Genomic DNA, 72,089 nt, shown 5'->3' on the forward strand with positions numbered 1-72,089 from the left:
CTGTGTGTACCGTCTCTTGTAAATTAAATGGAGTGTGATCTAACAGCTACATTATCATCTAAGACCAGACTTAATTGATGAGTGCTTGACTGCAGGATTTCGGAGGTGACTTGTTTGTGAACCCTGCTGTATGACATGCAGATCCTCTTGCTCTCAAAACACCGCCAGCGGCAGCCATCTGAGTAAAAAGCCTGTCACACAGCGAGACACAGACACCAGTGAAATATCAAGGGGCAGACGCCCACATATTTTCTGTGGGATTTGGGGAGACGAGCACAGCCATCTTTGGAAAAAAAAAACAATTGTTTCCACCTGCTGCGCTGTGTATGATGTAGAGTTTCCAAACTAAATTGTGCACCTGGCCTCTCTGTATTTTATTATAGAATTACTTGTTCAGAAACACACTCTACCAGTACTCACCACCTTCTGTAGCAGTGTACTGTAGCAGTGGTATACATGTTCGATAGATGAATAGACAGTCAGATAAATAACTGCATATTGCAACAATTAAAATGATCCTATAATGGCATCAAGTGGAGTGGAAGGTTTGTCTTAAGAACCAAAAAATGTGCCTTTGTATTAACAATACATCAAATGACTGTGTGTAAAGGGAACAGAGTCATTTAAAGTGACAAACCCACTGAGATGTGTGACATAACTCTGCGTTCATCCTCAATTACACAGCCATTTAACATCCGCCATCTTTTTGTTTTGGCATTAGAGCCCACAACCTGTTGGTTCACTGTCACAGCAAAAATATATATACTTGAAACGCTCAAAATTACCAACCTTCACTTTATTTTGGCCATTTTTTACAATCCTGTGCTTTTTTCCACAGAAAGGTGCCTGCTCTGAGGTGAACCATGTAGGTTCAATCAGTAAAAATAGTAATTTTAGAATCAAAACAATCAATCATTTTTTTCAGCTGTTGAATAGGAGTTTGAAGTAGTGTCACACCACCCTCGCCCCCAAAGTAGCCAGACTGCACTTGCAGGGAGTGGGCTCTTCGCCTTTCCATCCCTCTGTGGGGATCCAGAGTTTGAGGCCCTGTAGATTAACATGTCAAGTAGGCACTGTTAAAGCTGAAGAGAATATTCCATAGCGTGGACAAGTTTCTCATTAATTGGTTAATTCAAGTGTGGGATATAAGAAGGATAATGGTATAGAGGGATGGTTCTAGCCTCATTAATGCTCTTCTTTGTGTCTATTTGACACAGTGACAGCTTAAGAATGGCTAATTCCAATTTGTGTCCATTCTCGCAGGTGAGTCTTAGGAAGGGGACTCATGGAGTCATGAAATGAAACAGGATACCCTTCCTTCAGTTGTGCTTCTCCACCATCTCTCTTTCTCTGCTCTCTACTCAGCATTTTATTCATGATTTTTCTGTCCATTTACTCTCCCCACTAGGGCAAATCAAGACAAGGCCACTCACTTATTGAATTAACAGCTATCGGGAAGCATTAGGCAGAGGTCCCCTGCCTGATTTTTCCACTCAATACTGTGGCAAATAGGGACAACACACAGAGACAGAGGCTACGGCTTGTGGTCCGCTTGGTTGGTCAAATCAAGCTGGTCAGGAAGCCAAGGGTGGGAGGATAGCCTCAGAAAAAAAGGTCAGGGCTGGAGATGTAATTGGACATGTAGCCCCCCATGGAGCTTCATCTCCGGGGTGGGCACAGTAAGAGAGCCAGGGAATGTCGCAGTAGCGTAGCAGCGCCCCGGAGAAAGGGCACAGATCTGGGCTGAGGACTGCTGCTAACATCTTATCACAGCCTGCTGTCCTCAGCCTGACTCACAGCCTCCAAGCCCGCCTCAGGACATAGTGAGGCAAGCTTAGCATGGCTGAACTAAGGACACATGCACACATAAAGACACACACACAAACACACCATGCTGGTACAGGGCAAGGCCTCATCTTTGGTAGAGTCTCATAAAGCCTTGTCACCATAGCAACTACTACCTCATTAGAAAGTCACTGGTGGTGGCCAGTGCCAATGCACTTTCCTTCTTTGTCTCTTTTATTCTGCCTTTATGTCTTTATTTATTTTTCTTTCTCCATAATTACGGTTCAAATTGTATTCTACCACGAATAGGTTTGTTACAAGTACAGAGCCAAAGCCATTGAGACCACTTATTCAGAGGGAAAATGAAAACGACATAAACATTATAACATCAAATGCTTTTATAATCATACTTTACATTAGTAAAAGCATGTTTACCGTACCTAACCTAACATGTCTTGTCACAAATCATTATGAATGCAGAACAGTGTGGAACATACTCACCAAAAACAGCCATTGTCTGCACCCTTCAATTTAAAAGATGTGTTCCATTTTCCATTCAAACTGGTTTCCTCTTAATAAAGCAATATTGGGCGATTTGCGGTGGGTTTCACACTGAGGCACGATGTTAGCGATAATGAAAGCATCATAAAAAAGGGGAGAAAATTGGACCTGATGACCTGTAAATGCATTTTTTTTTGACACTTCATTATCCAAGTGTTGCAATTGTGTGCCTTACCATCAGCAGAAGTACCACCAGCTAACAGAATTGGCTGTGGTGGGAAGCCGATGAGGGACCACCTCCCAGTTTCTTTTGTGATCCCACCACCAGGAGCCGCAAAAGTCAGAAATGTTCAAATCCTATACAAGGGGGCCTTAAAATACCTGCAGCACAAAAGTCTGCTTATATTTTACTGGCAACGGCACAGGACAGGTGTTAGAATTGCTTCCCTCAAAGTCAAACATCTCAGAACTCATCACTCCAAGACTAAATCATTTATTACACACAGTGACTTCAAATTGAATGGAGCACACACCATTTTGTGCGCTGTGCCTCGAGTACGTCTCCTTTAGAAAGTGTTTCTTGTCAGTTGTTTCCTAGATTTGCCCTAATGGGACATGTAAGACACCCGTATGGCTTTTTACTCCTGTGTACCGTATCTTCAGACATGGCATTAATGCCTCAGTGTACATATAGCGTAAATGCAATTTCCATAAACCTTACTTTGTCATCCCCGGGCATGGGTGTTTCACTTAGTTCTTGCTCTTTTATCTATTTATGCATCAAATCAAAAGGGACAGTGAGCCACATTTAGGGAGTGGAAAGTGTATCCTCAAGAATTTAATAAGAAAAGAGATCTTGATGGATTACAGACCTTCTCCACATCTGAGACATTTTCAGAATGATGAATCACAAAGGCCTTTCATTCTCCCTCTCTCTTTCTTTCTCTCTTTCTTTCTTTCTCCCTGACTCTCTTTCTCTCTCTCCCTCTTTCTCTGCTTCCTCTCCTTCCCATCTCATGAGCCTTGGCTTTCAATTGTAAGAGATTACAGGAGCATAGCCGGACTGTGGCCCGTCGAGGATCTTTTATTAATATTTATATGCATATGAAACAAGCCAATTCTAAGCTGTCGGTGAGCAGCTGAACCCTGAGGCCCCATTGTGTGTGTATATATATATGCAGGAATCAGTGTGTGTGGCGGTTGTGTGTCTGTGAATATACAGCGTGTGTGTGTGTGTGTGTGTGTGCGTCCTGTACAGTACCTGTGTTTGTGTGTGTGATCCATTTTGGCACCAACCGCTTAACCCTGCGCTGTCCCAGACCACCTGAGCCACCAGTTATGTATCAGAGACCCGAGTGGTGTTTCCCACCAGGATTTGATCGTTAGCAGGACTTCTGGCTCTCTGTCTTCAAGGTTAAACAGGACTCTGAGGGCGGGGGTGTGCAGCAGTGGGGGCTCCAAATCTGCAAACAAGTGTGGAGCCTGGCAGTCAAGGCTATCGAAGAGCTGATATCCCGCCGGTGGAAGGAGCAGAAGGAGACTAATCCTTCATACATAATAGATAACCAAATCCTCTAAAACACAGAGACGCTAGCTGCCTGCACCACAGAGGCCCTGCCACTGCTAACAGATCAGACATCAGGCACCCCCCTCCTCGCCACCTTCATTAATACTCCATTACAACAGAGCTGCTCCAGCCCCGACACCATTGTCTCCTTCTGAAAAGCTGGCCTTCGTCAGGAGAACAGGTATGGCTGCTCCCGCTGTACGCAGAGATAATGCCGTCTAATATCTTTGTCGCCGGAGTTAAGTGGAGAGAGAAGCCCATCCTCAGAATAACATCGCCTCTCATTGCAACCACTTTGCATTTGTCTGTCATACGGTTGCGATCAAAACAGGAAGGCAATGAATAGATGAGAGGGAACTTGGTGTTTATGCTCGCAGCTCACTGGAGTGGTTGTATCATGGAATGAGAATAAACATAAACAGCATTTCATTTACTCCATGGGCACTCTTGGAGTGTGTGCCCCTGCTACACAACACATTTATTTCAAGCCAAGAAGACGCCACACGCTCTAAGTGTTCTCTTTCAGCGATATTGTCTGCGAGCAATATGAAAGTTGACACATGCATAAGGGCCTTTTGATCAAGTGACAGTATATTTTAGCACCAGCGTCTTCATGGCGTTCAACACTTATTTACGGTGGCAACTTTTACAGTTTATGAGATTCATTTTTCTGTTTCACACATAACATATTATATATACCAAGTTGTTTGTTTTTTTTTAAAGCTTGCACAATTGTTGCCTGTCATGCCTCTATTGCATTTGAAAAAACTATGATTCATTCACATTTACCATAAATGCATGGTCATTTTCCACTACCTTGGTTGTCTGCCATGTTCCATTTTAACTATAATGATAGCAATTCTATTGAATATATATTTTCTTTATCAAATAGGCAATGATGTCTGTTCAACTGTTTGCACCTTGTGCATCTTTAATTATGCATTGCATGCCACCAGCACACTGTCTCCCTATTTTCCACACCCGAAATTGAATTCCTGCAATTTTCATTTTATTTTTTATTATCAAGTATTTTTGAAAGCCCTGAAAGCTTTTTAATCTCACTGAAGGAGAAACCTGAAGGCACCGGCTTGAATTAAGTTATTTTGTAGCTTTTACAGTGAAATACACCTACGCTGCACTGTTCTATTAAAAGTATTACAAAATAGATACGTAAATTAATAACCCAAAGGTCTGTAAAATCAGCCTAGATGCTATCACATTTACCAAGTCAAGTTCTTTTTTTTTCTTTTTTAAAGCTGTAATTCAGCAGGCTTTGATGCTTTGGAGTAAGTACTTTTCATGTTCACATTAAAAAAAAAAAGGAACATGTCTAAATAACTGCAGACAGGATTTGTCTTTTAACACTCATACATGTACTTCCATGTTTTCACTTCTAAAATCTACATTTTCCGTTGAGTGCACTTTCTATTGAGCCATTATAAAGTAATAAAATGCTTCTCCTCCATTCTTAACATTTGTAGCTGGAAAGCACTACGCTGAGTGGAGGATGTCACTAACAATACTTCCTGACGTAGAATTAGTCACTCAGGAATAGAGCACTGCTGCTGTTGTTCCAATTAGCAAGTCCCTGCATGACTTGCTTGCTTCTCCTCTCATCCCTTCTCTGCAACCCCTTACTTTACCCCATCTATCCCCATTATGCTCAATTTCTTTCACTCTCTCTCTCTCTCTCTCTCTCTCTCTGTCTCTTTATTTCCAAAACTTCAGCCTCCTTGCTGCCTTTGGGGCTTTGAGATTTTCAGACAGAAATAACCAAGCAGGTAAAGTTCTCTCTGTGCCACAGAGAATGAGAAACCGAAAGCCCTTTTCCTGCTTTTTCCTTCTCCTACATTTTCTCCTTACATTTATCTTTCTCTTTGTCTGGGCAGGGCTCCCCAGGCAGCAGGGTCCCTGTTGGCTCCCAGTATGATCTGTGGGTGTTTAACTGTTAATCTGTCAGACTAATTCTATGGACAAACACTGCTGCAATGTATAATTCCCAATCCACAAGGAGAAAGGACGTGGGGGCCATGGGCCAGCCTGGAGACTGATGAGGCACACTAGCATAATTAAGGCCAGTAACTCCCTCGGGAAAAGCCTGCACGTCCTTCTCTTTCTTCCTATCTCTTCTGTCTATCTATCTGTATACACTATCTGTCTGTGTCCTTTGTATCCCTCTATTCTCCTTGTTTTTATCTTCCTCGCCATTTTACTGTGTCTCTGGAGGCGGTGCATGAAAAATCCCTTTTTTCCTGCTGCTTACATTGCAAATAATGGGAGGGAAAGAGCGAAAAGAGATATACGAAGAGGAGAAAAGCACTGGATCTATGAAGTGAGCTATTGTATTTGTGTTTAAATGTTTGAAATCCGTCATTCATTATTCAAGGTATCAAGGGGTATTTATCTCTCCTCATCTCACCTCTAAACTGAGTGCATATTTAATTGTTTTTTTTCCACAGTGATGAAGATTTTCGGAGAGTCCTTGAGCTGGCTGAGACCACTTCTTTCCACATAATGGCTGTCAATTCCCCATTTAATTTCCAGCTAGTTAAGGATTAGTCCAATGTGGGGAGGTGGAAAGCAAATAAGTGCAACTAACTATCATTAATTCACTGTTATGGAAAAAGCTATACAAATTTTACGAGAACAAAATAGTAATAATTCTAGTGTGTGTGTGTGTGTGTGTGTTTTGTATTATCTTTCTGCTATCATTGCTATTGATTTTATTTCAGCCTTGATTTATTTAATAAGTTCTTCTTTTTTTTAATGCTTTAAATATGAAACATTTTGTGGCATTGCTCTTGAGAAGTGCCGTGCAAAAAAATTGCTTTAATTGGATAAAAATTGATGTGTAATAGTGTGTGTATAATGCAAGCGTGTGTGTGACACCTATGCACACAATCTATGTAAAATTAGATATAGAGTTTTGATGTGAAACAAGCATTAAGCACAGTATGGGTATAATCCATGCTGTTATCCTTGTTAAATGTGACCTGTGTTAGCAGTGGGAGCTGTAGCTTTGTTAGCGGCAGCATGTGACAGCTCTGGTAGTGGAAGTAGTTGTTACTGCTGATCTAGCTGTGAAACACAGTGCCATGTCTCCAGGCAAGCTGGAAGATACCATCACATACACATTCACACACACACACACACACGCTTCACGCACAACCTAAATAGCATGGATGGAGAGAGGGATCTCGACAGGAATGAGATTGGAAAATAGACAGTCGTCCTTTCCTCCCTCACACCTGAGAGTCCCGTAGGCTGTGTGTAAGAGCACTTTTCTGTAACTCTCTCCATCAAACTCTCCTCCTCCTCCTTTCCCTCCTTCTCTACTTTCTCCTCTCACTGCAGGCGATTGGTTTGATCTCTGATCCCTGTAGTCCTGCCACTTTCCCCCCTTCCCCTCAACCGAGTGCTGTTGTTTTCTCAACCTACATGGATCTGCACTTTCCACACAAAACAAAACAGAGCAGCTCCTGTGACACAAATACACCCGGATGTGTAAGCATTATGTCTAACTCGAGCCCTCCGCAAATCTCGCCCAACGCATTGGGAAGTATTAATAGGATATGCCATTTCTTTGGCTTCATAGCGTATGCGGAGACCATTTTCTTTGTTGGCAGGGTTGTCTTGAAAGTAATTCCCAGGTGAGGTGTAAGGGAGAAAGCAATGAAAAACAGAAAAGCCACATAAAGACATGTCTAAATTTGTGTCGCTATGCAAACACCTGTACCAAATAGCCTTGGCCTACAGCAACCCCTCAGTGCAGCATATAACGGTGTGATGAACCACCGCGCACTCTCTCTCAAAAGCAGTGCATCACATTCATGGGAATGAATGAGACAGGTCTAATGTTACTAAATAAAAGAGTTGTTAGCCCTAAAATCCCCTCACAGAGTCCGATGATAAAACTGATAAGAAACTTTGGTTCATTCAAGCTTTGCTTTTGCCTTTGCTCTCGCGCTTGTCTGTGATTCAGTGCAGCGCAGTCAGAGCAATGATTGGTGCTGAGATAATCTCCGGAGAAAGAATAGACCTTCTTTCAAAGATCAAACAATCCGGCACTTAATTTCATTCTCCTGGATGGACCTTTCAAATGGTTCTCTGGGGACTTGTTTTCTTTAAGAACCTTCAAAGAAACATGGCAGAAACATGTTCTTTCCATCCACATCGCTAAGCCTTTTTGTCTTCTCTGCCGCTGCGATAAACACAAATAATTGTGCTTCTGTGTAAAAATGCCATTAGTCATTTGGTTGAGCCCCTCCATCTTTGATGGGAAAGCATTATGCTGTAAAAACAGCAGCATGTTCCCAGCCTCGGCCCAGGTTCTCAAGGGGGCAGAGCAGCAGTTGTTGTTGTTTAAGAGCTCCATTCATTCTAGGCTGGCAAAAACGCACCAAGGCATATGGTGGCTTGATTTAGTTAGCTTGTAAAATGATTTCAGAAACTACATTTGGATGAAGATAACAAAGTAACCAAGCAATTAAATTGAGTATGGTCAATTTGAAGCACCTGATAGCACAGATCCAGCTGTGGTGGAACATCTGGTGGAGGCTTCACAGATCGGTAAGGGGAAAAGCTGTGGGTTCAACTCCTCGTGCATGGTTAAAATAGCGTTCTTTCATGTTTCTGTGCTCTGCTTGAAATGCAATGTTAAACCCCCTTTCAAAGGCACATTTGGAGGTTAATTCAAATAGCTGTGGCATTCGTCAGCTGTGTGAAAAAAAGAAAGCGTTCTCTGTCACCTGGCAAATGAAAAGGGCATTTGCTTTCCCTGATCTCACCAGCATGACAACAGCAAGAAATACTGGCAGCCCTGCTCCCTGGCCAGTATTGACTACTGAGCTGCTGTGAGATTTGACGCTGAACCTGAGTTAACCCTCAGGTCAGGTGCTTCCAAACATGTTTTTTTTTTTTAAAGTTTATTTGACTTGAATGAGTCACCAGCTTCACCTTTGACACATTTCTCTACCCATCAAATGGTCTACACCAGCTCAAATAAAAACATCTCCATCTTCAAAACTGAACCCTTGTTACCGCACAGTATGAATGTTGCAACAGGGGTGAATGCAATCAATAGATAAGAGAGTAAGTGAAACAAATGGGAGTTAGTAAAACAAATGGTTTTGATTTGAGGCTGTAATCTGTGTGAGTGCTACATGGGGCTCTATGAGACAGCTACAACTATTATTAATGGTAAACAGTGAATAAAAAGACCATAATAAGACATGCATGATTAGATAAAGAGGAAAAGGTCACAGCAGGTTGATGCATCTGTCTCATTAGCTGCTTTATTTGTGTCCCTTCATTTACCCTTCATTAGCCTGCCTGTTTAATCCTCTTTCTTTCTCCTTCTCTTTAAGTTTCTCCTTTCATCGGGCCCACCGCTCTCCATCGCTTCCTCTCTATGTGTTGTTTCTTAGTGTAATGGCTTCCCACAGTGTGGCTGTCTTTCGAAAATGTCACCCGAGTCTCTACACAGCGTACCGCTTTTGACATGAGCACTATGTGCAGCAGACAGGGCGTAGGGATTAATTTGCCATGTGTGTATACCTCCGCAACAGACAGGGGTAGAGACTGTGACTGAGGCCTGTCTGACAGCAGAGACGGAGCCTTACTCAGTGGATCTACTGCACTTGATGTCACAGGCAGCAGGGTAAAAGGGGAGGTTCGCGTTAGAGGAGTAGGAGGAGGAGGCGCGAATGTAGCCTTGTGGGAACGAGAGAACAGGAGACAGAGAGGGAGGGAGGGAGGGCGGGAGTGGGAGAGATACAGAGAGAGTATGTGCATGCTATCAGGGTGAAAATAAGTAAAAGGAGATGGATACCGGCACAGAGAAATGGAGAAGTCCGCTTTGTGGGGAGTTATCACTGTAATGCAGCTTAGTGCCAAAAGAGGTCATGTGTGTGCTGCAGATTCATTAGTTTCAGAAGACATTAATATCCTATAATCATTACCAGTTAAAGCAAAGAACGCTGTGTATGTGCGAGGCTTTATTAAGCACCATTCCATAAACCTTAGGTAAAGTCTAGGATTAATGAAACTGTCTCCACACTAGCCTGATTTGCAGTTCATTTATCGATATTCTGAAAGGGGGAAAAGGTTTCATCAGGTGTGACTGTACTTATTGGGGGCTTTCATTTGTAACACTGATGCTTCTTTTTTCTTCCTTTCGCACTCATTTTCTCTTCGAATTCCCTCATTATGTTCATTTGACTGTTTATTTTAACACACCACGCTGCACCACAGGTGTCAAGGTCATTTATTTGTCATTTTTCAACACTGGGTAGCACAGTGACTGAAAGCTGTAACATCTTAATGCCACACACACATAGAAGAAACATAGACATTAGAAAAGCATATGAAATAGAAGAATAAGCACAAAGACATGCACAGGTATACAAATACATGTATGCACTCAAGGCATAATTCTGTGGTGCATTTTTTGAGTCTGAGTGTCAACAGCCAACCCCCCGTGATTGAAATCCCAGTGTGATGGTGATTTTGTTTAGAGTGCTGAGGTTATAGGACTGCTTGTTGTGAGTTGCTGTCACCACCACGTCTGGACCCGAGAAAGAAGAAAAGCTAAAGCACTCTCATTTTACATATAATGGTGACCAAGCGAAGCACTCTGTGTGCAGGGGCTGCCGATGACTCAGCAGGTGTTGCAATAACTGGAATGACAAGCCATGCATTGTGAGGACCGGTTATAACACTAGGCTTACGAGCTGGCTTCCATTTTCCAAGTGAATACAAACTTGACAGCATTATAGTTCCGACCAAACGTTGAATGATGCTTAATGCTGAATGCTTAAATCACGCTGATAACGAATGGTTGACAACAAATTTGCCGAATTTGGGCTTGTTGAAAGAAAGAGTGAAAGATCTCTTGAATCAGGTTGGCCAAACAATATGTGCCTCAGTCAGTGGTACAGGAAGATGACAGGGAATCTGCCAACAAAGCTGCCTCTAAGAACTGAGTGATCCACTGCCAGAGAGTTTTTAAGCTTAGACGCTCTTACGTACAAATATGTCCTAAAATATGCACAATAACTGCAGTATCATGAAGCTTACACAAAGGATGAAGAGAATTCACATTTCAGTTTGGCTTTAAGTGTACATAATGTCACCGGAGGCCTTGAATTAAAGAAAAACAATGTATTCTATCAATGATATATTTAAGTACCAAAGAGAACAATACATCTTGGTGTTATACATGCATTCAAGGCATTGTGTTGTAGCTCGCACTCACTGTAATGCTAAAGAATGTCGCCGGGAGTTCATTGAACAGTAAATGCTCAGGATAAGCTGCACTCCCAGCTCCCAGCTCGACAGAATGACAAGAAAGAAGACAAGAAGTCCTACATATAGTTGAACTGCTCTATCCTGACCTTTCATTGCCGGCAGGGAAGATGATCATTTACTTCTAGTCAACAGTGGAACCCATCTTTGCTTCCTTTCTGATGATGATCCCTAAGCATTGCATGCACCACACCTGCATTAATACAGCATTGTTCATGACAGCCCACCACAGCCTCACCCTCTTAATAAAGTAATGTCTGGAGTGGCTGTGAGAGCCTTGTCTGGGAGGGTATGCAATGGGCTTGGGAGTAATGAGCAAGTCTGAGATAAATAATGGATTGCCGTCATTCATATTACAGAGGAAATTACTGTAATGGTGCTTGCCGGGTGAAAGACCTCCATCTAACACATTAACACTCAGGACAAAGACAGAGAGGAAAGGGGGACAGAGGGAAGGAAGAGGATAAAAGTGGATGACATCAAAGTAAAGGAGGGAGGAGATCATCATCCACAAAACATATCCTGCCACTTGACGACTGGCACAAAATGAAGCGAGAAAGGAAAAGGGAGGAAACGAGCACATGACTATTTTGAGGTTGAGATTGATGGAAACACCTAAAAGCTGCATTACCACTGTAACTTATGTCAGAGGGAAGTTCTCTCTCTCCTCTCCCGATACCTTCCTTTCTCCAACCCTCCCACCTACTCACCCAACCCTCTCACCCTCACTCCCTCGCTCTTCTGCGCTCTCCCAGGGCATTAGAAACAGAATGGTCTGAATGTGAGCCTCCAATAGTGGAGATAAATGGGATTTGAAGCACAGGCTATAAGGAGTGGCAGTCATTAGACAGTAAGTGAGCCAAGCGAGTTGTTAGGACATGAGCGGTGCTAGTCGTTAGGAAGGGATGGAGGGAGAGAGAGATGGAGCGATGGAGAGAAGGAAGGAGGCCACTGGCTGTTTGTTCTAGGACTAAGTGCTGGATAATGAGATCAGACTGACATGACCCGGCCCCAGAGCTGAGAGAGACAGCTTTGCCATTACACCTCCCTCTATCCCTATCTCTTGATCTCATTCTCTTTGTCTTATACATACTTTCTCTTTCTGTCTCTATTTCTCTCTCTTTTATCTAAATCTGTTTCTCTCACACAAGCTACAACTAAAGCAGCTGCGGCATGTGACATTTAAAGGGGACGAAACCATAGTATCACACAGATGTAAACAGTAAAGCAAATTATACGGAGGAAGTCAATATTGTGGCTTGAGGCTAATTGGGCGTATGAAAAATCAGAACACATATAGGTTAGATCTTTGATTCATTGAAGCGTGTGTGAGAACGGACAGGCTTGAGTCAAAAGACGTGGATTGCGCTTTTGTCAGAAAACACAACATACTGTACCTGCAGGAGGGAGAAATATAACACCTACACTTTATTATGTTCCACAGGCACTTTAAGCACTCATACTGCTTCAAACAAAGCACTTGTCATATGGTCAAACAGCGTCTGAAACCAGTTTCCTCCGACCGATCATTTCTATACCTTTCCAAAACCAACAGAAAGAAGCACTCCAGCTGGCCAGGTGTGCAGTCAGAAAGTATACAGGATTTGAACTACTCCCTTTGCACAAATCTGCACCCATCTGACTCCATTATCCCCATTTGTACTTTTTACTGCATCTTTTCCATCTTCTCCATCTTCTTTCTTCTCCATATTCTGGCAGACTTTTTGCCTCACCTTCAAGGGTGGTATAAACAGCTTTTTAGCAGGCATTAACACTTTCAGAACAGCTGCAAGGTATAAACACTTCATATAAACTCCTTCTTTTCAAGCATACCTGGGCCTTTACCGCTTAAGAATTTGAATGCACTGTATGCCCACGACTCAATGGCCTTTCTTGGGCCTTACCTTAAAAGCAGCTCTTACCCAAAATCTCATTTACTTTTCTGCAGCAACACACAAAATAAGAACTAGTAAACTACAGTATAGATGTTTTCATGAGGGCACTGAGTGCGGCAGTGGATGTCTGGAGTCATTCCTCACTGGAACTGCAGCCTCTCACCTCAGACAGCAAGGGTGACAAGATGTCCGGCAGAGTCATGGAGGATGTGTTTGGTGCTGCTCCTTGTGTGTTTGAGACAGGATCTGAAGTGGTCATAAAGTCTGCCGTGCATCCTGCCCTCTATAGCTCACATCCTAGAAAGAGCCAACAGATGAGCTTCAGTAGAGGCCACTGTCATTCCTCTTGGTACGAGCGTGTTGCGCAAATTACTTTCAAAATATAGTATATTACTAGTTACTTTCATTTGACAGTAATAAGTGACTTTACAATACTGTCTGTGTAGAGTAATGCATTACACTACTTTTGCAATACTTTCACCAATTGAGCCCTGCACCGATCCTCTGTCTGTAATGTGTTGTATGGAAAAACCACTTGCCCACTGTCCGAAAATACAATCGCAAAACGGAAAACTCATAGTCTTGTTTTGTCTGTGACTTACACCATTTGTGTGCCACAGGTGTAGGCTGTAAAAATATGCGGAAAAACATACATATTACAAAAGCAATGCATTATAGTAATATATTACCCCCAACACTGTTTGTAAAAGCAGCCATGCAGCTGAAAGCCTCTAACTTCAGCTTCCTGGATGCCACCACAGTGAATGGGAAAATTGACACTGTTCAAATGCAGCCTGACACTTTGCAATGTCCTGGCTGCAAGCATCATTCCTGGAGCCGTGACCTGATCTGGAAACAGGAAACCTATCCCGCTGCATATTATAGTCAAGGAGATGATGGAAAAGCTACACAATATATTATTGCTGACAGCCCAGTCAGAGGGCGTCTTGAATGTTGCACATAGAGCCAAGCACCATTGAATGAGAGGTTAACTGTTAGGACAAGGTACAGAATCTACCTTGTGTCTGATACTGACTGCATCTTAAAAACAGGGTCAACTGAAAATGATGCCAGAGCAGCTACTAGTTACTGGCTACCTGTAACTGAAAGAAGGCAATGGTTACAATGTTTGCTCAGTCTAAATTTCAGGTTACCATTTTGTAGTAATAGCGAGCCAAAGAGTAATTTGCCAGTTCAAATAATGGTGCTATTTCTTTTTTTTTTTTCTCCTTTCCTGTCTCATTTTCCCATTTTCCACTTGATTCTGTTTACTTTCTCCCTCTGTCTCATTTGTCGCAACAATACTCACATAAAAAAGTGATAGGTCCAGTGATTCTCCTCTGCTTAGCTACTGTTTCTGCTTTGGCAAAGGTATTTGCCTTCCACTGAGCAGCACCAGTGGGCAGCAGGGTCATGGCTACGTCTTGGATGTGACTAGATTTATATTACCCTCCCACCACAGAACAAATTTACAATTTGTCGTTTGTAGTTGTCAGCCATTCTGGTGATCTCATTTAAAACTTTACTGCTTTGCCGTCTCATGCAGCTTAATTCTTTGGTTATTTTGAATTAGTTTTAGCATTAGTGTTAGCGTGGTAGTAGTGAATTACCTTCCCGTCTATCACTTGTGAATTGTGTTGGGAAGTGTTTTGTAAAAGTTAAAACTTATGATTAAAGAGAATTATAAGGAGATTTGGATTTGATGAGTTTCAGCCCAGCTCTGTATGAGGCAATTGTAAGCAACAGGCATTGGCTTGTTGTAGAAACTGTCTGAAAGTATTGAGAATGTCAAGATGTTATTTGTGAAAGAGGAAATCATAGCTTATGCCAACATCTTAGTAAAAGGCGATTGAAAAGGAGTAAAGTATGCCATCAATGTTTTTATACTAAGATGTTCTTTTCTTTGGTTTACTACAAGTTGTCTTGGAAAGGAGAAATGATGGCAGCTGCACGCCATTTATTCAGATGATTTTTCCTGTTACCACAGCCACTTTTGTGTAAAATGAATCCAGGTGGTCATTGTTTTTGCCAAAGCACGGAGCTTGAAGGCTTAGAACAGTGAATGTCCATTACTGACTATTTGACTGACAGTTGTTTGAATGCAGCCATCAAATCTTATTTGGCAGCTTCATGATTGATTTCTTGGATGATTGTGATGCAACACCTTTAGATTTGTGAAGTTGCTATGAGCCTCTTTATGCTGCATGATTTGTCGTCTTTGTCTTGACATGTAGTTGAAGCGAAAGGTGTAATGAGAATATTTTACTTTTTTTTTTTTTTTCAAAATTCTTTGAAGGTAGACTACAGAAATGACACAAAAGTTACGAATTCTGAAATTCTGATATGAACATCTGCTGACGCAGTCGCACTGGGCGAAGTGGGCTTTCTATGGACATGCAGCTGGAAACCAGCTAGATCCTGAGTTAAAGAGACTCTGAGACAAAGGCAACCATGGTTACCTGTTGTGATGTTTTATGAACACAAACAAAAGACTTTCACAGCACTGCTTATAAGAAAGGTGTTACAGGACATCCTTAGAGTTTTTATTGTAATTATCTCCTGTAATCAGCAATTTGCAAAGACGGTATTTTCTAGCCTGTTTTTCACCACGCCTAACAATAAAAATGCTGTGTTTTATTATATTGCATTCATTGCTTCCTACTTGAAGCTTTAACTTAGTATTTTTTCCAACGGGGGAAGTATGGCAAAACGGCAGGCAGAACTTCAAAGTGGTGTCAAACAGGTTTGTTGAGAAAGACTCTTTGTTGAGCTGAGCTTCATAGAACTTTGTTTGTTCCATGCTGACAGACACACACCATCACAAACGCACACTCACAAGCAGATGCACGTCAAACATTGTCACAAAATTGCGCACACTTGTCACACACCCCAGAACACCAAAATACTTGCACATACGATACATGAGTGAGAGTCAGGCAGCTGTCTGTGCGGTTCTGTGATTTCCCTGGAAATGGTGGGAAAGAGTGTGTGGAGTGAAGGGGCTGTAGCTAAAACAGCAGGGGGTCCACTGAAACATTTCTCCTCCTCTACATGAAACCAACAGGGGGCATTTGGAGAAAATACAACCATTTTAATTTTCAAACAAGTGATTGTAAGGAATCCCGCTGGAACTTTAAGATTCAAACATACATCCCATGTGTATTACTACACACACTGGCACATGTTTGCCGTGTATAAGACATGGCCACATTATTACATGTGAATGCATACATTCTCTTGAATTCATAGGCTTACAGAATATGTAACTTGTCAGGCTTGTGTTAAAGAAAAAAATAGACTTTTAAAAAACATGGAAGGATGCTGAATACATGTTATTTCAGCAGTACAACCTTGTAGCCTGGGTCTCAGCTGTGAATTGCAATGAGCCAGTCAGGGTCTGTGTGTTGATCAAAAAACTTTTAAGAGACTTCAGATCAACACACAGACCCTATATGTTGTGAGCAAAAGCAGTGATGTTTCTATGATTATTATTAGCCTGTGTCTATCATGGATCTGACTCTCAACACATATCTATGTGCAGACACACACCCACTGACACGTGCGTCAAATATCTCTTTTAGATTCCACGGCAATGTCATTTTGAGGCTAGTTTAGTTCGAATGATCCATCCATCACTGGTGGGAAATAACCACTTGGGGTACAATCTGGCTTGTGCAGTGTGTGTTTGTGTATATGTGTGCACCAGGTCGAGTGTGCATATTGTTCCCTGTTTCTGCACGTCTCCATTTTGCGCTTAAAATCCTGAGGTGAAGGATAAGATGAAACCACATGACAAAAGGGGAGATTGGCTTTGCTAACAAATTGACAAAATGCCACACTGAGATGCAAGGCAGCAAATTGAATTCAACTGGATTTTCTGTCTAATGAAATGTGAATGAGAAATGAGAAACTTTTTTTTTTTCTTTTCCAAGTTGTTATTTCTATCAAGTCTTTAGCAGACCTAACCACCTTTGCTTATAAAAGGACTCACACATACACACTCTTCAACACGTGTTAATGAACCGAGACAAGGGTAAAAGCTGGTTAGAGTGGGTGCGATTTGACTGTAACAGCTTCTGTGACTGCACCTTTGTGGACAGAGAGCTTAGATGCTGTTCTCTGAATCTGTCTGACTCACTCACTTAGCTTTGCTGTCACAGCCCGAGTTGCGCAAATTGTCACCACTGCTGTTTTTTTTTCCTGATCACAATGTGTTATTGGTTGACCTGGAGGGCAGTGTGGAAATGACGCAGGATCTTTGCTTGGTCATTCTCAAGCATTGTTTCTGATGTCCCTCTCCTTGCCAGTGCAGTTTTTTTTTACTTGGGATTGTCCGTCAGTGTAGCCTGTACCTTCATATTGCATCCTTGTCCCGTACCGTTTGAGAGACATCTTCGCTGCTCTACAGATCCTGCAGTTGATCCCATTTTCTTGTGTGTTGTTCATTAGTCCAGCCTTTTCCCACCGCTGATTGTATTTTCTGATGTCAGGCACCTCTTTTATCTGAAGATGGTACAGTACATCTGGTGTAGCAGCCATCTTCCCATGGCACTGTCCTTACTTACTCTTCATCTAAACCTGCATCTGCTTCTGAGAGATATTCTCTTGGAAGCTTATTTTGGCAGATACTTTACGAATGTGCTTCTTAATACTTTTGTTTCATTGAGGACCGTAGGTTTTCCAGCTGTTTTGTTTTGTTAAACTGATTCTTTTTGTATCCTTGACACAATCCTCAGTGCAACATGACATGTTTCTTGATGTCAGCAGCTTATAGCCTCTCTTGGCAGAGTGATGCACCAGCTGGATATCTGATGATTTGAAGGGTGCATGTGTTGCTGGCTTGGATCTTGTAATTTTAGTTTGAGCTTGAGTAACCGCCTTACTTCCTAAAGATACATGGATGTTAATGCCTCTCCTGAGTTATCACTTGAGCAACTGATGAACCCCCACTGGTAGTCTGACTCTTACACTGCTAATTGTCCTCCCTGTCCTCCCTACCATCCGCCCACCATTCCCCTTCATAAAGAAACGGCATTGTCCTCACATCTGTGCTATGATCTGACTCGTGCAAAAATGCAATGGGGATAACTCATTACCTTGATACATGTCACACTTGGTGATTGCTTGGGGAATTGCCTTTGAATTAGCTTTTTTGAAATTTTCACCACAAATCCTCGATCTAGGTTCTTTTTATTTTGTAGATCCTTGGTAATGCTGAGCTGTCAAGTATCCATGTGTGGCACACAAACGCATTCTGGTAGAAACGAGTAGATGAGTATTAACTATCCCAAATCACCAAGCTGCATCGGCTTCATCCAGTATCACCATAACAGAAGTTGATTTGAGTTTCCAGTAGACAGGCTCAGTAGTATTGACTACTGTGAGCACAGTACAAACAAAGCATTTATGGGAAGCCTTAACATTAGCTCTGTCTGCTGTATCCTGTATCACCAGCATGCGAGTCAGGTTTCCAGTAGACGGACAGGACATATTGATAAGATGCCCCTAAATGGGGGCTATCTACAGTTTCTGGAACCACCAGTCTAGGACAGTCAGGGTGTACGTGTAGCACTGAAGGGTGTCAGCTAAGGGCAAAGTTTTTGTATGCCTACAGTAACCCCTGAGATGAAATTATGTTTCACACCCACACTGCTACAGACTAAGCTGTACTCTGTGACAGTAACTCACACAGTGTAGAGTCACTTTGGATTCAAGTTGTCATGCCTTACTAATGGCAGTATGGTAGCACGGTGGTGTGCTGCTTATACGTCATGAGTAGATGGGAGAAGCAAACTTCTCGCAGAGCCTGCCAAAAACAAACAAAAGAATGAAAAGCCTCCCTGGATGGTCTGTAACAAATGAGCACATGAAATGTATTTACTTCATATTTTGACTATATGAAAGGATCAGATTGTAGAAGATATTTGGCAAAGTAACTGATGAGTATTGAATCTTGCCTTTTAGTTTGTCCTCACTATAATAGACTTATTATGGTCCTCAGGTGCCCTTGGAGAAACCATTGACTCCACAGCCAATCACAGCGTGCCTTGGCTGGACACAGCTGAGCTCCAGACCAGGGTCAAAACCTGGCAGGTGGTGCATCACAGCTGCCCCAGCACATCATTTCTCAATTGAGCCATAACATAGATTAGCAGCGGGACTGTTTTGGTCAGTGTCGATTCTTGATTGACTCTCACTGTTGAGTTTATATCTATTATGTTTAAGTGCAATGATTTCTAATTTTTTATCTTTGTAATCCAGGTCCAGTGGACTAAAGTGAACAAACTGCATGTTAAGAGTAATTTCTTTTTGAGTAAACCAGCTGTCATTGAGTTTCAAAGTGGGAGCTGCTGCTTCCTGAGGTTTTTTCCTCGTTCTGATATATGGCACCTTCCCTGATGATCTCACAATGTTTATGCAGGTTTATGCTATGATGACCAGTTTTAATTATTTCAGCTTTGTTTGTGAAAAATCGTGGGTTTTTTTTCATTTGCAGAGGACAGAGGAGGAGGTCCTTTCTGTTTGGCGGCACTTGAGGTTGCTCAGCATCTTTCTGAATGCAGTCCTTTGCATTTGATGACATCTATTGCACATCGGTGTGTCCTTTGATAGGGATCCATCCTCAGTTGCTTTTCCTTCCGTCTTTTCTTCTGTGTGTATATGTGGGTGTGTGAGTGGGTGAGTTTTGTGTGAGAAGGAGGAGTGGGGGGACTGGGGTGGATTTTGAATCCCCTTTAGAAAGATTCATGATTCCTGATATTGGGTTGTAGAAATAAAATTGACTTGACATTTTGATTTAAAAGTGAATTCATTTAAAGTGCAGATTGCATTTTCAGTTATCTCAAAAATCTTAATCTTTACCTTCTGCCCACTGTTAAAGGTAACGCAAAAATCACTTTAAGCTCAAATGCACCTTGGGAGTTGTATTTAACTTCTACCTCGAAGTTTCCATACACACAGGTTTGTACTTTTGACTTTTTATCAAAGAACCAGATATTTTCTAACGCAAGTGTTACTTGTATGAACCACAGATTTAATCTTGTGCATTTCATGCCAATCCAAGCTGTAGAGGCTCTCCAACTGTGAGTCACATAACAATGTCAATGGGAAAAATGAATTGGATTTTATTTCTTACTATAGCACTTGGATTATGTGTTTAAAGGAGATCTCTGCTTTTTTTTAAACTAGGGCCATATTTCATCATATTTTGTTGTCTAAATTACTAATCAGTAAAAGTTGTGGCATTGGTTCAACCAGCGGCCGCGGAACTAGCTGCAACGGGTGCAAAGTAACCTTTGGGGAAACTGCACCAGGTCAAAGTATGTCCATTAAATGTGTTTGTTTTTGCCACTGATAGGCTCAGATTGTTAAATCAAGGTGCCTGACAATGATCACTATAGAAATAGACCTATAGGGTCCTTTCTGTTTAGCCAGAAACATAACTAACTCTTTGAAACACCAAAGTCGCACATTAAAGTTAACCGCTCAAGACAGCAGTAGATCAGCAACTCCCATGTTCAGCAAATTAAATAACTGTTTTTTTCAATGGAGTCTGGTGGCTTTAAAGAGAGCAATATAACTGAATAGCTTATTCTGGTTAAACAAAAAGGATCTCACAGGTCTATCTCTGTAGGGATCTTTACATAATGCTGTTAGACGCCGAATAACAATCTGAGCCTGTCAGTGGCAAAAAAAAAAGCACTTTTAGTTGAAGTACTTTGATGGGTGCAGTTGCCCTGAAGGACTATGCTGCAGCCATTGCAGCCCGTTTCATGGCTGCTGACTGCGACTACTATTGATGTACTTGACCAGTTTTAGAACTTTTTGTACCAATTAGTGATTTAGACACCAGAATATATACAAAAAGGGTCCAGCTTTAAATGTAGCGAAGTTCTCCTTTAAGAACAAAATCCTTGAAGAAAAAGCTCTTCATCAAACCTCCATGGTATCATTGAGACTATTCTTATAATCCACCAGTCTAGACAATAATTGTCTGTCCCAAAACATTGACAAGCAATTCTCACTTCACAATGTTATCAGGCCTTGTTTCTCCTGTGCAGACGTGCTTTAGGTGGAGTGAAGATACTTTGTGGCTAAGGCATTTGAGGAAGAGGTGAGACCCCAGAAAACAACATTTATTTTGCTGATAACCCTGTTGCTCTGCATGGCACCCTGAAAGCCCCTTCAGAAACAGTTACCTACAATGGACTCTTGTTGGTATTTCAAGCTTTTTTGTCTCTCAGTCGCTGGTTTCACCACTGACGCAGGAATTGTAATAGTGTGGGTTGGAATGATAGGGTGTCTATGATTTTGGAAATTGCTCTTTTAAGGTACTCGCATTGAAGGTTCCTGCTTTTAGGGCTGAAGTTTCAATACATTACCATCAGGAAGTCTTCCCTCAAAACACATAATGAAAGCTCTGGTCAACAGACAGTCATTTCCTTGCTGTGTTATTGATGGATGAAGCCGGAATTCTATTCTGCCTACAGCACACATAAACTGTAATTGTGAAAAACAGCTGGTAGTATAATCTCTTACTGCTGGAGAAGGCTGGGAAATTTCAAAAACAACTTTTAAAAAGCAACTTTTAAAGAGATCTTGGAAACTCCCCAACCCAGAAAATGAGATCATCCTGTCCTGGCACCTACAGGCAGCAATAAACCAACCACCACCTAAAGTCTGACAGAACAAACAGGGTGTGACAGGGCAGCCATTCTCAATCCTGGTCCTTGGGATTATGCTTTTATTGGTTTTCCATTGTATGAGTATATTCATTGCAGTCACCTGGGGTTGCAGGCGTAAATCACTTACTGATTTGGTGTCACTAGCTACACGACCAGCAATTGTAATTGAGAGGCAATGTAATTTATAGGCACCCTAAAACACTGTTTGAAAAATTTAGATCTTCCTTTCAGACCTGTGACCATTAGGTGTTTTGTGGTGTTTCTATGCTTCTATGTATATAGCCAAACAGACACAATATGATGATTTATAGTGCATCCATAATAGATAATAATACGGAATACTTAGCAAGCTATTGTGAATATCAGGAAAAGACATATTTTAGCTTTCCTCATGCTACGTTTGGGTAAGGTGGTAAATGCTAGGCTAACATATGTCTTGGCTTTACATACTGTATCTATATTCGTTTAATTGTTAAGTTACTGTGAGGCATTTGCGCATAATGGCTCTTAAGGTCTGCTATATACTGTGGTTAATGCTTTCCTGTGAGGTTTAATGTAATTTTGTGGCCCAACTGCGACTGAATGCCTAAAGATTGTGGCTTTTAATGTGCTGTGTTGGTGTTCATTTTTGCTATTTCATCTGGTGTGTCGTTAAAGAAGTAAATTAAAAAGATCAGATTTTGGTAACTAGGTTGTTTGGACTGTGATGCTATGTCTCAAATTAATTACAAAACTCAGTGTTGTTGGGGGTTTTTTTGTTGTTTTTTTTTTTATTTTTAAATTAAATTGTAATTTCTACATAAGATATTCAGTTCATGCTGACATTAGCTTGCCCCTATTCCTCAAAGAAATGCGTCATACTTTAACTTCATTACTGGATTCAATTAATGCGCTTTTAATAATAGATAAACAATTGTTTCATTATTAAGTAAACTTTTCAATATAAAATTTTAGCTTTTCGAAGAAGCACACCCACGTACAGTTACCAAAACATCACAGGACCAGTCTGACTTTTTTTTTTTGATTTCCTCTCCCTGACAGTGTGTGTATTGATTCAATTACCTGAAAGTCATACCAGTGTTTGTCTGTCTACCTCTCTCACTTTTTTCCACAATGTTCTCTTTGTCCATCTACCCTCTCGTATCAGTCTTCCTACTTCCTCTTGTTGTCAGTCTCGCTCTCTATCCGTCCATGTCTCTGTGCGTCAAGATCCTCTTCCCCTCCTCTTATGTCGACGTCTCACATTCATTACCGCATGGCCTTGGCTCAGTCTGCTCTCTTCCCTTCTGTGGTGCTCAATTACTCTGTCTTCCTGGGGCAAGCACTGGTGTCAAGCCACTGTAATGACTTTCTGATTATCTGTCTTTATGTGATGAATGAGATGGAAATGTACCACCACAGCCAAACGGAGCTGGCGCTGTGCCAGGCTGCCACACCACAGTCAGGGCGGATGGGAGCAGGGAGGGGTAAGCAACAAAACAAATAACATTTGATTGTAATACAGACGTAACTGTTGTTATCTGTGTCACTTCAACTAAAGGAGTCATGATAAAATGTATTGTTCACGACATACAGTAATGTGGAAAACAACAGTTCAAAGCCATTAATTAATCAGCCAGTTTGCGAGGCACAAACAAAGACGGCTCAGATGGAGTCTTCATGTGAAATAAAGTCTTTGTAGCATCCAAGTGAGACATGGGCTTAACCTCTACCTGGGTGGACGTGCTCTGAGAGCAGATTGAAGTGGGAGGACGCACCCTGAGTCATAAAAACACCCCAATCAAGGACAAAATCACCCTCCATTTTAGCATCTAAATCTACGGGGCTTGCATGATGTAAAGTGATTGTTGATGCTTGACTTTGACCTTCTAAAACTCTCCTATTGATTTTCTCCCTTTCTTCCAGATGAGTGTTGATGCCAGATCAGCCTCTAATGTGCTAGGGGTGAAAAATGAGGTTGACGTAGACATGGTTAACCATAATGCCAAGGCGGATGCCACCCGATAGCAGCCAGACACCTGAGAGAGCCGGCCTGAGTCCAGCTCGCCACTCACCCCCCTCTCCACTTATATTATTCATCCCTCTTTCAAATGCCTTTTATGCTGCTCAATTACCCCTCCAGCGGCCCAGTGTGGACACTGTAATGACATTCTGATTATCAGTCTGTAAATGAGAAATGAAATGAGTGTGTGATGCCGTGCCAGGGGAAGAATGGAGCGGCTTTCAAAAATGGAAGCTGTGGAGGAGGGTAAGGGTGGAGGGGGGACGGTGGGAGGGATGAGTGCAGCACTCTGGTGATCATCGACAAGACGATAAAAAGAGGAAACATTTTGTAGCACGCTGCAAATGTATGAAATTACACTTTAGAATTTAATTGCCCCCTATTCAAGGCTTCACTGTGCGCTTTAACAATGCGGGGAGATCCTTTATGTTTTCAAACAATCAGTTGGGTAGAAAGGAGCCGTGTTGCAATTGAAAATATGTCCAATCATCTCAGAGAGCTTAATAGCAGATATCCTCTTCATATGCTGAATTGGGCTGAATGGAGAAATAAAATTTCACGCTTGCACCCCTTATAACTTAAATATCAGACTACGCCGGTGGAGCTCTTCAAACACTGTGCTAAACCGGCAAATGCCTGGAAAAAGAAAATACCACCACCTCGAGATAAGACATTGTTGAAACAAATTTACCACTCTGACAAAGAAGACAGTGTCAAAGTTTACTCAGTCAATCTGTAAATGAGAATCAGCACACCATACTGTACCTCTACTATGACTGCCAGTGAGTTTAATGAAAAATAAATGTTGATTCAAGTCAGTTACAGTGAAGGATCCTTTGACAAATACTGTAGTGTGTGATTTAATGTTTAAAGTGTCATTTTTCCAAAGCCCCTGTCTGCTGCTCTTTGTAAAATAATATTGATACCTGTCTGTTTCTGGCTCAGCCACCTAGAAAGTTGTCCACTCGCTCTGCTTTGAATAGCTCCATGAACTGCCGTTCAGTAGCAATTAACCAAAGTTGTTCTTTTCCAGGTTTATCTGGCGATAAAAAGCAACTCTGGGCCATCTCTGTGTTCATTAGACATGCAGTCTAACTGGCCCACTAAACTACAGTCGCTTTATCCTGGAGAGTCGCTCTCATTTCAGCCCAATCAACACAAATGCTCTGTAGCCCCAGACTGCTGTTTAATAGGATATTAACATCCTGATCAATCACCTTAATTGATATTTTTTAGGCATTAACGCTCTCAAACTCTAACAGATGTAATTGTCAGATAGGGAGTGGGATCCCCATCGGCAGTAATTGGGCCATTATGGATGCAGGCATGACTGAGAGATTTAGAATGCCAATGACATGGGAGATAGATAGAGCCACGGCCTTTGTGGGTGGAACTGTATATCACTCATGCTTGGGCACCAGAGGATGTCCTGCTAAAGGGCTGGTTTAAATGAGCCGGGGACGCACTCAGACGCGATTTTAACAATCCAATCCACGTGTGTGTTTGTGTGTGTGTGTGCGAGTGAATGTAAGGTATGGGTGTATTTTGTCTTGCCTGTGCCAGGGGGTTTCAGCCCAAAAGTTCATGTTGCAATGATGCCATATGGCATCTTGTGTCGACTGCATTTGCGTTGTGTGTCGTGCCATTAGAGCCAGGAGCCGAGGAGTGGCTTTGGCATCTTCATTAATCCCGACTAACTCCTGTGTGCCGGGGAGCCCGCTTCCACGAGAGCCTGCTGATGCTAGCACAATGTCACAGCTCACTCAGTCACTGCTCCTTCCCCCTTCAGTGCACAGCAGGAGGAAAGGGACCAATTGTTTGCAAAGTACCTTTCATTATTCCATTGGCTGCGAGCATTTGGAGTGAATTTGTGTGAATTATTGCCCATAGCTGAGTTTATGATGAGAAATTTCTTTAAGTGCACTTTGAAGATGCCTTTTTATTGAGTCTTAGTAAAAGTAAAACATCAAAAACAGAATTGCAGAGGCTAAGTAGTAAAAACCACCCATGTCAAATTTTCATTCTTGTTAAATACTGTTTCCTCAAGAGTAAAAGGCATTAAATGCAACCTTATGCCTTTACATGTGAGTTTTTGGGTTCAGGGTCAGGCATAGAAAAGATAGAACTGTATTAAGCCTCTCATTCACACGCCTGAAGAGTATGAACCATACTTTTATGACAGGTAGCAGTGTTTTCTTTATGCTAAATGTTTCAAAGAAATTTGTATTCATGTCAGACAATAAAGATCAGTTATATTCAATTCTATTCAACTCTAACCCTGTCAGAGAGGATGCACATGTTTTAATACTGTCTGTTTGATTGGTCTGTAGTAATGTTAATCTCTGAATACATCAGTAATGCTTTGATGATATGTAGCAGACTTTTTTTTACTGAAAAGCACTGCCCTGGAGTGCTGTCGCATGAATAAAAAGTGGAACATGCATCTTGTTTCCATAACAACAGGCTGCTAATTTCAGTTTACCTGTTGCCCTGTTACAGGCGTGTTGGATTATTTAACAATGTTTAATTATTACAGCAACAAATCTCTCCGCCAGCACTTTTGTCCGTGCTTGTTGTTATTCCGGGAGATATGAAACCCAGCTTTTCTTTTATTGAGACTGACTTGATGCCAAAAAAGCATTTGGACACTTTAAAATGTGGTTAAAATGCTCCAAGCGAACACATCCAAAGAGAGACACGGTCCACAACTGAATCTATTTGATATTTAAGAGCAACTAACAATGAGCTGAAAATCCATCTTTAGTGGTTTAACCTCTCAACCTTAATTCAGTGATGTAGAAGTGTGCTCCAGCCTGTGTAGTACACTATGACATCACCAGTGGGTGTAGTTTTTATAACATCAGTAAACATACCTTACTTATCTGTATCATTCCAGATTAACTATGAATCAGGTGAAGCACTAGCAGTGATGAATACACAAGTTATTCTGGATGGCAGGCAGTTTATTCCTAAAAGCTGACTCTCTAGTAGTAAATTCCAAAGCGTGCCCTGTCTGAAGATACCAGGATCAGAATGGCTTAAGAGCAGTATTAATTTAATTCTGGGTATGTTATTTGTGGGCTTATGCACAAGATGGGGGTGGGTTTAAGTGGTATATTAGTACTCTCTTTCTTAAGTCATGTACCGTTCTGGTTGGTTGCTTGGAAAGCACCATTGCATCATTGTTATTTATTCATATGCAGAACATTTGTTTATTATGTTTGATGCTAATTTCTTTGTCTTGGCTGTGGCTGTCATGCATTGATGTGTGTCTTTTTTTTTTTTTATTCATGCTGATTCATAAACTTTTAATTAATCCTCATCATGATTTACTCAGGGTGTTTGATTTTTGACTCATTCGAACCATTATGTTTTGCTGATGACACACAAAGTGTTTTACCACAGATCCCACCGGGGATTTAGCTTCTTTCCCCAGCCACCATGACACAGCTTTTTGACCGAGCAGGAAAGCTGCTCTAAACAGAGCCATTACACCAAGGTCAATTGTATTTGTCAGATTGTGTCTTACTGAACCTATCGCATTATCTCATTGTTTTTCCTTTAGGGCCTATGCATCTGTTCAACTAGCAAATGAGCCCAGAGAAGAAGGCAGTGCTAACAGCTTTCCTGTCACTGTATTCAGGTCACAGTGTCTGGTAGTTAGATAGGCAGATCAGACTGCTTCAGTGCCGGAGGAGACTCCTCTGTCTGGAACATCATTTTTTAGCATATGAGTGATCAGTTTGTGCTAGACTATATTCAAAGTATTCTGTGTATAATGTGTGTTTTCCAAAAACATTTCAAACCTGCATCTGTCTTACGTGTCAAGCTTATGAATCCACTGCAGAGAGAGAGAGAGAAAAATAGAGAAAATGGCAAAGGGGGTGTGGGTTGTATTGCTGTTTTCATTTCAGATGTTCTGTAGGTATAAAATAAATAAATCGGATTATTTTTTAAAGAATCCCCACTGATTTGGGAGAGATATTCTGCAGCAGGTCTATCCAAGAAATTGCATGCTTAAACCTTAGCAAAATAATGCTTTAGAGAGCTGTTCTGTTGGTAATTGGTGAGGTTTTGATCTGATTGATTCTATATGAATGCTGTACTTCTTGGCCATGTTCTGGGCCGGCCTACACAGCTAATGATGGCCTGGGGAGTTCTGAAGGTTTTACTAAGAAACCTAAACTCCCAATTGGCATGAATTCCATGTCAGACATGATCAAAGAGCAGGTTCTTCTCTTAAGCCTGTGTGCAGTTGATGTTTAAGGATTGTTACTTGAAGACTCACTGCTATTGATCACAATAAGTTAGTGGTGCTGCTTTTGCCATGAAGTCGCATGTCATTTGGCAACATAAACACTGACTCTCTACCGCAACATAAACACAAATATCCACGTATATGAGGAGATTTATTACATAATACATAATAGATTCATCACTAGAGCATATACTGTGTAAAGTCATCCAAGCAACAAGGGAGCAGAGGCAGGGTTACAGAAAATGTAGCCAGGCAGAGACAAGGGGAAATGTCAAATATTGTATGTGTTAAAAGGAAGAAAAGATGCCAACATTTAGCTGCAAAGGAGCAAAAGGAATGAATATATATTTCAATGTGTATATATAATTAGGTGTATAAAAGTAATCCATATGAGCAAAAAGGCTCTAGATATATTTGGCTTCCACTGTCGCAAAAAGCTCATGTCAACTCGTCTCAGACTTCCTTATACATTCATGTGCTCCAGGCACAGCAAGGCCACCACCCAACCACTCAGCCTGTCTGGGGTTTTCTGGGATGCATTTTACTCCGGCTGGTAACGGAGCAAGTGGTGGATCAATAACAGCTGTCTGTGACCCAACTTCAGACTTGGAAGCTTTACGTTTTGCCATGTTTTACTGTGTATTTTGTAGGGTTAGACCGTTGAATTTGGGATTAGAAAGTTGTATCGCGGGCAGCATGGTGGTTCTGTTGCCTCACAGCAATAAGGTCCCGGGTTCAAATCCCGGTTTGAACTCGGGGTCTTTCTGTGTGGAGTTTGCATGTTCTCCCCATGCTAATGTGGGTTCTCTCCGGGTACTCCGGCTTCCTCCCACAATCCAAAGACATGCACATTAGGTTAATTGGTAACTCTAAATTGCCCGTAGGTGTGAGTGTGAGAGTGAGTGGTTGTCCGTCTGTTTGTCTGTATGTGGCCCTGCGATTGGCTGGCGACCAGTTCAGGGTGTACTCCGCCTCGCCCGAAGTCAGCTGGGATAGGCTCCAGCTCCCCCCGCGACCCTGACGGATAAGCGGTATAGAAAATGGATGGATGGAAAGTTGTATCGCTATTGTGGCTAACGCATACATGTACTTGACATGTAATCTAATGCTGTAAAACTGAGATACAGTGAAAAGGATCTGCAATGCTAATCTTTATAAACAGATATCTGCATATGAGTGCAGACATCTGTAGACAAAGTTTGGTATTTGTTGGCTGCTATTTGTATCTATTTGTTATCGTTATTTTACTGTTTGTGCCATAACTGCATATTTGAGATGACATTTCTGAGTGGCCTCGACCAGAGGCTGGATCAGAGAAGGAAGTTACTGCAGGGAAGGTGTCATGTCAGCGATGACCTCAAGACAACACAGTGGTCAGCCTCAATGGAGGACATGATCTGGACACTTTAACTAAAAGCTATGACTTTGCTACATCGTGCATTATATACATGATTTATTTCCCCATTATGACCATAAAAAGTTGATTTATTTTCAAGCACAGTGTTGGTAATTTTTAGATTTAGTTGTAAGGGCCCTGTGGTAGTAAAAAAAACAATAATGTGTTATTGTGGTTTTTCACAAAGGTTTTATGTAATTGCACTTTTTAAACAGGTTAACAGAAAAACATATGTATTGCCAATAACCTGGTTCATTTAACATCCTGTCTATGAAGATGTGAAAAAAATGTGTGAGTAATCCCAGTATTCTCTACAGTATTCTAGAAAGGGCAACAAACAGATAATATACTGCTTTGACACAATATTTTAAACCATAAATGTGGAAATAATTATCTGACAAGTGAAAAAGAAATCATCTACATAAGCAAGTTATTCCATAAGTTCAGTATTTCTTTGTTTTATTGACATGTGAATTTACAGGACACATCATCCTGATCACTATCACTGGTCTGATGGTCTGGTCTGAGTCAGGATAACACATGGGGACAGTGGCTACAGTAATCACTATACTATTACTGTGATTACTTTAGCAGATTTATTGGGCGTCTTTCTACCAGAAAGAATTACTTGACCAATGTTTCACATCGTCTGTTGTTTCACATGGTCCTTTCCACCCCCATAACCTTGTAATTGCTAAGTGTTTCCATTAAATTCAGTGCTACAGGTAGATGCTAACGCATTACCTCTGTAACTCCTGACAAATGCTTTCTATTTCACAGCACTCTGTAGGTCACTTCTCACAGATATACAGACACACATAAACAGGGTGTATGCTTAGAGTTTAGAGGGTTTAGACATAATTACTAACCTAACATTATGAGACAGAAAGATATAAATAACATTAGCAGTATTTACCTGAGGCAAACATCACAGAAAACTTTAATCTTGTTTGCTGTTCCTGCTTGAACATGAGCGGTAGGGAAATTTTAGTCTAGATGCAGTTATTGTGGTGACATTTGTGGTAAAAGTTCAGCTTAACTTGGTTATAGTGTACTTTGGCTTCAAAAAACACTGGCTGAGCTGATGCGGAACCACGCTGGGGGCCTGCTCAGGCCTGCAGGAACCGACCAATCAGATCAGACTGGGCTTTTCGGATGGGGGGGACTCAAAGAGACGGGCTAAATGTGTCAAACATTTTGCTAATTGGTGCTAAAAACAACTGAGGATGAAGCGAGAGTAGTTAGTTTTGCAGGTATTTGGTCATCAATTAAGTTATAATGAAATAGTAGAATTTGATCTGATGATGGTGTAGAAGCCAGGGGATCATCACAGTTATTTCAGTTCAGTGTGTGGTGAACATGGGAACACGTATGTGTACCAACTTTCATTCAGTAGTTATCAAGACATTTCAATCACAACCACAAATGGTGGCCCAAGAGGAAAAAATCATGAAATCCATAAAGTAAGATACATCCTCTAGAGACCGCGAGTCTCAGATCCAGATTCATACAATGGTTGTTGAGATATTTCAGTCTGGAAAAGTGGTGGACCAACTGACATCCATCCCTGGAGCCATCATTAAAAAAAAAAAGAAGAGAGGGAAAGAGCAAAGGCAATTAGAACCACTAATGATCAGTGAATCATCCACATTGTAGGTAATGTGAGCTGATGATGATGATGAGCTGAGTTTGTGAGTGCGTTTATTCAGAATGCTCTAATACAGTGAGAACTGATACAAACCAACCACTGGCTCATTGCAGACAGAAGGTTACAGGTATTACCCTGAAGGGCAAGAAAGGGCAAAATAGAGAAAACACTCAGACATAGCCTGAGTAAAATCTAACTACAGTTACTATGATTTTTCATACCTCTGGTGTGAGCATGATAAAAGGTCTTACAACAGGGTGATGTCAACATTTGCGCTGTTTCTTCGTAATGTTTTGACATGTGTCAAGCAAAACTCCAGTTTAAAGTTGCACTTCTTTGTCAGCACTGAATTCGGTGAGAATACCTCAGAGATAAGCACATTCGTCTGACTGAGGGCGTTCTTTTGGAGACAGGCAGCGTGCTGTCTGACTTCGCACATTTGTCTTCTGCAGTGAGGCACATCAGCAGTTCATCTTGATAACAGAAAGGGCTATGTGAGCGGATTTGGTGAAATAACCTTTTGTGAATATAATTTGAAAAGCAATGTGTGTGCATGTGGCTGTGCATGGGGGGGTGTAAATAAAAAAAAAAGGGATTGATTGTATCATCAAACATTTTATCTCGGTTCCTTTTGTACCACTGACCTGTGCCTCATAAAATTTCTTGATTGACTTTTTGCAATGTGTTGTACTTTCTGTGTGCTCAGTTGTTTGGGGAAATTTTTGTATTTCTGTAGTTAAATGTAACTTCTTCTTCTAAAAATTAATTTCCAGTGTGGAGTAATGTGTTTTCAAAGACAGAGATACAGTATAGTTTATGACAAAAAGAATAAAGTTGTAGCCAAAGTTCTTTTTTCGTCAATGGTCCAAGATCTCTATTTTTCATTTGAAAAGGACATTGAAGTGGTTAGATGGAACATGCAATGGAAAGAACCCATGAGTGGGACTCTTATGGGGCAAATGGAACCCTCTTCAACCAATTAGAGTCCTGTGGGAGGCAGTATAATTGATCCCCATGGTAACACAGATGAAGGGCACAGCACTCTGTACCTCCTACTGCTCCTTCTCTGTCCCCATCTTTTCATATGGAAATGGCTTCCATTGTCCTGAGCTCCTCCTGCAGAAATGGCGTCCCTGGGAAATGCTGTCCTCATTTGTGAAAGAGAGATGTTTTCTACTACTTTTCTAGTTTCTCATACTTGAGTATAAGTAGAGGAAAAAAGATGCACTTGAGGTGCACCAGAAATAAAATTTCCAATGAGATGATGGAAAGACCGGCTCAGGCAGGCACATTGTTTATCTGTTTACTTATTTAACATGCTTTCAAGAAGTTGTAAAATGTACTGTGCAGTGGAGGACAGTAATGATTCAGAATTACATTAGCACAAGCATCAAAATGAGACAGTGCCATTAGCATGATTGTTTCAGCATCCTGCCTTATAAGACTCTTGCCTGGAAAATAGAGCCAAAAACTTTGTGAGTCACAGGTTATTCACACGTATTTCATACTCAGTAATGCAGGTTACACTTGCTCTTGTGGTCAATTAGAAAGGGTCAGTGTGTGTCATCCAACTAGACTTTGGAAAACAGGCGCCTTTCCTGGAGACCTGAATGGTATAAGTATAAAATTGCATATTCATACAAGTACTGTATTGGTCTACATTTGTAAAATAAATAGATAGCTGACATTGTGCAGTATGAGGGATTTGGAAACATTACATGAACAGATTCTTATGAAAAGCCCTGGGGGATATAATTCAAACTTTCTCTCAGCTTTCAGAATAACACTAGTGAAACCTCATACATAGACAAGTAAACTCACACACACACAAGTGAAACCACAGAAATCAAACAATTATTTCTTCTAACTAATCAGAATAAGCTTCCCGTTACACTGACATTGTTTGGGATTGATGCATTTCAATTATGTGTGTATGGGATTTTCATTGCGTAAGTGTGTGTTTATTTTACTGGTGTAAGCATGCTTTCTGCATGGTTGTACTGCACTGTATGTGAGAGTTACATGTTGAAACTTTATCATTGTCCTTGGAGGATGTCGTAAGAATCATTTGACCTTTTCATCAGCCCAACCCTGCTGAGAACAATCCAACTTACTCATTGACCTGGAGCTCTGTAGTCTATAATCAAAGCAAAATGCCTGCATGTTGTTTGGTTGAATTTTAGGAACAATTCTAGATCAGACAATACGCAACGGTAGCTTTTCTAACTGTCCAACAATACACATTTTAAATATCCACAAGTAATTAAAAGAGCTCTGTGTGGCCTATTCATCACAACCTACTAGCAAAAACTACCATTTCAGCATCATGTCTGCACCCAGTAGGTTGAGAGACACTCAAGTCTTTGCCAAAATAATGACAAACCTTCCTCTGTAATGGTTTTTGTGTGTACATTTGCGTTGATCTCAGTGTATGTACATACAGTGTTTGTATATATATATATATGTATGTACGAGAGTGTAAATTTAGGCCTGTTGATTTGTGTCTATGTGCATGCACGTGCTTGCAAATGCTATTAGACGACCACACCACAGTACAAAAAGCAATTACACCCACAGCACGCCCTCAGCTGAATTCAGCTGCGGCAAATGTGGACCTTTAGGAGAGCCTGGGGTGATCCGGCAACTGGAGCACGCAACGGATATGGGGTGAGACGGATGAAGAACAGGAGAGGAAAGGGATATGTGTGTGAGGGAAAACGCTCAATCTGGAAGAGTGGCAATGTGCTATAATAGCTGCAGAGTGAGGCAATCTTGTAGAGTTGAATAGTGTTGAAAGTACTAAGATAGAGTAGTAAAAACAGAGCTGAACGCTACTATAAAGCAGAGGTTACACGCTGAAGGGCAGATGCCTCAGACATGGTTAGACTGCTCATGTCCTCCCTGTGTGAGCCGATGGTGAGTCCGTGAGCTGTATTGTTTTTCACCATTTTGTCCTCCTGTATTTGCACTCCTCAGGTGGGGTCAGTCACCTCAGCCAAGTCCATAGCCAAGTTATCCCAAACATCCCAAAGGCAGTTTCAGCGCAGATTTGAGTGTGTGAGGACTCAACGATGGAAGAACAGAAGGTGCAACATTCAAATGTCAGATCAAAGCTTGCGGGAGGGCAGAAGATGAAAAGATTGTGTCCTTGATCTTGGAGACACACAAGGCAAAACACATGCACACACATGCACACAGCAATAGGAAGCCAAAAGGATATATTACCTCCGTACTGTTCATCCAGATGGTTTGAATGAGGAGCTCCAAATGAACAGATCTTCAGGACATCATAGAGAAGAACAGAAGTTGTTAGGAGCTTATTTTATAGAATGGTTATTGGTAATGTTGGCAGTTAGCTGTATATCTATTAAATATATATGTATATATTTATTATATAGATATATTTATATATCACACTGCATTAAATGTTATATTTTTTATTTATTTATGGTATTCTGGTTGGAAAGTGTTATTGTTTTCCCCCCCGCTGTATTAGATAATGTATTTTATTCTGAAATACGGATTTAAAAAGAAACTCCATTTTTGGTCACCTGACAGGAAGTCATGTGACGATGTAATTAGCTCACCTGTCCATTGATTCCTTTTGTTTGGTGTGTCTGGCTTTTGCCCTGATGAAGGCCTGAGGCAAGTTCTCAGTATACACGGCAGCGAGGAGGGTGTGAATGCTTTTGGAAGTAGTGCTTCTGGAAGCGCACCAACACTTTGTGACTTTTTATCCACCAAATGGACCAAAATAAGGTAAGTTTTTTTTTTTTATTGTAGTTGTTCACACAAATGCACATTCTCTTGCTTCTTGAGTGCTACAAACAGGGACTTTGCTAGAAACTAAAGGTCAGCAGAAAAATGCTTTATGTATATTCATGTATGTTTCCCTCCCGTTTGGTGCTCCCTCGTCACAGTAGTTGAAATGGAAGATAAAGCAGATAAATGTGACATCTCTGACATTCCATGCAAGTATCCAGTCTCCAAGCTGGTACTACCAGTTGCTGTTGGGAGATAATGAGCTGCTGAGTGAGATGTTTGCAGGGCTAGAGGGCTGGGATTGGAGTTGCTTCACTGGCTCTGTATGGAGAGGACCTGGGCTCGGCTCTAAATTAGTGAGCCTTCTGGATCAATGTGGGCTGTAATTAGCTGCTATTGATCCCAGACAGATCAGCCACTACTGTAGGCCACAGCCAAGCACCTCTCAACGTCCATCAAGCTGCACCCCCACAGCACAGCAGCGCAGCCTCAGATCACTCTGAGAGCAAACAAATAATATCAGCCAGCATACTCAGCTCCTGGTAAGTGCACTAAAGATACTGCTCGACATTTCAGGATTCACTTACATATTCCATTAGTGCACAGTGCAATGCATCTTCTTGATTCAGTGTTTTATCTTGTGTTCCATTAAATCATATAGATCACATTATGCGCTTGCGTAACATGCAGAAAAAAATGAGCCAAATCTCTGGCTATTATCCTGATGCATCACCCATAAATCAGTCGTCATTATGTGCCAAAACTGTGGGCAACACCAAAAATGATGGTAATGCAATCTGGCATTTGGGGTGGGGGGGGGGAGAGAGCCCTAATCTTCTTCAAAATGATCACAATCAGGACTTTTTAAATATCTCATCAAAGTGAAAGGAGTGATTTTGCTCTTTTCAGTAATGCTAATGATCCGGGCCCTCATTAGTAATGTGATCCTGTAGGTGTTTTTCTCTCTTCTCGTGTTCAAAAGTAGCCTTCCGCGGTGGTCCTGAAGTGATTGGCAAAGACTTTGTGTAAACAAGAATCATTTCAGGCGGCTCACCCATTTTCAAAATTGTCACTGATACTTGCAGAAAGTTCTCCTCTCTCTCGCTCGCTTGAATTTATAATCACAATAAAATACATGGCCTGTAATTATAATGGGCCTGTCTGTCAGAGATATGAAGCTGAATTCAAAGCTTGAATTATTTAAGTCTATTGAATAAATGCAATTCAAACAAAGGCAAAAGAACCCTTAAACGTGGTCAAAATTATACTCGGCACATTCTCATTTCTCTTAAAGCACCACTGTCACTGGCCTCGTACTTTCACGCCTAATAGACTTGAAATTTCTTCCTGTGTAAGCTGGAAAGGATCATGCTTAAATGATTATGTTTCCGAGAGTATGCTTCAGAGAACAATAATGGCGCATTAACGATTCAAACCTGTCCATTCTGTTAGGAGACAGTTTACGAACACCATCTTCAATCTCACAGGGACATTCATCCTTGCGAGGTGTATAATTAACAGCGCTGACCTTTTCTAACAAACAATTTCTGCATTTAGAAATGCTGCTGCAGAGAGCTGATCCTCACCCATGGGAGGAGGTATAGTCGGCCCTAGCAGGAAAACAGTGGGACAGCAATAATGTCTAATATTCTCAATCATCCAGGCCGAAGGATATGTAGAAATACTAAAGTCCAAAGCAGCTGGACTTGTACTTGAGGGCATTTCACCACTCGCCCAAGGGGCTTCATGAGCTCTACTGATAGCAGTTATGATAGCATTTAGATGTGTTGTTTTATTTAAAAGCATTTCAGACTTTGGCCAACTTCACTGTTGAACATGAATAATTGCCTTTGCCTCCATCCAGTCCCGGCCTCAAACTTATTGAACTACTAGAATATCCAATTTCACCCAGTCCAAATGTCCCTTCGCTGCAGTCTGGCTTGGTTAGATTCAATATTGCGGTGATGTGTGCAATTCAAGGCCCAAATGAATCTCCCGGCGCAAGCCCATCTCAGAAAAGATGTTTCCAGAGATTGAAGCACAGGGATACCAGGTGGAAGAGTAGTGGTGCAAAGTGAGTGAGAGCAATTTGCACTCTGCAGGTTAAACCAAACTTTCTCTGATATATGAAAAAAGAAACTTGAATCAGCAAGGAAAAAAAAAGATGAAAGTGATTTTCTCAAAGCCTTTGTAGAGAATTTGGGGTGTTTTGTGTTTTTAGTTTTTTTTTTTTTTTTTTTTTTTTTTGTAATACATCCACTGATAAGCGCAGCTCTTTGCAGAACCACAAAGGCCCCACTTAAAGTTTTACAAGAATTTCAAACATTTAAAGAAAAAAACTTTACTTTTAATGGCCTGTACCTCACAATGTAGTACTCGGAGCATTAGAGTATAGAGTACACTCTCTTTTCTCATGAGAAATTAGGATATGTATTTTGTTGTTTTAATGGCAATAAGAGAAGAAGTTTAAACTCTTTCGTCAAGGAGAAAATCCAGAATACAAGTTACATGGCATTGTATCGTCAGGAGGTCTGAAAAACCTGTAACAATGAGGCTATTTCCAAATGTTATTTGTCATTGGTATCAGTGGCCATAGCAATTTTGTCAGGAGCAAAGGAGGAAGCCAGCTGACAGAGTATGAAGAGCAACAAAGCCAGCATACAGTGGAGGAACTTTCAGCCTTTTTGTGTCCCATGTGGAAAAAAAAAGTGAACGTTGACTCATTTTAACTGAAGTTAATCTGCATAACTTAACTCACGTCTTGTCACTTCTGTCACTTTCGTCAGTTGCATATCTTAAAGTACTTATTATAAAGTACTTAGGAGCTGAAAGCTAACCAAGTGGTTTTGATGCCTAAACTAAGCAAACTATGAAACTATAACTATGTATGAAACTATAACCCTTTCACAACATTAAGTTACATGGAACTTAATTTATTTGCTTACTTGTGGCTGGTACCCATCCGTCCTATAGAGGGTGTTCAAAAATGTTCATATATGTTGTTTATATGTCATTGGAGACCAACCTATTCTGTCAGTATGCGTAAAACATTGCTAAATAGCATTGGCTACCTTTTAATTGCTTACACATCCCCAAAGTCTTATGAATAAATGTACTAAATCTAAGTGCACACATCTTTACATTGCCCTGTGCCCTGAAGCAACACTATTCAGCAGTAGAAGGAAATTTCTAAATTAAGCTGTGAAACAAAAGAAATGAGGCACAACTTACATGTTGTTTTTCATTCCGTGTAAACAATGCTGATAATTTCCTGCTTTAACTAATTGCTACTGCTATTCTTTGTTGTTGTGCCACAGACTGCTTGTTGTCACATACAAATTAACCAGACTTATATTATCTTGTTCAATGGAGTTTCTGACTCATTTCACAAGCTTCTCTGCATCTGCTCGTCTCAACTTTTTCTCTGACTACCTAGAGGGGTGGGTTTTATGTCCTTCCTCCAACAGGTTGCTGTAATTACGTGATCTCAGATCTCTCATGAAACAAAATCTGACAGATGGATCAGTTAGCCCGGCGACAAACCCACCGCCATCGCTGCGTCGGCAGAATCAAAATGAACACATTCACTGACGGTGAAAACTGTGATTGTTGGTTTAATCAGAGTCACCAGGCGCCGCCACTCACATATGAATTATCCCAATTAAAAAAGAAAGTTTCTCTCAAATCACTAGTTTGATATTGGTTGTCACAACTTTTGGGAAAAAAGTTCACCTTTTTGTCGAATGTCCACCAGCTGAATGTGAAGGTTCTGTGAATCTATTTCTTGCAATGTAATCAGACACATCATACAGCTGAAAAACCTAATTGTGAAATTGAAATTTCAGCCAGGAAGCTTGTGCAGAGTGTACTGAGCAACAAATTAGCATCATACCACCCCTGGTCAGTCCATCGCCGATCTGCTACCGGGAAGGCAAAGGAGTTGAAGTGAAATTAATGACATGTGGCAGAGGCTTGGAGAGTTGGCTTTAGATAATAACAGCATGAAACAGTGTGGGTTTGGTGATTTGTTGGTGAAACGACATCTATATATTTATCAAAATTGGACTCAATTTCGTCAAAGTGCTTTAGATTATAACCTTAATGCCAGTGGCATTTGCACAAACGTAGTTTCGATATTTAACAGGATATTCAGGATCTGTCTCAGCTTATGTTTCTTTGTCCAGAAAAATTTTACGCATATATTAAATTTGCATTCAGAAAAGAAAAGAAATTCGGCACAATAACATTTCCAATAATATTTAATTGTAATTATTGTTACAAATTTTTTTTTCTGTTTTGTTAGTTACGTGAAAAGTTATTTTATATATATCTGATATATTCTAGATGGTCAGACTTCTTTTTAAATCTATTTATGACACTTTGGAGAATGCATAGTAATGTCATTCAGATGGCCCTGCCTCGGTGACTGTGTTTGAGATTCTAGCTGTGCTGCGTCCTGTAGTGTCCACTTCAGTCAGTGCTCAGACTCAGAGATGTGTCAGTGGCTCCGATGCGGCTTGTCAGGCATGCTTTAGCCTCCGGCCAGCCTCGTCCAGCCAGCCCCAACCCTCCATACACTCCAGGGACCGTCCACAGACAGCCATCACAACCTCGGTCTCTCTTTGTCTCTCATCCTCTCATCACCCGTCTTCTTGTCCCTCAAGTCTTGCCATTGGAGTGTGAACATCAGGATTAGGTAAATGACAGGAGGAATCCACAGAGTTGACTAGGCAAATGTCCTTTGGGTCTGTCTTTTATCCTGATATGTGGACTTTGGAAGGAGAGAGAGAGACATTTTTTTTTCCTTGGTCCTCAGGAAAAGTTGAACACTGAGTGTTTTGTTATTAGTTTTTCCATTAGCTCAATCAATTACAATCAATTTCACCATCAATTGTATCAACAAACTTTAAAAGGTCCTTGTTACAGCATGAGGCCAATCAGGAAGCTTCTTCATGTAGACACCAGGAAATAGAAACACGCTAGATTGACTCGCATCACTTAATGTCATTACCACCGGAGGGGAAGCTGTCAAAGTGAAAATGAGCTTCACCGCATTACACCTTCATCGCTCAGGGTGCTCCCATGAGTGAGCTCCGAAACAAAGCAGCCACCCTCCACATATTCACATCGTTCCATTTTCACATGGCAGCTTTCACTTGGTCCTATACAGTTCACTAATATCAGGAAATGACAGAAACCAGAATGCAGCAAATGAAAAGCAACGACCTTTGTTACAACTCTGTGCTCGCTGCATTCCTCGTGTTTTAAAAACTACCCCTTCAGTAAATGTTGACTCATCTGCACTGCACTGTGTGTACTTCTGTCTTCCAGGAAGGTTATTAGGCGGTCATCAGTTTAGTTTCACCTAACAGAGCAACAGTGTTGACAGCCTGGGAAACCTTTGACCCTCTTATCCTGCTCTGTGGAGTTTGGCTGCCATGTGGTAGTTTGTTCCTTTGCCAGGACAGCTATTTCCGCCGTTATAACGATAGTGTATTGCAGTGGCAGAACCAGTCCATGGAGTAGAGTTTATTCATTAGCACTCAATATGTGTTCTGGCAGGCTACTGCAAATGGAGAACCTGTCAGGTATGAAAAGGGCATATGAATGTGCTTTTCTTGCACCAACCTGTGTTTATTCCTTCAACAAAGCAAATGGGGGGAAAAAAATGTTATTTGTCGAGCCAATTGTCCCTTTATCACAAATAGCTACTGTAGCAACAGGAAATTGCCTTTACTTCACAGTGAACAGTTGTAAACAATGCTACTAGGTTTGAAATTACTATGTATCACATTAGATAGACGCCTCACCATGCCGGTTGTTAATTTAACTTATCTTATTCTATTTATATCAACATATACAGTATTTTCTACGACAACACAAAAGGGTGAAATATGGTATTTGTTGAACATCTGCGTCTTTATCACAAGATGGCATCACTGTTGACTTGTAATGTAATTAAGATTTAAAGAATACTCTGGCAATTACCTGTCTAATGGGGCGTTTATCAGCCCTCATTCTCCAAGCTGTCTGTCTTGCTAGCTGGCTAGCTGAGAGGCAGGCAGATGCATATGTAATTGCTGGCAAAAGACAAGACGGAGAAGAGGCTTCAGCGGGTCATTCTGCAAAAAGTCCCCAGGCCTGGCGACTCCAGACCTTTGACTCTTTCTGCTCCTTGTCGTCATGAAGTCGATCAAAGTTACTGGAGGAGAAAGGGCTGCCATTTCCCAGGTAGCAGAAGTTGTCGATCACCTCGCTCACCATCAAGCGACCCGCTACCTGTTTCTGTCACTTGAGCATGATTGGTGAAAGGAGGGCACCACGAGTAGTAGGAGCGTAACCACGCGGAACAATCCATATTCAGTGATATAGTGATGTGGGGCAGGGGGTTACCTTTTCCATCACCAGTGACACCTGAAAGACACCCTGCAGTGTTGCCCTGACAACAGTTCTGAAGCTTCTTGCCCCCCTGGGTGCGAGGTCAGGGTTGAGTGACATCTTGTCTTTCTGTCTTTTTGCTCCAGTGGGTGGTGCAGACTGATTGTGGCACAGCAGGATGTATGTGGAAGTACGCTTGTGAGGGGGCGTGCATGTGTTTGCATCTGGGCAGGGATGGGTGGGTGGTTAGTTGTTAGAAAGAAAGACAGGAGACCATGGGCACGCCTGTTTCTGCTTGTTGTTAAAACAGCTAGGAACATTGCAATGACATTTACGAGCCCATTGCGGCCTGTCATCAATGTTTTGGTCGATCTCCTGTGGCAACGGAAGTTCTTTAGCGAGATGAGCCTGGCAGCGTGAGCCTGAGCTCAGGGCCAAGAAAACCTGAACTTACAGACAAATCTCAGCCCCGGCAGGATTGTCGCATAAAAAGGCAATTGCTACATCGCTACTATAATACCCACATAGTTCACCAGACAGAGAGGAGGTGCAAATCGCTACCTCTGGAGCTGTGGTATGTTTGAGGGTGGAGGGAGTGCAGAGGTTGGTGGAGGTATTAAAGACGGTTAGGTGAGTGGTTAAATAAATGGGAAAGGGCAGGGGAGGTGAGGGAGTGATGAGATAGGACTGCACAGGTTGAATTGGTTTTCTTTCAGTGTAGTCGAACCTGATCCAGCTCTGTTTGATATTCTACTGCTGGAGAACGCTGCTGATTTAAAATTGTGGGAATGCATTGTTGGACATTGATTGTAGTGGTTGTATCGTCCATTCAATGTCCCTAAATCCAACCTTCAATACTTTTACAAGGTTAAATATGCTGCTTATCACAATGTCACTTGTACCTTGTATTATAAATTCATTTGTAATTGCATCCACGTTTTTTCTTTGCTGTAAGCTAGTATTTCATGCAGACTCGTATTGCATTTTTACATAAAGGAAACTGTTCAGCACAACTACACGGATGGCCCATAGTATGGAATAATGCAGCTTAAAGTGCTAAGCAGTCATTTAGTTTTATAAACCAGCATGTTATCAGAAAGGGGAAAAAAAGAATATATTTGCAGCATTAACATCTACGCAGTTTTTCCCTATAAATGTATGTCAGATCAAATGAGAGTGCAGATGATGTACAATGGACCAGGATATGTTGATGGATGTAATTTGGATTGGAGTAGCCTATGCATGCTTGTTGTTTTACAAATTTGCAGGACCATCAATCTGCATCAGTACTGAAAGTAACTGTTTCATGACAGATTCTCCATCCTCCTAATTTTGAAGTGGACTTGATGTACAGTACTGCTGGGCTTTTCAGAAAATACTGCAGTGGATGTCGGTGAATAATGACAAAGTCCATCCGCTTAAATGCATTGTGCAATCACGTGCAGCTAACCTTCATGTTTAAAAGAAGATTGTGAGTGTGTGTTTGTGTGTGTATGCATGCACACATGTTGCATTAGGAATTTTTTTGGGCATACAAAAAAAAAATCCAATATCATATCTCCATTTGCAGTTTAGAAAAATTACATGTTTTTTAATAAATGACTTAAAAGAAATGATCCCGTTTTCTTTTTTGAGGTCATGATACAGTCAAATGGGCATTATAAACCACTGTTCCTCCCATTAACTGCTTAACCAAAGCCTCTTTGAATTAATGCTACACTTGTGGCTAATATGCTAATATGTCTGAACCTTGTGTCAAAGCAGTGTCTGCCTTACAATTATACAGTAAAGTACACCTCATGCAGTTAATAGCACGAGGTTACAGATGCGCTCACTGAATTTCCTGCTCTCTCCCTGCCGTTGTCAGTGGTATCAGTTTCTTTGAGCAAGCTAGCAGCGTTGGCTAAGCTAGCCATTTAGCGGCCTGTTCGGCTGTAGGATGTCGCTGGCTGCATGTCAAACTGTTTGCTGTGGAAAAGCTGTTCAGACAACTAAATAGAACAGTGGAGCTCTGGTGTACTCAGACTCACTGCTCACAAAATATAGTAAAGCTCAGACTCTTGTTGGCAGCAAATAGAATTCCATCAAGAGCAATCTTATCACTTTTTGTTGGATTTTTGCAGAGATGCCTGTTTATTTTAACTATTTTGTCTACATTTTGTGGACTTTAAAGTTCAACCGGTGCAGACAGGAACATGAGAGCCGTTGACAAGCTGAATAATTGTGTTTACTTCAACTATATGCTTGAACATTAGCTTGTGTAATGCTGTTTGGTTGCTACCAAGAAGTTACATTATCTGAATTGATCTCAGGCTTTCCTCTTTTCCTTCTAGAGAGGGAAGGTCTGTGTCTTCTGTGTCAGATAGCTTCTGTCTTTTCCCAGTGTACTCCTAATGGGCAGCTGCAGTGCTAAACGCACATGCTTGCAAGGAGCAGTTTTTAATAAATATCATCCCACGGTGTGATTAAAGAATTGAAGTGTTTCAAACATTGTTTGACGTGGTCTAACAGAGCCAAAGTTTATAATCCTTGCTGTGTTTTGCGGCTGTGTGCTTGTGTGTGTCTGCAGAAGTACAGAAAATGCAGTGCGGATTGATCAGTGGGTGGTGGTTGATTAATTTAAGTGGGCTCTGCGGTGCATCAGGTTAGTGGTTGTCAGATTATAGCCCTTAATTGATTGATTCATTTTTATTAGTCATGTAATGAAATTACCTATTGACAAGCCAGGCAGACTGATTCTGATCAATAAACACGGGTAGTGGATAGAGTTTCAACAACCATCTGTGTTCTTTTTTCTATTAATAAATAAATTAATTAATTAAAAAAAAAAATATATATATATATATATATATATATATATATATATATATATATATATATATATATATATATATATATATATAGTGTTTTTGTATTAGCATTTTACATTCACCAATGTATAATATGAAACCTATATTAAGAACGCTGTGTCAGTGTTTGGTAAGAACACTTAAGATGTGACATTTTTATTTTGATTACATATTAATGAAGCTCATGATGAACTTTAGATTATGATGGTGAGAGTGTAATCACAGTAAAAATAAAACAACTAATTAATATGGTAATTCACTTATCAAGCTGCATCAGTCCAGTTATTTAAAAAAAAAAAAAAAAATCTGGGTGAAGGTCTGTGGAAGCAAAACCCATAGCAAATGTTATTAATGCCACTGGTACCATAACATTAAGGTATTAGCATTTGGATTTTCATTTAAGTTTCAAAGACGCTTTTGAGTAAGACAGGTTGTGCTTTAATAGTGTAAAGTAATAGGCACTGTAAGTACTTCATACTTTTGACAGGGACTCTATTATGATACTTCAAGTTCTTTTGGTTACATTTTAGATGGTTACAGGACATTCCGTTTTACACAACATTCGATATACTGAAAAACCATAAAATACCTTATTTATTCAATACACTATTATCCAAAGCACTTGAGCCAATAGGGCTTGCATCCTCTTTTACATATATTACAATATTCACAGTGTTTCATGACTGGAGGTACAATGTAGTAATAAGAATATTGTTATAAAGTCAAACAATGAGATTTGACAGCCATGTAAGTCTAATGAATATAAATCTAATTATAAAACATGAACTCTTTCAAATATATGCTCTCCTATAAAAGAATAATAGATGTCATAGGCCCATCTGGTTGAGTAGATTAGTCATCATATTTTAACACCTAACTATGAAAGTCAGAGGATGCATTTTTTTTTTTTACCATCTACCCCCTGCTCCGTTTTCCTAATTGGGAACAGCATGTAGCTACTAGCTCAACAACACTTACGTATGTTGTATTCTAAGCAGCATCTGAGGTAAAAACCTGCTCAGACTCCCCTGTCATTCTCGAGTTTATTTCAGTTCTTGGCTGCCTTCTTTTTGCTGCAGGCATCTGCTAATAGGGACCTTGCCCGAGGTGCTTCACCTCACACCCGTGTATTGCTGTATCAACCGTGGGCCACGGTAGGCACAACAAAAGTGAACTTTCTCGTCAGTTGTGCTGCTGTACTCGTACAGGAATATTTATCTGTCTGCAGGATATTAGTTATCGTTTGTGTCTTGTCATATTGAAAACAAACAGGTTGTTAATGCTGAGAGATGATTGAGTATGTTCTCCTCTGTATTCCATGCAGAGGGCATTATCAGCTGCAGCATGCTGGGTCTATGTCTCTTCCAACAGTCTGACCTAGTTACCAAATCACTCTCACACACAAACACACACAGAGCTCTCTAGCGGGTATTGCAGGGGATAAGTAAAGTGTCATTCCCTGAGCAGAGCTGCATGGTTCAGTGTTAGGCAGGATAGCGACAGTTCAAGGAGACTAAAGGAAAGGAGGAAACATTGGCACTGAGGACCCTATTCAGTGTGTGTTTCTTAGTATGTGTGTGGTTGTGTGATGCACATGCTGGCTGACTCTCTTTCTCTCTTAGTGGCAGAGCCGCGCTCTAGCACACATAGCTCACTGTTCCTCCCAGTTCAGCCTCCACTAAATCAGCTGGCGTTTACACTTGCTCTTTCCCCCTTATCCTCTCACTCAACCCCTCTCTCTCTCTCTCTTTCTCAATCTTCTTACAGTATATCTGTCTCTCTGTCCCAGCCTTTTTTTTTTTTTTTTATTATAGCTTTCATATGAGTTATCTTTCCTCTCCTCTTTTCCATTTTAAATGCACGTTTTATATTCAATGTTGTACGGCCAATTGTGTCTTTGCCCAGGCTTTTTTTTTTCCATCCGTTTCATGAACTGGAGTGAAATGCAAATCATGGAAATTTGTGTTTACTTCTGTCTGTGTTTACCTGTCTGGGCTAAAGGTCAGCTCCTAGAAAAGTGAGCATGTTTTTTTTTATGAAAGATCCATAGGCTATTTTTTCCTGTATTTTGGCTCACAGAAGATAAGAGCGCCATATCCAACACTGACAGGGAAGAAAGTGGTGTGTATTTTATCACATAGGACTTTGAATATATTTTAGTTATGCACCATAGGTAACTAAAATAGCAAGATGTTTTTGTACAGTGTGTAGGTGGCGGAAGTGCACACAGTTCTGATAAATGGTCTAAAGGATATATTGTTAGAGCAGTCTGCCCACATGCTGTCAGACATGAGTCTGTAGTGTGTAATGGGAATAAATTATGGTTTTGGTTGTATGCATACAGTGGGTCCATACCCCAGAGGCGAGGGTCCATCTGAAACTTACACTGACGGTGAGATGAAGGCTGACGGCAGATTTGTAGCCCAAGGTGTGAAAACCTGCATCCAGCTGTATTTAATTTGCAGTGTTTCTCATTCACCTCACAGACTCCTTAAAACCTGCATAACTTTGCGCTGGGTGTTGTTTTATTCATCCAGACCATGTAGTCTAGTTCGGAGGCAGAGAGTGTATTGTGCAAGTGTTAAGTACAGGGCCTCGTGCCATGGATGGAGCGGGCTCTGGAGGTGTTCGGCTGAAGTGAATGGCAGAGGCAGGGGCCTGCAGCCGGGGCACTAAGCCATCATCTTTGGCCAGGGCTTATGTCAGGGCTGTGGCAGTGATTGCCATGCCACACAGCCCGGGGGATATAGTGTAGCAGTGGCTCTTGCTCCCGTCTCCTCCCCTGTCCTCCATGTTATGAAACACACTACTGCCCTGGAGCTGGGAGCCATGGCACGAAGCCTAGCTGGCCTACCTGTGTCTGCCCTTATCCCATCAGCCAGCTGTGGCAGCTCTGTGTGTGAAGAGACAAAAGTGTGTGTGTGTGTGTGTGTGTGTGTCTTGAGCAAGCTAAAAATCGGTGACTATGGCAGAGCATTTAGCTGCATCAAGGCATGCACTTTTATTGTTTTTCTTTTTTTTGGAAAATCCAATGGGAATTCAGTTATTTTGAGATTTGTTGAGGGTTCAACCTATTATTGTGCCGAGTGCAGTCCTCAACCACACCATAATATTACAAATGACAGTCTGCAGAGTCCATGACGACTGTTCAAACTGCTCTTTTGCTATTCAAAAGCAATTTCTTCAAGTGTGAGACAGACAGGCCAGTCCATTTCACAAAAGACATTTGATTTGCAAGAGACTTGGAAGAAAAAGCATTCCCTTTCTCACTACAGCTGCATGATACCGACTGTGTGTCAGCTTGGATATGCCAATGTTTTCTTTATATCTTAGTATTCAAGGAGAAGTAATTAAAATCTGATAGCCCTCCTTGCTTTATCGCTGATTGCCTTTTATTACTGTAATTTTGCTCAAATTCATTAATCGGGGAATGGTTTGCTGAGTACATACAGTAATACTTTTCTCCAGCATGTTCCTGCTTTGTATTCACATAATCACATGTCTTCACACCTTGGTGTTGAACAACCACACTATGTCACATTATAGGCAGTGCAGCAGCTGTGCTGGTGTTGTATGGTTAAAGGATAAGGCTGGTGTGATTCTTTATTTCTCTTATTGCCAACAACATGACAGACAGACTGTAACAGGCTTGTTTGAGGCTCTAAGAGCCACTGAAGACACACATCTCTTTAGAAAAAATCACTAATGTAGTCAAATAAAAAAAAAAAAAGTTCAATAATTTCTGAAAATGCTGCAAGTAAATAGTGCATTCTTTGGGAATATTATTAGCTGTGGATACGATGCTCTGAGTATTTACAGCAGGGCTTCTGTGTATGTAGAATAGATTCAAAATAAACTACAGCACCCATATTCATGGTAATGAGGGAACGTGTCACCCATTGTTTTAATGTGGCTCAGTGATGTGTTTGTAACAGGATCAAGCATTAGATTACTTGTTAGTCGGATCATTTATTGCTGATTTTTGTCATTAAATGTGCTTTATACACTATAAGATTAATACATACTATCGCCAGACTCGTCCTGTAAGTTTGATCCTCAGAGGCACATTTCTGAGGGTCATTATTTTAGTAGTATTGAGTCTTGTGATAAGCTTTTCTTGCCTAGATATTATCCCAGTCTAAGATGTGAGTAAGTGAACATTGTGTTTTGGCACATTCTAGGTTCATTTCCTTACTATTACTATGAAAGCGTGTATCTCATAATAATTATATACAGCATTGGAGGAGCTTCACCCCTGGATGTCTCTTTTGTAGACAATTTAACAAAACAGAACTGCTATATTATAACATAATAAAGGCAACATTTTGTTAAAATGGTAAAAGTTAAATAGATTTTTGAAGCAATGGCTTCGTTATCCTGGAGGCAAAATTAAAAACTGTCTCCTGACGCATGCATTGATATGTAGTGGTAACAGCCAAAGGTGTAAATTCAATCACATTGCAATGTGCTTTATGAGCTTCTCCCTGATTATGCATCTCCCCCGTACCAGTGCAGAGAGCAGAGGGAGGTCTCCTTGATACGAGTATTTAGGCTTTAATTTAACTAAAGTGGTCAGATTTATGCATTTTTGATTAATGAACATCAGTTTGCATTACCTCTGCTCAGAATTCCACACTCACACACTTGAAATTACACACTGACACAGAAATGCACATTCAAGCTAGTGCATGCACAGAGGCACACATAAGCAGGATAGCAGACTTTAATGTTTAGCTAATGCTTATTTAACAAGGGCTTTATCACTCCCTGATAAAATGTGCTCCTACAAAAGCGCACAAATGAGTAGAGTTTATATAGTAGAAGGTTGGGGGGAAATAAGAGTGAGCTGTTTGATATAATACAATCAAAAGGGAAAGAATGTTAACTGATACAGTAGAGTATGAAACTGTGCTTTAAACTGCTGTGCAATAATCTCTACAATTACATAAAGGCCCTTTTTACAAAGATGGTTTCTGTCCGTGTTTCTCAGAGAAGAAGCATTCATCATCTCTAATTTACTAAATTACATGAGTATTGTGCCATTTCCAAAATATTCCATCACTTCATCACGTCCGTCACTTTCTTACTTCACCCCTTTCGATTTTTTTTTACCTACACGTGAACCCATACGACTGAGTTTTACAATGTGGTTTTATTAGCCAGAATGACAAACCATTCAGGAGACGAGGGCCCTCAACGCCATATATTATCCACAATTTCAATTATTTGTATTCAATATAAATGCAAATTAGGAGTTTTCTTGTCCTTAAACTTTAATTTGCAAGTAACAAACTCTTGTTTCTTTTTTTTCCATTTCTAATACTTCGTTATAGGGTAGACACTTTACATCTTTTGAAGTTTTCACGTTGTGCCCATTATTAGTTGAGCAACAGCACACTTCTGAGTAATGCTGGGTAAGTCGGTCTAACACATGAATCGTTAATGTTGCCACTGATTTTCTCTTTCCCCTCAAATATAATCTTGGTTTTTCCCATTCATTTATCATCTTATGACTGAAGAGCTGACAATTGGAATAAGGGTGACCATTTCAGCAAAAATGTGTAGTGCAAAGTCATGTAATGATGTCAGAGAATTACACACACACAGTATATAGTATACTGTGTATATATAAGCATTCTGTATATACTGTATTTATAACACTCTAAATTCTAACTCTTGCTGTTTACGGCTGCACTGACTTGAGCACATCAACCTAATCAACCACAAGTTGCTCAGGATGTCGTGAGAAACTAAATGAACTGTGAAGGCCCCTGTGTGCTGAATGCTTGATCATTCTGGCTAATCAAACCATGTTATTTCACACAGTCGAGCGTGTTGGTTAACATGTAGGAAAAAATGTATCAGAATTAAAAGGGATGAGGTCAAAAAATGATTGGTAATGATTTGTAAAGAAGTTTGTTATAAACCAATATATAATGTTCAAAAGTGCAGTGCAAAAACAATGTTTTTATAGGTCACGTGATGAGGTGACGTGACCATATCCCTTTAATTTTAATGATATAAAACTATACTCATACTGTAATAGTTTCTTTTCATGTATCCTCTTTTGTAGGCTGGGTTGTCTTTTTGTTTCCCATTACTTACACACAAACACAGCTTTTACCAGACTTATACTTCCTGTTTCCTCGTAGCGGCACAATCAGGCCAAAACACTCCCTCCCGTCTGTATGGAGGATTTGTCGTCTCAGGATTACACGGTTCCGTACTGCTATGCCATGCCACGTACACAGCCTTTATTTCTGGTATCCTGAATACATTCATGACCCCAGCCACTCACCCCATGGAAGATAAGTGGTGGTACCCACTTATCCATGTTACCCAGAGTCACCCCTCAGTCCCTCTGCCTAAGGCCATGTAGCCCCCTCCTTTGTCCCAGATCCCTCTCAGCAGGAAGCAGCATTCTCCCTAACAACCATGAGGTCCATTTGGGCCTGCTCCAGTTACCACCAAAAATCTGTGACGCAAACACTTCTTGGACATAGACGGACACAAATATTCATGATTTTTGCATTTTTTCCCCTGTCATCCTCTTTTTATACAACATACAAATGCACATGGATCCACACATTTTATGGAGGTATATTTACATAGAAACAATCACCCTGCATGCCACACGGCCAGTAGGTAGCACTGTGGCTGTATTGCCCTGTTGGCATTTTCAGTAAACTAAAAGACCTGCTAATGCTTTCTGCTCTGTCTACCATTTATTTAATGCTCCAAGGCACAGGAACACTGGGTAAAGAAATGCCCTCTGGTAGAATGCAGTGCACACACAGCGCATGTGTGCATTGTGCGTTGTGTATGCACTGTGACATACATTTCTTCCCTCCTGAGTCTTCCTCTTAGCTTTCATAAACAGGCATCATGACATAAACACAGAAAAATTAGAAAACGATCATTCAAAACACACAATCATGTTTAAGCTGTGAAGAGGCATCGTGGAGTGACCTCAAAGAAAACCTCGGGCGTGTTCCATTATTTGCACATGTCCACACACACACACTCAAATACTCAAATATAAACACTGTTTTTTTCATCCCCTTTCATCAAAACCTCTCCATTTGTCATGTGTTGAATCCGTGTCTTCATCTCATTTCTATCTGCTATCTAAGGTTAAGGTGTCAGGAGCAAAAGTTACTTAGGTGGAAAGACAGCATTCAGTCGTCTAATTCAGGGCAATAAATATGCTTTTGTGTTAGGAATGTTATAAAAGAATACGCACACATGTTCGCACATTCATGCACGGTCACACACATACAGTCACACACACACACACTCTCACATACACACACACACAGCCTGCTGCAGCTTTCCAAGGTTGTGCTCTCCAGCACAGAGCCCCACATGGAGCTGCTGTCCAAGGTCCTGACCAGCTGATGTAGCACAGGAGCTGTCCGCGGTTCTGAAACCTGCTCCGGCTTTTACATGCTGTGTAGTCGCAAAGCAGCAGGTTTGTTTCAGGCTAAAAATAACACTGGTGAGGAATTGAACGTACTCTATAAAAGTGTTTGTGGCTTTTTTTTCCCTTTTTAATTTAGAAATTGTTACGAGTTGCCATATTTTCCAATGCATTTCATTACCACCAGCCCACTGCACAGTACCTTAAGTTTTGTTGCCTTATCAGTTGTCTTAAATTTTACGATTGAAAGAAGCAAAGTTATAGTGGATATATGAAGGGCAAGATGATGCTATACAGCTAGGTCAGGGGCAGAATTTCCATGGTGCAGCCTGAGTCATGATGCTGGTGGCAGACCCACCGTTTAATGTGATTTCTCCGACTTCTCCGTACTTAGCAATGTGGGACACAGTTCAAACGAAGAGCTCAGACAGAATATATCGGGGGAGCTGTGTGTATATGTGTGTGACTGTGTGTATGAGAGAGTGCAGGCTGGATGATGAAGTTTGTGTGTGCACGGAGGCGGTGTGTTTGCACTCGCTTGTGCGCGCGTGTGTGCACACGCTCACACTAAGTTGGGCGTAACGATGGATTCAAAGGGAGCCTTTGAAGTATTTTGATGTTCCCTGGCTGCTCTCTTGCCAGTTTCCTAAATAGGTCAGAGACTCTGCTCTCTGCCTTCTGCACTGTGCTAGCTGTGCTGCAGCCTGCTAGAAAGAGTCAGAAAGGGCAAGCAAAGGAAAACAATCTACTTAACTTTACATTGCCTCATTTGAACTAAAAATCAAGCTGTCTTAGTAGATTTAAATCGACAGAGTCTTCGGTGTTAATGTTTGTTGGGATGCTCGACAGGTGCACCACGGGGACCTGGAGGTTGTGAACAGTTAATGATTTAGTTAGAGAGAGTATGAGGAAAGACAGACAGAAGGAAAGACAGATGGATAGAGCAGATGAAAGGGACAGAAAGTGAACTAGAGCCACAGAAAGAGTAAGAAACAGAATGAGTCGGAGGAAAAGACAGACAGAGGGATTGAGATGGAATGAGGTGGTGATGAGAGGGATGGCACAGATAGAGCAGGAGACGCATACAATGAGAGAGAGGTATGCGAGTGCTGGTGTGGTCCTGCAGGCCATCTGTCCATGGTGCTGTGTGAGTTCTGGCTTCGTGCTGCTGGTTCCATGTAGGCCAGTCATTTGCATCTTCCAGCCTGCTGATTAATTTGGTATCTGGAGGAAGCCTTTTTCTCAGACGCATCAACTCAGTCATGCCCATTTCGGCGCTAGTGTGTGTGTCTGTGTGTGTGTGTGTGTCTGTGTGTGTGCACGCACGTGCACTCACGCCTGCGTGTGTGGCTCTTAATTTTGCGTTTGGAAGAAGTCTCGTTCCATCCTCCACAGGTGCCAGGGTGAGTCCGGCGCAGAGACAAGGCCCAGTCTTGCGTGCCAACCCTACATAGCAGCTACCTTGTGGGGCAGCAAAAAGATATCATGGTGGTCTTAACTTAGAATAACAGAGCTGTCCATTTGTTCTCTTTCTCTCCCCCGTGCACATACACGAACACACACATGCAAGCAAGCGAGCACCTTCTTCTCACCATTCCCAGGGACCCTGTTAGCACCTCCTCCTTGCAGTAGGAGGAATAAATCAGAGTGAGTGAAGTGCTTGTTTTAGTTGCCAGTGGTGGCATGGCCAAACCTTCAGGGGGAGGTGGCATGATTTATTGTCGAGTGGCATAAAGCGAACAAATTCTGCCATGGGAACAGGACAGACAACCCCACAGAATGCAATTTGCCTTCTGTTGGGCTGGACTGTGTAAGCAAATAAGGCAGAACCCATCCCCTCCCCGCTCCAACACACACATTTGCACACACTCGCACACACACCCTTTTTCTCGGCTGAAATACTACTGGGGACAAGCCTGGGGTGATCAGAGTGGGAGGTTGGTGTATGAGGGAGGGAAGTATTTCTGTGTTACGAAAAGCCAGATCCCTGTTTCCCTTTGCTCCACCCTGCTCATCGACAGCCCACAGCCCTAAAAAGAGAGCCCCCGAGTGGAACTGCTCTCTGATCCTCCCCCCTTTACTTCATTGGTCCCCCCAGCAGGAGGTCTGGACTCAACCAGAAACCCTCTGCCTCCCTCTGGGTCTCTATGATCCCCTCCATGTCCCCGCCGTGGATAAAAGTCGTCTTACACCCTCACAGATGTTAGGCCAATTTTCCAACACTCAAGGCCCCACACAGATGCACAGGTTTGTGTCACAGTCAAAGGCACCACGCGCACACACACAGACACAAAACGCAGGCAGATGCGCGTGCACATAACTAATGTGTGTCACTGCTGCATATCAAAGTCTTTATGCATCCCCTCAGACTCCGAACTTATCATTACAAAGACACACTCTCACATGCACCCACATGCACTCTGTCGCTCTTTCACAGACGTACTTGATGCACATTTTCTGTGCATGCTAAATTGTCTGATAATACTTTTTTTTTGGTATGAGCCAAGTTTCTGCAAAACATCCCTGAGATTAAATGGAACTAACTCAAAATCAGACAGATGCCCTATCATATTTGAAGTATCGCTACCTGCTGTGTTTTGAAAAATGAGCGGCTATATTTGAAGCACGAGCGTCGGGTCTGCTTCTCTCCACTGTTTATCTTAGTTGACTTCCCATGGGGGATTGTAATGCCTGTGTCAGTGGACACACTAATAGAGATGTGTGAGGTTAAGACTATTGTATACATCAACGCCAGGGATCTGTGCTCCACTATTATAGGCCTGTCACCTTCCTCCAGGGATTAGACAGGTTTTAAATGGAAGAACAGCTTCTTACAATACAACTGAGGGGTTTTAATCTAGACAAACAACACCTTCATATGAGGTATTATAGCAGACTGTCATCCGCAAATCTCACTCCTCATAGAATCGGATGCAGGGGCGCCCGTCGAAGGCCTGCCACAGACCACATGAAGAGGATTACTCAGAGTGAATCTACCTGGAAAATGTTAATGTGCTAAACCAGATGAAACTGTCTGAGCCTGAAATAAGAATTATGTATAACCAGGGTTGAGAAGGTTACTCTTAAAATGTCATCTGTATCAGAATAGAGATTGCCTGCTAAAGATTGCAGGGGTAATGGCACATTGTGACTTTTGAAGTGCTGTTCCAATCCTTACTATATCCCAGCTATAATTCTGAGCCATGCTAGCGGCATGGCTCCAGGGACGGTGATGTCGGTCAGTCCACCGCTTTGATGCAAACTGAAATAGACAACTGGATGGGTTGCCATGAAAGTTATTTACTTATTTTACTTAGTTGTAAAGATGCTGAATCCTAAAGACTTTAGTGATCCACTGATTTTTTTTTTTTTTTTTTTAATCTAGCACTATTATCATGTTGAAATTCTAATTTTGCCAATAGTTTGGTTTAGGACCAAATACCTGCACTGCCATAAGCCCCAGCTGTACTTTGTGTTTAGTGCTAATTAGCAAATGTTAGCAAGCTAGCACACAAAACTAAGATGATGATCATGGTAAACATTATGAGCATGTTTACATGTTGACATCAGCAATTAGCTGTAGCTTTTGTCATCATCATCATTACTTGGGTCAAATCCTCAAAATCGATGTAACAAAAAACTTCTGTTTCAAAAACAAATGTATTTTTCTCTTATAAGTAATAGAAATGCATTTTGTTTGGAATAAATACATTATGTTCAATAATTTGAACTCCTATCCTAGGCCTTATTTGAATCGCGCTATTTGAATTTTCAGCCATGTTACAGCTTATATAAATCAGATATTAACCTCCGTGATGCAACAAAAAGGTTCCTTGGATTTCAAGTTTTCCATTGTTAGCCCAAAGCCATTTCCAACAGCTTGAGTGGCTGCACAGTGCTGAAGTAAAGTTTCCGTTAACCCTGAGGAAAGGTGATTGTATTCGTTTGCCTCTGTGTCTATAAAAGCGAGTGTGTGTTTGTGTACGCCTTGAACTTGAGTGTGCCTTTGCGTGGCAGATGCATGCTTTTTTTTTTTTGTCAGTGTCTGAAATAGCTTTCTGACCTTTCCATGAAGTTTTTCTCCCTTCTTGTGCTGTCAGCCATATCCTCCTCTTCTAAACAGATGGCTGTTACTCGTGCTCTCTTGCAAACAGCAGCACATGGCTAACGTAATGCATTAATAATGTTTAATAATGATTACAATCTCAATCTAACCATCCCACCCCTCACTCCAACACCCCCCCCCCCCGTCTCCCATCGTCTCTCTCTGTCTCTCCGCCTCTCTTTGTGAATTTATTCATGGGGTGAAATAGCAAATTAACCAAATTCCAAATGGCTATGGCAAAGGCCTCATAGCAGAGTAACAAGTTGTGGGAGAAAACACACTCCAATGTCTTCATTTACATTTTCATTTAATTTTGCTTTGGCCTGTAGCGCTGTGTACAGAATCAATCTTTCTAACTCCATTTCCAATATATTACTGAGAGACAGCAGGAAGAAAGGGGATGTATTGATTGGAGTGTTCATTGTGTCTCCTCACAGATTGCACACTTCATAAGAACAGTAATGAAATTGCTGTTTGTTTCCTTCTTCTTCTCGTCTTTATTTTATCTGAAAGAGTAATGATGGTTGTTGGTTGAGGCTGAGGTGTGACAGTCAATATGCACCCATCTCTACTATCTTCTGCGCAACACAGCTTCTCAGGCTTTGTCTTGACCCACCAACTACTGATTCCTGAAAGAGAGCCAGTCGTGCAGCACTTCGCTCCAAAGAGAAATTAACAGAATAATAACAATAATAGTAATAATAATACTAGTAATAAATATAATGATAATAATAAATTGTAATGTGTAATCAAATTACAGACTACTGTCTTTGTATTATATTGTGAAAAGTATTCTATAAAGAAAGTAGGCAAAGTTTGCTAGTTCACTACTCATGTTTTTTGTACTACTGTGCGATACTTGCAATATCTTGTGCAATACACACATGTATATATTTCATATTTTTTCTCATATTTTTGTATCTATTTCTATATTTGTTACATCCCTTGTTTTTGCATGACTTCTGTTACTGACACTTTGTTTCTGCACCTTTTCTGTCTCCTCTGTTGCTGTAACAAGAGAATTTCCCCGGTGTGGGATGAATAAAGTCTCTCTTATCTTATCTGCAAAATCTGACATGTTTGTAACTGACTGTCCTCTAAACCCCTGCATAACCTATGTGTGCAAAAGGTGCACGCATAGGTTTATCAGTATTTTGTTTCATGGTTGTAAGAGTGGAATGGTAGTGAAAGTTGTATGTTCTGGCAAGCTCAATAAATGCGTAGTGGATGTTAAGCTCGGGAGACTGTTGAGGAGACAGGAGAGGGAATTTTTTTACTGCCCTGGAAAGAAGGCCCTTTCTGAGCTCAAGCACTAGATGTTTGAGTTACAACTCCCTTAACTTTTCCTTCTAGCAACCTCCATGGCAAACGCAGCAAAGCACTGGCAAACATAGCCAGTGTGGTCATCAAAGAACTCATTAAAGAAGAAGATGTTATAGCGCTGAAATAAGGATACCCTGGATATACTGTATGTATTAAATATTTACTGTGGCACTAAATAATTGAAATGATTTGCCCTACTTGTGTTTATGTAACTAATAATGTTACAAAAGTTTTGATTCAAAGTCTGATATTAAAATGAAATTCCCCGCTGCCGGGATAATTTGTCTTCAGCCGTCAGTGGCGGCAATGTAATTCACTGCTCCCTGTGTTTGAGGTTTAAAAGCTGTTAACTGGGATCCTGACACTAATTCACACCTTCAGCTGGAAGAGGCAGGCAAATCTGCCTCAGGATAAGTCCTCCTTGTGCTTAGAGTAGCTGTTGAGATTCCAATGATTTTCAGTGAGGAGCAGAGACTCCTAATGGAGGTGTATATTAGGCAGCCAGCTGTCTGTTAGTGCAGCTCGGTGATTGATGGGAGGAGACACGCGCCATTTACTGGCCAAGCTGGAACTAGAAGAAATCTCCATCTTTTCTTTCAAAGCAGTCACAAGACGCCTCACAGAGAAAATTGGCCTATTTCCATGGGGGGAAGATCCACTAAATTCAGTGCCAGTCACACAGGCACACAAACAAGCGCTCAGTGTGCTTGTTTACACTTCCATACAAATATACCTGTGCACACACACACACACACACTTACACACGTACACACTCATGGACAATAAATGAGAACACACACAGGGTCAAATACATGCTTAGGTACACAAACATGTATTTCCTTGCACTTACAATACAATTTACAGGATACATACATAGCTGCAAGCACATTCACGCATGCACAAATACAAGTGCAAACACCTTTTTGGAATTCCATCTGTCTCAGTTTACGGCTCTTCAAATAAATGTGTCGAAGAAGCCTGTCAGTCAAAAGTTGCTAGAACGCCACCCACACAAGCATTCAGATTTTTACTTTTCTTTTTTCTTTTGCACACAAAAGTCAGCGTCATAATTGACCACATCAGACTAACATGACTGATCTCAAATTCATATCAGGATACGCTTGTGGACACAAATTGAATGGAAACATACTCTTGTATTACAAATGCTCTTCAGAGGCCAATCTGCAAAGATAATCGGGTACAAACTTTTGTCTCAAAGCATGATAAATATTGCAACCCGTGAGCTCTAAAGCGTCTTAAAGGGCATATGTAAAGTTTCTGTCTTATAGAATAAATTGGCTCCGACGTCTAAGCCTGCATTGCCAACATCCGCTCGCATATACAGTAACCGACAGTGTGACGGCTAATTGAATCACCATCTTGCTCTCTAATATGTCTGCTGTCCTGTATTTGAACGGAGTAAGTTTGTCTCTGACTGACGTACAGCTTGCTGTCACCCACCCATTCATCAAGCTCTCATGAAAACAATGGGCTGTTTGGAGCCAGCTCTGCCATCCTTGCCAGTCCAGAGGGACATGGGAGCCAAAGACAGATGCCGTCTCATCTCTGCTAATTTGATTTCTGGTGTGTGCCTGTCGTTGCTACATGGACTGCACATTAATTGAGATCATGCAAATAAGTCGGGGCTTAATTTACTTAATTATGGATTTTTCTTCCCCTTACAGTATTTTCCTATCCCTCCCTCTGCTTCTTAGTTCAGTTGGATGGATGTGTCAGTTTTGCTCTCCATTAAGAAACATCCTCTTTGCTGTTTGCCGTCGTAGAAAATGTTTGATATTGGTTCTTACTTGCTGTAGTGTTGCTATGTGGAAATGACTGAAAGCATTATTTGTGCACATTTCCCATTTTTAACAGTCGTGGCCTCCCCCTGTTTTGTAAGGAAGAGAGATAAAGTAGGAAGAGTGGATGTTAACACAGAGAGCCACAGTAATTTACCTTTGATAGACATCCTTTACTATCACTGGCGCTCTTGGCTGGATGTTTAACGTGACAGATCAGTATAACATAAGAGCAGAGACAGTGTTAGCCCGCAGCCATCTATATAAATGACGCACTGGCCCACTTGCACTGTCATACTGAATATATTATTGGATTTGTTAATTTGCCTCAAACTGGCCTGCTTCCTAATCTTTTAAAATTTCAGATCTTCATATTGAGTTACCTCCTTACCACCTCATGATAAGGGGCATTTAGCTGGTGGATGGTTTTGACCCTTACTTTCAAGAGGGAGGCAGCAGAGCATCCTGGCCGATGTCTTATTATAAAGATGAAACCAACACTTTATAATGAGGCTGCAGCTCTGCAGTTATAAATCTTTACTCACTAAAAACTATGTTTGCAAGTCCACCAAGTAAATTATAACCAGTTCAGTTGACAGACTGGTCCGGTACATGTTGGCTTCTTAGCTGTTAGATCGAGCGGGTGGGAAGCTTTAGCTTTTGCATACGTGGAAACCCAACTGCTACGGAGCTCCAAACTTGTCTATATGTTATATTTATATGTTGTGGGATCTTTGCCGGCTTCCAACTGGCAAGCCTGGATTAAGGAATCAGCTGTTGTTTCTTCATAGCTGCAGGATGTTTGAACCCCACAGGTCTAATTGCAGTTAGTTAACATCTGTCATTACAGTCTTTAACCCTGCATTATTCACCTTTTGCTGTTTTCTGAAGATTTCCCTGAACCAAATTCTATATAATAAGAAAATGGAGGTAACACATGCTCTTGGAGTTATTGCTGTTGTTTTGAAATCTCACCCCAGCTGAGTGAGAATAGTGTTTTACCCCATTTGTAAGTGTATGTGCCTGGAAATGGTAATACTTCTGACAAAAGTGTCAAAATAAATTATACATTTCTCCAAGAAACACATATCATACCCGAATACATTATCACAAAGCAATCTGGCCATGAGTCAGTGTGCGTTTTATGCTGATGTGCAGGTTTAGGAGCCACACATTGTCTGTGTCGAAGAGGCACCTGTGGATGACTGCTATCTATTCCAAACATAATAATGTGAAATAGTAGAGGCTGAACTCTGACCCGGGGGAAAGTTGAGGAGTATCAAAAGCAATATCTCACATATGGCCGCAGCTTCCGTTCAGAAACATCTGTTGATGGGTCCCCTTATCCAGCATAGTCACTTTAGCGTACCTCAACAAGACCTCGTCGTCTCAGTCAATCAACCCTCAGAGGGAGCGACAAGAAGCTCTCTCTGTACAGCAATTACAGCAAGTTTAGTTATCTGCGACTAGCGGTACATTAAGTAATATCAGTCGCATCAACAATATTGTCATACGTTAATGATTTTTACTCAGAAGTACGCTAACCATTGTTATTTGGCAGCAATTATACAGCCTGTCATCTGACCAAGTATGTAGAATAAACACATCATTTCCCTCCTATAGAGCCAGTGTGTGGTGGCTGCCCCCACCCTCTGCCTCTTCCATTTCTTTCCCCTCTAGTGCATCTGATAAAATTAATTGAAAAGAAAAGCAAGTAGCATCCTAAGGCAGTGTTATTGTTATTATTATAATTAGCAAACGTGGCATGGCCCACTGTCTCTGTGGCCTGTTAGCTCATGGGCTGAAGCCTCTAATGAGGTAGCAGTCATGTGGTGTCAGCTCTACTGTGAAAGAGCAGCGTAGACGAAGCGGAATGGGCTCATCATATCTGTTTGGGTCCGTGTGTGTGTGTGTGTGTGTGTGTACATGTATGCTTGTGTGCGTGTGTATATGTAAATTGGCATATCATGGGCAGAGCTCAAAAGGGGCCCCTGACAGCATTCAGATGCGGTCAAGAATAACCAAGTAGGACACCATGGACCAAGATCATATTAGTCAGTTAATGGACCAACTGGATTTTGAGCACTGCATGTTTATCCATGCAAATATTACCTGACAATGACGCCTATAAACTTAAAAAAAAAAAAGTATAACACTGGGGTTTTTATAGGAAGCAAAATTACTGCATATGTGGGGGAAAAACTGTGTACTTACTGGATGGAAAATTGTCTAGATCATCAGGATGTAAAAATCCACGACTGAGCTTTAAAGCATACAGAAATTTTCATTCATTTGTAATTATGTATTTTTGTTTTTTGGGCTTGGAACAGGAAACACTTTGCTGCTCTCTTGTTACATGCTGGGGAATGCAGCATTCTAGTTAGCGCTCCAATCCCTCTGCACATTCTTTGCAAAATTCACATATTTTCTCATAACTCATTAAAACAAAGAAACATTCTTGTTGTTTTTGTTTGCCTATTTGTGCTGGTGTTGCATCGTGGAAATAAGAACCGGAGCTGTTTGCGCTGGGAGCGGAAAAGTTGGAACCGTGCCACGAATTTGAACCGCAGACCTTATTATCAGACTGCCATGCATTTCCAGTACCACCTGCTCTGCACAGCATGTGTCCTAACAGCATATTTCCTTGTATGATACAGAGCAATATTGGTGGTGGATTAAGTACCAATATTTGCTGCTAATTAAGTGTTAAAAGTGTGATCAATTAATATAAATATGAAAGTATTCCCACAGCCAAAAATTAAAGGATTGCAGGAGGATCATTTCCATGCGGATCGTCAGGTCTTTTTAACACATGGGCCAACACAAGAGAACATCTAAATTTAAGCAATTAATGTTTTCTGATGCTTTTATGCAATGGGCTTGTTGCCATTAGTAATCCTTATAAACAAAGTGGAAATAGGCCTATATTTGTCCTTTTTTTAATACAGTATATAACCTGTATGGTGGGGCTGTGACAACAGAAGCAGCTCAGTTTAGAAAGACTGGCATAAAGATTTTCAGGCTGGCCAACAAAATGTGTGAGAGATATGAAGGTTGTAATATTTTTTTAATGCTTTATCTATCTCACCAGTTCGCTCTCACTCGATATAACTCCTGCTTTAGCTGCCTGGTTGGCCATCTCTCTGCGAGATGGTGCCAAAAGTGCGGCAAGAATTGTTGAAGACTACCAGTCCAGAGTGCCGCGTTTAGCTCTGTTGTGTACTTATTGAGATTTTTACATGGAAATAATAATGGCTTAATACGTTTATACAGTCTGAATCTCAGTTTTAACCAAATGTATATAGTTGGCGTGTTGTGGCTTGGTAGGATGGAGTCGCGCAAATGTATTTCGGCGTATTGGCTTATTTTTGGTTGAGTGGTGTTAGGGTGAGAGATTAAGCTCTGACTCTGGACTGTGTGAAGAATTTGAATAATGTTACATCACTTTTGCGAAGGGGCGAAAAAGGCTTCTAAAGTAAATGAGCAAATAATTGCCCATGAAGAAATGAAAAGAACCTTTCACAAACTCCTCTTTGTCTTTAAATTCGCTATGAAGGTGATGTATTATGCTGAGTCATATCTCAGAACTCGCCATAAAATTCAGACAGAGGGAAAGTTTGAGTTTTTTGTGCGGCCCTCCCAGCTGGGATCACAAGCTGAGGTAAGGCAGACTGTTTCAGCTTGTGTCGAGGCTGAGCGCTAAGATTCATGGGAGCGCGCAGCTGTCAGAGGCCTCGCTTGGTGGAGGGCTTTATCAGTCACACGACCAAACAGAGCCCTTGTGGAGGGTTTTCATATGAAGGCTGCTGCCACGCCGAAGTGTTTAGTTCCTCTGAGCCATCAGCTGGGAAATTGCTGAGTAAAAATAAGTGTGTGTGTGTGTGTATTTGTGTGCACACGGTGTGGTAGGGGGGGAGACTCAATTAAAAACCAGCTGTGCCCTATTCCTCTGTAAGCCCTCCAGCATTCCTCACCCCCCTCCTCTCATGTCTTACCCCCATCCCCTCCTCCTCTACTACCCCCTGCCACATACCCCCTGCTGCTCTGTAAGCTGCCTGTAAGCTTCTAGACTCATGCCGATGGATGTAATGCTCCCCCCCCCCAAAAAAAACACACTGCACACATGTGTACGCGCGCACACGTGCACATATTGCCTACATCTCAAATATACTGTAAATGCTCATTTGCCCCCCACTGCTTGATGTAATTTCATCAGACTTGTGTGCCAAACCAAGCCAGCTCTTCCTCCTCTTCCATCGCTCCCTCCTGCTCCCTGATGTACCTGTTACTGCCTCACATCAGCCAGCTCCCACTACAGCGGGGGCACTTTTACAGCTCTGAGGGAAAGCTGAGAGAAACGAGGAATGAGGGGAGCCGAAATACAAAGTCAAAGCTTTATGGAAGACGCAAACAAGCATGCAGGCAGAGAAAAACAGACTGAAAAAAATGCCTGAAAGCCTGTTAATATGATCTTAAATAACCAGCTTCATTTTGAAAAGCAAAGGTTTGCAAAAATTGGCTACGGATACTATCTAACACCCATTACTCTGAACATTACTGCCGTTTCTAGCTCTTCTGTTGACTGACAGACACTTTTTATGCTGTTTCGCTATGATATGTAGATAATGCCACAGCTATAGGGAAAAGGGTACAGTTAATATGGCTTAATAAGGGTGTATCCAGAGGGCAGCAATAATGCTTAGCCAGCTAATCAGAGGTAATTCTATAAGTTCAGGTCCTTTAATTAGCTAATTTGCATGTTGAAAATTAATTGAATTGATTATATAATTAACAGTTCAATGCATCTTCTTCTCAGCGTTAGCAAGGCACACATACTGTATACACTCACCACAGCAACAGATACACAGCGCAGGGAAGGTTAACCCTTCAGGATGTGGGTATGATTGGTAGTGATAGATGTATGGGACCCAACTCATTGCACAAGGTTAAATAGAACCCCTGACACTGTGCAGTCTGTAATGGTGGAGATAGCGGTGGGAACGCAATTCAAATCCAGAGTGCTGTGAGACTGAGGGACCCCTGAGCATTAGCTATAAGCATTAAGCTTTGATAGGTTATAATGGCTTGTGCTAATATTGGCTCGTGATAGCGAAAGGTCAGCTAACTCATCTACACGTACAGCATCTGACAACTCGCCCCAGGATTACTTTTTTCCTCATTTGAGCAAGTCCCGAGCAACACATTCATCCGAGGGTCAGATTTTATGATGATCCATCACTTTTTGAGATGACAGCTTCTAATCATGGCACGAGGCGAAGGGAGGGGACAGAGAGGCTGGGCGTGTAAGAAATGGAGCCGAGCTGCTAACTAATTAGCAAAAGACTATTTTGCCATAGTTTGTTTTAAAGGACAGACACAATTTGTTTAACACTGGCAGAAAGTACAGAAATCAGAAAAAGAAGGACTGCCAGTGGTAATTGGACACCACTAGAGGCCCTTGGTTTGCCCTAATGTGGTAAAAGAGGGGATGGAGCGACTGATCCTGCATTATGGCAGGACAGGCCCATGGGCAGCCTGTGGGCAGAAGCTGGCAGCTGTCTACTCGAAGGTCGATTTTAAACCGATGAGCAAAACGCTAGTCAGCCACCCATGGCTGCAGCTTCTGGGCGTTCTAATCTGGGTTTGTCCACTGGCCGGTCTCCACATCTATGCTCACTGGCTAAGTGTTGGCCTGTTATCGGACATATTAGGGCTAATCTCTAGGTGTGTCCATATGCAAGGATTTAAGTGCAGACGGATAGAAAGGACAGACTTAATACTGCCGACATCATTACTTTCAAATCCCCACTAACACCCTGGGAAACGAAGAGGGAAGGCAAATGTCTCTATTTTATATTTTTTAATCAGATTTGGTGTGGTTTGTGGAATATTGTTTTGTGCAAGTGATAAAACTTTTTACTGCGACCCCTGATGCATTTTTGTCAACGAGCGTCTATTGCTTTACCTTAAAGGAGCTATACTCAGCTCATTATCTTTAAGAAAACAAAACTCCACAATGGACAGTATAGGGAAACTGTAAATCTCTGGACACGCTGCACCTGCATGATTAAGAATGGGTACTGTGGGTCCAAGTCAAAGCATTTTTTTATTTATTTTTTTTGTAGGATATCACTTGGGGACTTAAAAATGGTTCAGTACGCCATCCTACCCTCATCTGCATTTTTCATCTCATACTGCACCTGTGTAACCCACTAGAGATCCGATGATTCCCTCCTCTTTCTTTTCACCCTTTGCTCTGGATTTAACCATGCCATCTGTGAATTCAAATCAAGTCGAGGCTTGGAGATTTCCTTGTCTTACGAGCTGACACCTTTATTTGTCTTAATCGATACATCACTGGGGGACAGGGTAACGCAGTGCTAAACCAAAATAGGAAATGAAAGAGTGAAAAAAAAGAAATAAATAACGCCAAATGTGGGAGGTTTATGTCCCCTGCCAATCCCCAGTTATGCATAAAAATGCCTCTGAAATGAAATCTTTATCAAAAGAGCCACAAGGTTCTCTTTACAAGGTGTTTTCAAATAAGCGGGCGTTATTATCATACCTCCATTGGGAAATATGCATTTACAGCTTGGAGAGTAAGAGGCAATAGGGTAACTGTTAACAATGTTTTCCCTAGTTATGGTGCATAATTGCATGCTTCTGTTATTGCACCTTTCTATTGCTGCTAATACAGAGAAAGCCCATTAGGCAGTGTGCTAATGTGAGCAGTAGCCTGCAGTGCAGTGGGTGCGCTGCTTAAAAAGAGATGCATCTAGACCACTGTAATGAGCACCGGGCCGGGGGAAAGGAAGGTACCAGCACCCCAAAGAAAGGCATGTTCCAGCTCTGGAAAAAACACAGGGAAGAGCAGCTTTGCCGGCCAGACTGTAAATATATGTGGCAATGCTGCTGGAGCCCATTTGGCATAATGGAAGTGACCTTTTCTTCCTTAAATACATGTTAGTTATAATAGAACAATTTTCATTTGAGTACCACAGCATGATAACCCGGTCGACTATATAATATCAAACAACCTATTATGATTATACCAGTTCTTTCTACATTTCCAGTGATTTCCAGCTAAGGACACACGCACTGTAAAGACCGATCACAGCATATACCATCACTGCAGGCTGTATAAATTGCATTTTGAATTGTTTAATTGCTGTCACTGCTCATCCCTGCATGTCCTCGCTCACAAGGACGCGGCTGCAGCCGACAGTGCACAGTGGATTACTCTCCACACGCGCTGATAATGACCATTGACTTGACTTGTCCGTGAACGCGCGCTCCGCGAGCCTCGGTCATTCCTCTATATTAAGTGCGGATGGTCGCTCCCTTGGTGCTGCTGCGCGCAGCTTTAACCGATCGGCCGTCGCTCGCGCTCAGTGCATGCCCACCGCGTCTCCGGTGTGAGGAGAGCCCGCGGAAGACGTGCCGTTTGCGCACAGCTGCCTTGGTCCGGTTTGAGTTTATCTTCTCCAGTCAGCACTGCTCCCTACAACGACCATCAGCGAATGGATTGCGCCGTTTGATTCCCCGATTTTGGTGAGATGTTGTGCCGGAGGCTCGTAGCCTATCCTCTCCACTAGCCCACCCACCTCTCTCATCCCCCCCCCCCCACCACCACCACCACCACCCCCACCCCCTCAACCCCCGTGCTCTCATCTCACGCTGTGTGCTGTAGCGGCTTCAGGACAGACGGGGCAAAGAAAAGTATGCAATAAACAAGTGTCAAGTAGCTTCGGGCTGATCCACTGGAGGGAAGGAAAAGTTCGAGTTGAAGGAGGAGGATTATGCAGTGAGAGCCGCACATAGCTGGAAACAGGTACGTGGTATTTAAAACATATTCTTGTGGAGACGATGCTTCCGCGCTCCTGCTGTTTACACACCAGCTCCTGAGAGCAGCACATGTGTGCACGCAATCAGTTCTTGTGGCAAGTATGGACGGGGAGGGCAGCGCGCAGCGATGACATTGAGGCGCCTTTTAACGGAATAACATTTGTGGTCCTGGGGGGAGCCCGCACTTGACCGGCACCGGTCACACGGGGCTTCTCTTGGCGTGTCCGCAGTGCCGTTTATGTGTCATTTTGTCCAGCTGTGTGGTTAATACTTCCTAGGAAGGGATGACCTTACTTGATTCGCTATGGAGTTTGTGCTTTGAGGTGATTGCACATCTGCACGGCGCGCCAGCACACACATCCTTAGGATATCTCTGAAAATCACGCGTGTCCTGGCCGTGTAGAGCATCTTTTCCTTAAATGGGTCAAGGTAGGAGCGTCAGACCCCGTCGTGATGTGAGGCAGCAGCTCAGCTAACCTTTCGTTCCCGTCCGACGCGTTTTTATGGCTACCGCAGCGCAGCATTCTCATCTCTCAGCTCTCCGTACGTGCGCGACAAAGTGAGTTTGTTCTTGGGGGTGGGGGTGTGGGGGGTGCTTTCACTTCATCATGACAAAGATGGAGTTACTAGTGGGCTTTTAATTGGCTGCTTGACCTGTCATTACCGCTTATCTCATCTCCTCTGCACGGCCACGGCTCTGCGTCGCCGCGGTGCTGCCGCGCACTCCTGCCTCTCCACATTTCACGAGTTAATCTGTTCAAAAGCACAAATTGCTGCCCTGCACTTTAAATTTCCCATAGTCTTTGTGCTCATTAATATTTCACCCACTTGCTTACACGCTGCCACATATTGGATTAGGAATAATGCATGGTATTATGCTTTGTGGAGGGCTAAATCAAAGGTTCAGGCAGTGTGGGTGCATGTGTGTTGTGCTGAATTTTAATATCTTTCCTCTGCTGCTATGTTCTGTGTTTTTTTTTTTTTTTGGTGACACAGAAAGGCTGAAAGCCACAGCCCAGCTGGCTCCCCTCAAGTTGCAGCTAGGACTATAAAACAGGATTTTTACTCATATTCATTGGGCATGAGTGAGACTCTTAAGGGTTTAATGCCACACGAGTGCCTTTTTTTAACTTTAAGGCCGCATTAGAAAAAAAAAGAAAACTTTTGGAGTCAGTTGTGTATCAAGTAAAGTGTCAAGGGATAAGGCCCACACACCAGCTGTAGATCCCAGAGCCTTGCAGCCGTCAGCACCTCATGACATGAAAACACGCACAGACACACAGATGCCACGCGGATCTTGATGATGAGGCGCCCTGCTGAGATTCACACTTCAATCTAACTGGTACAGTTTCTCTCTGTGCCCCTTCTATCTCCTCCTCCACCTTTAGCTCTCTTGAAGCCCGCCTGCGCCCGTGTGATCTCTCACGCTCTTTGATCTCCCTCCGGCTTTCCATCCTTCCATCTTGAGCTTTTGACAGGGGCATATAAATCAAAAAGAAAGCAAAGCCCTCAGATTGGCGCGCAATTATTGCTCGCACGTATTCAAATACACACACATAGCAGCAAGTGCACGTTGTGTGCTTAAGCTATGTCAGTTATACTCGCACTGACAAGCGCACACACAGTCAACCATCAGTCTTTAACCTGCCAGGCATAATCATTATGACCAGTGTGTTGTGTGTGTGTGTGTGTGTGTGTGTGCGTGCATATGTGTAGTGAGCAGCAGTCTTAAGTGCTAATAGGAGCTCACACTGGACAGCAGCAGGCCGTGTCAACCACAATCTCCAGACAAGCCCTCAGGGTGTCCCATTTGGCATGGCTACACACAGACACAGACACAGACACACAAACAGACCTGAGAGGTTTAGACTTGACTCAAGGATCTGAGCACGACGGGCTCTCTGAGTCCATGTCCTTGTTGGACCTTCACAACTATTCAACAAGATTAACTCAGTGCTGTTACCATGGAGATATTCTGTAAATTGACCTTGCGTGCAAACTTTTATGTGCATGCGGGATATTCAGTAATTCACATGTGAATATGATGAGAGGGAGAGACTCTCTTTCTGTCCATTTATCTATTTCCTCCCTCTCCCTCCCTCTATGTGGGTTACGTATTTATACATACATTTTACTGCAGCACCTGTGAGGCCTGAAAAGAGGAGCATCAGTCTTCATTAGACTGAAATGAGGCTGGGCCTGTTGAATAAATGACTGTCATCAAGTGTGTGTGTGTGTGTGTTTGGCTTTGTGCATGCGTGTGCTCGTGCTGAACCCTGTAGCCCGCTCTGACCGCGCTGACAGATGACTGCAGTGATTTCCAGGGTTCAGCAGATTAGGGGATTAAAGACTGAAGGCTTCACACAATAACCCTAATGCATGCGCATGGTAGCAAACATGCACACGGATACACACACACACGCGCGCATGCAAGCAAACACGCCGCCAAAACTGTCAGAGGTCAGTGATATCCAGCGTGACCCCTCTGTTGCGTGTTGTCCTGTGTTGTGCAGTTAGGAGCGTCCACATCCACACATGCAGACAGATGGAAAACAGCATTAGAAAACCTCAAGGGTCCAATTTTACTAATGCCATTTTCACACTACAGGCGTGACCTGTGCTGGTACTGAGAGCCCAGTAGATACATTTTGTCCTTCCCAACCAATTCAGAGCCCACTCAGTGTTAGATAATGAATCGGCATAGTGGGATGAATGTTTGTGGCTAGGCCAATGCAATTTTGTTGTCGATTTAGAGCCAAAAGTCTCTTTCAAATACAAAATAGGCAGCATTGTGTTCATTGTGTTCAAATTCTGTCAATGATAACTACATTGCAACATGTTAACTGATGTCACAACAAAAAGCTGCTCGCATGTCTCGCAGGTGTAATTACCTGAGAGGCTGCAAAGTGCACCTTATTAGGAGGCTTTAGACGATTCCGGGTGTTGACTGGTTTGGTTTTGGCAACACTCTTTGATGCGTGGTTTTTCCTCTACCTGGACATTTTAGCAAGGTTTAAAAGCCAAGCAGTGTTGCCACCAACAACATTAGCACACTTTAAAATGCCTTCAATCCATCAGATACCGTCTTGGGGGCCAGGTTTAGACTTTTATTTTTCCATAAAGATGCCAGAGAGGAGAAAGCGAGCAATTATCCCCAGCAGGTCTACACACCTGCTGCTTAAAACCTCCATTGTTTTTTTTTTTTAAAGCTATTTTCTCAAGCAGGTCTTGAATGGCTCAGAGGTAAATGGAGGTGAGGGCATGATTGCTATTTTTTCAGGTAAAATCATTTTTGAAATCCGGCAAACACTGCTGCCCTACGGTACATTAGACCCTTGCGTCTCATCAGTTGGGACAGAGCAGAATAGGTGGTAATGGAAGCAGAAACAACCTCTTGTCACTACTGATTAACTAAGAGCACTGACCTTTAGAGAGAGGAGAGGTGGTTGAAAATGATGGTCTTTGTGACAGAATATGGAGGGTGGAGTAGGTGGGCGACGTTGTTTATGCTGTTTCTGTAATTGTCAGCACATGCAGGTAAATACAAAATACTAGATTAGCCTCGTCATAGGCTGCTCTGTCCAGCCACACCACCCTCCCAGCTATTTCACAAGCTCATGGCTTTTTTTGAGCCAGAAATACAATCAAGTCAGCGTCATAAATCCTGATCCAGAGAGAAACTGCTGCAGGAAGGGTTCCTCTCTTGCCCTGGTTTAGCCTACTGCAGAGGAGCTTTTTGGGTGACATGGGATACGGCAGTGTCGGAAACGCTTTGATGAAAATGGACCAGTTCGTTTTTTTTTTTCCCCCTCATTTCTACTGCATACGCAACCAGTTGCTCACTGCTTACTGTTCCCCTCCACATTTCCCCCGCTCGGGCCGTGTAGTCCTCAATTTGATCCATTCATGCTCCATTGTCCTCCCCGTTTCATATTTCAACTTTCAACATTAATTGTGCTCTTTTTGCCGAGACAAATGCAGGAATAGCTCGCTTTGGTTTTCCGAGAGACTTCCGAGAGAATTAGAGACTTGCTGATGAAGGAGCTAATATAATTGCAGTAATTGATTAATTGGTGGGTGAGACTATAGGAAAGCACAGTGTAAAAAGTGGTTGATGACATTTCCCATAGCTTTGTGAAGAAATGTGGTGTGGCTCGGGCTTTGATGTAAGTACATATTATTTTTTTGCATTGTTTTTATTCTTGAGCATTTACAAGAGTTTAATTAAGTTAGTCCAGTTTACATGCAACATATAACTTTGCTTCCAAATCTGTAAATGAACAGTTTGTTCAAGCCTGTATAATCTCGTTTACACTACTTATGTCTTGCCCCTTCAGCCTTAACCAAAACAATTAGTCATAATATCGCCGTATCGCATCTTTTCACAATTTCCCTGCATTCAACAACTGAAAATCAAATTTCACATTCGCCTAACAGTTTGGGAAGATGGAAATGTTCGACCCCTGAAATCTTGGGAAATGCTTTTGGATGAGGAGAAGTTAGGGTGGTTATTTTATGGCAGCCTGTGGATTGCACATTAATCAAGGTGTAAACAGTGGATCATAATGTGTAATGCACTGCCACTAAAATAGAGCCCTGGATATCTTTTTATTGGAACAATGATTCTCAAAATTGCTGCCAAGATGCATATTAGAAGTGAAATTAGCCAGTGAGACCTTAACTTAATGTGAAAACAATTTTGAATACATAATAGGCTGACATTTTTTGGAGGCAGCATCCAGCAGACATTACTGGTTCTGTGCCTCAGTGCATTCCTGCATTGGTTTCAGCTTCAGATTCATTATATTTGAGTCTTGTTAACAGTATGTGGTTTGGAAATCTGCAGTTTGTCTCAGACTAACACAAACTCTAAAGGACATCAGCTCATTCCCTCCACCTGTCCCTTGCGTGCTGTTTGTGACCTATTACGGCCTATATTTTGGTAGCTCAGACCGCAGTGCTCAGTGTCTGCGATGTGTGTTTGCATATGTGTGATGTGTGACACCCGGCATTAGCTGTGCTTTAGAGAAAGTGACACTTGTAGAGAGCAGCCTTCATCTTGGATTACCATGCTCGTGGATCCTGTGGGTTTTTTGTGCTGGAAGAGATGGCAGAGTGGGATGATATTCACTACATCTGTCTGACAGCTGACCGACTGGTTTTAACTCATCCTCCTCATGCTCATGGCGCTTTGTTGTTAGCTTCCCGGTTACAGTTAAGTTGGGCAAAAATAAATTCTCCGACTCATTTTCCTACTTGCTCGTGTGCTTGTGGATAATGGCTTTCACCAAGTAGTGTAGCCACCAGTGACCAATTTCAGCAGATGATTTAGGTAAAATTTTGTACTCTGAAAAACAAAGACTAATGACAGCTAGAGCTTAAGAGGGTTAGTCGATTATAGGATTTATCGTATTTTGATAATCGTTTCAATCATTTATCAAGCTAAACTGTCAAACATTTTCTGGCTCCAGCTTCTCAAATGAGCTCCTTTGATGCTTTCCTTCATCATATATGCTGATTGACTTCTGTGGTTTTGGAAACAAGCGCTCTGAAGACATCATCTAGGA

This window comes from Pempheris klunzingeri, chromosome 9 (assembly GCF_042242105.1).
Source record: "Pempheris klunzingeri isolate RE-2024b chromosome 9, fPemKlu1.hap1, whole genome shotgun sequence".
Taxonomy (NCBI): Eukaryota; Metazoa; Chordata; class Actinopteri; order Acropomatiformes; family Pempheridae; genus Pempheris; species Pempheris klunzingeri.